Source organism: Hordeum vulgare, chromosome 2H, assembly GCF_904849725.1.
Source record: "Hordeum vulgare subsp. vulgare chromosome 2H, MorexV3_pseudomolecules_assembly, whole genome shotgun sequence".
NCBI lineage: Eukaryota > Viridiplantae > Streptophyta > Magnoliopsida > Poales > Poaceae > Hordeum > Hordeum vulgare.
The window spans coordinates 57,774,865-57,846,953 of record NC_058519.1 but is presented as its reverse complement, the minus strand read 5'-3'; the positions used below and the strand labels follow the sequence as shown (position 1 = coordinate 57,846,953).

The window sequence follows — 72,089 nt, the reverse complement described above, 5'->3', positions numbered from 1 at the left end:
ATGTCAGGTCTTGTAGCACTGGCTAAGTACATAAGCGAGCCAATAATCTGAGAATATTTCAATTGATCTCTAGCAATTCTTCGATTCTTTCGAAGCAGCACGCTCGCATCATATGGTGTGGGAGAGGACTTGCAGTCACTATACCCAAAGCGACTCAAGATCTTTTCCACATAATGAGATTGACGCAATGTAATCCCACCATCTTCGTCTCTCAACAACTTGATGTTCAGAATGACATCAGCCACTCCTAAATCCTTCATCTCAAAACATTGAGATAGGAAATCCTTGAACTCTTTAATAACATTCAGATTTGTTCCGAAAATCAGTATGTCATCAACATACAAGCAAAGGATAACTCCTTCGCCCCCACCATGGCGATAGTACACACATTTATCAGCTTCGTTTACTACAAAGCCTGCAGTAGTTAGAGTTCTTTCAAACTTCTCATGCCACTGCTTTGGTGCTTGCTTAAGTCCATATAGAGATTTCAGCAACTTGCATACTTTCCCTTCCTGACCATGTACTACAAACCCATCTGGTTGTTCCATGTAAATTTCCTCATCCAACTCTCCATTTAGGAAAGCAGTCTTAACATCCATTTGATGAACGAGAAGACCATGTGAGGCGGCTATTGAAAGTAGTACTCGAATAGTGGTCAGTCGAGCCACGGGTGAGTAAGTATCAAAGAAGTCTTCACCTTCCTTTTGGGTATAACCCTTCGCCACGAGTCGTGCCTTGTACTTTTCGATAGTACCATCAGGCCTAAGCTTCTTCTTGAATACCCATTTGCATCCTATAGGTTTGCACCCATAAGGACGACTAGTGATCTCCCAAGTTTCATTTGCCAAGATGGAATCCATCTCACTACGGACTGCCTCCTTCCAGTAGTCAGCATCTTCAGACGCATAGGCCTCTAAAATAGAACTGGGAGTGTCATCTATGAGATACACAAGAAAATCATCACCAAAGGACTTTGCAGTCCTCTGTCTCTTGCTCCTGGTAGGAACTTCATTGTTCTCCTCCACAATATTTTCAAAGTGTTCCATCGAAATGGTTTGATGAATTAGGCATTTCCTGATTAGATGAGGTAGATATATCCTTCATGGGAAAGATATCTTCGAAGAAATTCGCATCATTCGACTCCATGATTGTACTGACATGCATGTCAGATACCTCAGATTTTACAACCAAGAATCTATATCCAATGCTATGAAAAGCATATCCCAGAAAAACACAATCCACAGTTTTTGGTCCTAGCTTGCGCTTCTTTGGGATTGGCACATTGACTTTTGCCAAACAACCCCAGGTTCGTAGATAAGAGAGTTTTAACCTTTTCTTTTCCCATTCCTCGAATGGAGTTATCTCTTTGTTCTTTGTGGGAACTCGATTTAGGACATGACATGCAGTCAATATCGCCTCCCCCACCATGCCTTGGAGAGACCCGATGTGTCTAACATGGCGTTAACCAAATCAGTTAGAGTACGGTTCTTTCTTTCGGCTATCCCATTTGATTGAGGTGAATAGGGAGGCGTCCTCTCATGGACTATACCATGTTCCGCACAAAAGGAATCAAATTCATTTGAGAAATACTCTCCACCACGATCGGACCTAAGCCTCTTGATCTTTTGATCAAGTTGGTTTTCTGCTTCAGCTTTATAGATCTTGAAAAAGTTCAAAGCCTCATCCTTAGATTTCAAAAGATACACTCGGCAGTATCTAGTGGAGTCATCAATTAGTGTCATGAAATATTTCTTTCCACATTTTGTCAAAATACCATTCATTTCACATAGATCTGAATGTATGAGTTCTAGTGGTGCAAGATTCCTCGTTTCGGCAGTCGTGTGAGACTTACAAGGTTGTTTGGCTTGCACACAAACTTGACACTTAGATCCCTTGACGGTGTTAAAGCTAGGGATTAAGTTCAATTTGACTAGTCGCCACATGCAACCAAAGTTAACATGACAAAGACGTGAATGCCACACATTTGATTCACTATTGTTGTAAACATGATTAACAACTTTACTGCAAACGTCTGCCAAGGATAAACGGAACGGGCCTCCTCACTCGTAGCCCTTACCAACAAAAGTTCCATACTTGGATATTACAAATTTATTAGACTCAAAGACAAGCTTGTGGCCATCTCTACACAAAAGAGATCCTCTAACAAGATTTTTATTGACGGAGGGGACATAATGCACGTTCTTCAGCCGCACGACTTTTCCCGAAGTAAACTTCAGATCGAACGTGCCAACACCACGAACAGAAGCATGTGAACCGTTGCCCATCAGGACGGTGGAAGTCCCTGCGGACCAACATCCTCCACGTCAGTGTCAGCAATAATGACATTAGCAGACTTGCCGCCTTTCCCATGTTGACACTTGTCATAACGATTAGGGCAGTTAGGTGCCCAATGATCAGGATCTCCGCACACATGACAAACACCTTTCTTCTTGTCATTCTTCTTCTTGAAGTTGGTGTGCTGTACAGCCTTGTTTTTCCCATCGAACTTTGCTTTACCATCGAACTTGCCCTTGTTCTTGAAATTGTGGGGCTGGAAGTTTTTCTTCTGTACCAGATTGGCACTAGAACCTCCCTCAATAGCTCGAGCACGTGTGTCTTTTGCTCTCGCCTTTTCTTCCACATCAAGAGTACCTATGAGATCCGGAATGGAAAACTCCTGTCTCTTATGCTTCAGTAAGGTAGCAAAGTTCCTCCATGAAGGAGGAAGTTTAGGTATGATGCCTCCGGCAACAAATTTGTCCGGTAGCATGCAATTGAAGTGCTCAAGTTCTCTTGCAAATGACTGTATTTCGTGAGCTTGCTCAACCACGGAGCGCTCTTCAGTCATCCTGTAGTCATAGAATTGTTCCATGATGTACAACTCAGTGCCAACATCCGAGACCCCAAACTTGTTCTCGAGTGCATCCCACATATCTTTTCCATTATCAATTGACGCATAAGCATCAACTATGTTCTCACCAAGAACACTCAAGAGAGCAGCCTTAAACAAGGTATCCATTTTCTGAAAAGCTAGCTCATGTTGAGCATCATGATCTCCTTCAGGTTTGCCAAGAGTGGCGTCATAGCAGCTCATGGTTTGAAACCATAGAACAGCTCTCACGCGCCATCTCTTGTAGTGAACACCCTCAAACATAGGAGGCCTCATGGAGGCAGCAAAACCACTAGGGGTAAATTGCCTAAAATAAGGTTTTTGGATTGTTGGAAATATGAGCAATTTACCATAGGATTTTATTACAGGAAAAACTAGGAAAAACATAACCAACATAACAACAACGAAAGAAGGCAAGCTATATAGAGATGAGAAGACACAAGACATGTGCACGTAGGATCCAGAAAAGAGCATATGTAAAACCGTTCTACAAAGATAAGGTATCATATGGAGTAATGAGTAGAAACGGAACATATCTAGCAGAGAAACTATAGCAAAAAGGTGTGATAGGAATTCAAAGAAGAAGCACATGAGTACGTACTGAGTTGCAGCAGCAGGAGGATTGGTGTTGGCGTTGTCGTTGGCCATGGTACCGAAGAGGTGGTCGACGTCGGGGAAGTAGTCGTCGTTCGGGAAGAGATCGTCGGAGTCCGTGATGGAAGCCAGTAGTCGCGCTGAGCGCTCCCCAAAAACCTTATCGCCCTTCTCCCGTACAGGACTCGAAGAGACGGAGTTTCGGAGGCCTACTGTCCCGACGAACGGTGCACGCCGCAGGACGGGATGAGGAAGAACGTATCAGCAGCACAGAGAGAAGAACCGGTGGCGAGTGGGAACTTCTGATGCGTCGTCTCTGGAGAGGAGCGACCTCTCTTTTATAGGCGCAGGAGAAGGAGATATCCACTACAGCAGAAAACGTTCAGCTTCTCCGAGTGGCCTTTCATATAATTTAGTTCGGCTCGGCTCATTCCCGTAACCCGCGGCGCGTCGTGACGAGGCGAGGCGGGCGGCGGAGGAGGAGGAGGGCGCGTGTATGTCTCTCTTGTTCTCAAGCTCATACATGTGTGGAAACATCCTCCCTTTTAAGGAGGTCCAACTCCCACTAAACTAGCGATGTGGGACTAAACATTTCCACCTCTTGCCTTGCACAAATGGGCTGCGTGGTCCTCTAAGATTTATTAGGAATTTATGAAATTACATATTGGGCTGGCCCATAAATACACAAAATTCCAGCACATAACATGCTATATTTTGTGTCACCTTGACGTGTTGAAATCAGCCAGACTCAAAGGCCTGCTACAGCTGCCTCGGGTGCCCCGCTTCTTAGTGCTCGAGAAGTCGCAAAGTTTGGTGTTTTCAGCCATGATGACTTCAACAAACAAACAAGCACGCAAGCAAGCAAGAAAACTGGCAAAGGAAAACGACAAAGGCAAAAGAAAACGGCAAAGGAGAAAGGCAAATGAAAACGGCAAATGTGAAGTGGGGGAGAGGAAAACGAGAGGCAACTGGCAAAAAAAAGTAAATGCAAGAGATGAGTTTGTGAGACCTACTTGGATAGATCTCTCCTCCTCGGCAATGGCGCTAGAAATATTTCTGCTACTGCAACAAAAGACCTTCCAATGGCACCAAAAATAGGTGTGTTGACTGCACCAGGAATCCTTCTGCTACGGCTACGCCTTAAGGGACTTCCTAGGCAAATATGCAAAGGATTTCCCCCGTGGCCTTGGAGCCTTGCGTTGGTGTTCCCTCGAAGCTGAAAGGGTGATGTAGCGCAGCGGTGGTAAGTATTTCCCTTAGTTTGAGAACCAAGGTATCGATCCAGTGAAGGAGTATCACAAGAGCCTGCACAAAAACAAAAAGCTTGCTCCCAACGCTATGAAGGGGTTGTCAATCCCTTAAAGATTGTTCGCCAAGTGAGAACTGAAAGCAACAAAGTAACAAAGCAAAGTAAAAGCGAAAGTGGAAACGATAGGTGTGAATAGACTCAGGGGTCGTAGTATTTACTAGTGGCTTCTCTCATGAAAGCAAGTAGACGGTGGGTGAACAAATTACTGTCGAGCAATTGATAGAACCGTGCAAAGTCGTGACGTCATCTATGGCAATGATTATATCTATAGGCATCACGTCCAAAACAAGTAGACCGATACTTTATGCATCTACTACTATTACTCCACACGTCGACCGCTATCCAGCATGCATCTAGTGTATTAAGTCCAAAAGAACAGAGTAACGCCTTAAGCAAGATGACATGATGTAGATGGACAATCTCATATCTACGACAGAGCCCACCTTGTTACCCTTGATGGCAACTACACAATGTGTGCCTTGCTGCCCCTACTATCACTAGGAAAGGTCACCACACGGTAAGAACCCAAAACCAAGCACTTCTCCCATTGCAAGAATCATAGATCTAGTTGGCCAAACAGAACCCAAGACTCGGAGAGACTTACAAGGATATCAAATCATGCATATAAGAAATCAGCAAAGACTCAAATATATATCATAGATAATCTGATCACAAATCCACAATTCGTCGGATCTCGACAAACACACTGCCAAAGAAGATTGCATCAGATAGATCTCCATGAAGATCATGGAGAACTTTGTATTGAAGATACAAGAGAGAGAAGAAGTCATCTAGCTACTAACTACGGACCCGTAGGTCTGAAGTGAACTACTCACGAGTCATTGGAGAGGCGATGATGTTGATATAGAAGCCCTCCAACTCCAAAGTCCCCTCCGGCAGGGCACCAGGAAGGGTCTCCAGATGAGATCTCGCGGAAACGGAAGCTTGCGGCGGCGAAAAAGTATTTTCGTGGATCCCCTGATTTTTTTTCTGATTTTTAGGGAATATATAGGCCCAAGATCTAGGTCAGGGGGGCGCCAGGGAGGCCACAAGCCTGCCCACCGCTGCCCCCCCTGGTGGCGGAGTGGGGGCTTGTGGGCTCCCTGTAGCCCTCCTGGCTTGGCCCACAAGCCCCCTCATCTTCTTCCGTTCGGGAAAAAATCATTTCGGGGATTTTATTCCGTTTGGACTCCGTTCCAAAATCAGATATGAAAAGAGCCAAAAACACAGAAAAAACAGGAACTGGCACTTGGCACTGAATTAATAAGTTAGTCCCAAAAAAGATATAAAAGGTACATAAAACATCCAAAGATGACAAGATAACATCATGAAACCATAAAAAATTATAGATATGTTTGAGATGTATCAACCGACAACGGAGGCTCGGTTCCAGCCGGCCACCAGCAAGGACACTAAGAGGATTCCTCTAGACCCGGCTGACCCCACCGGAAAATATGTCGTGATGGGGGCCGGCCTCAGCGCAAAATAGGAAGGCGAGCTCGTCTATTTCCTTCGTGAGAATCGGGACATCTTTGCATGCTCCCCAAAGGACATTCCAGGAGTCCCGAGGAAGTTTGTCGAGCACTTTCTCCATGTCTGGCCAGACGCAAAACTAGTCAGGCAACCCTTGCGTCGCTTCTTAAATGCCAAGCAGAAAATCATCGGTGAAGAAGTTGCCCGGCTGTTGGCAGTTGTCTTCATCACGGAGGTCTTCCACCCAGACTGGTTGTCGAACCCTGTCCTAGTGCTAAAGAAAAATAAGACTTGGCGCATGTGTATCGACTACACGAGCCTAAACAAGGCATGCCCCAAGGATCCATTTGCTCAGCCCCGTATCGATCAAGTGACCGACTCGACAGCCAGCTGCAAGCTATTGTCCTTCTTGGACGCCTATTCAGGCTACCATCAGATCAAGCTAAATCCAGCCGATCGGCTGAAGTCAACTTTCATTACACCTTTCGGGGCGTTTTGCTACATTACGATGACGTTCGGGCTAAAAAATGTCGGCACCACGTTCCAGCGCTGCATGCAGTGATGGATCTACATGCAGCTTGACTACAACTTACACGTCTACATGGACGATACTTTGGTCAAGACCAAAGAAAGCCGCACCCTCCTGGACGATCTTAAGGAGACATTTGTGAGCATGTGCAAGTTCGAGATCGGGCTCAACCCAGAAAAGTGCGTGTTCGGCGTGCCAGCCGGACAGATCCTCGGCTTCCTCGTTTCCGAACGAGGGACCGATGCCAACCCGTTGAAGATTCGAGCCATCGAGTGAATGGCTTGACCGACTAACCTGGCAGGCATCCAGAAGGTCACCGGTTGCCTCGCCTCCCTCGACCGCTTCATTAGCCGGCTGGGAGAGAAGGCCCTCCCACTCTACCGCCTGCTCAAGAAGGCAGACGGCTTCGTCTGGGTGACAAAGCCGACGAGGCCCTGGCTGGCCTCAAGCGCGCACTGACCACCTTGTCGGTGTTGGTCGTGCCGACGGACAAAGAACTGATGCTGCTCTACACTGCGGCAATCAACCACATCATCAGCATCGTCATGGCCGTCAAGCGCTCGGAGCCAGGCCGAACCCAGCCGGTCCAACTACCGGTCTACTACATGAGCGAGTTGTTGTCTGCCTCGAAGCAGAACTACCCGCACTACCAGAAGATGTGCTACGGTGTGTTCCTGGCGGCCCGGAAGCTCAAGCCCTACTTTCAATAGCACCAGGTCACAGTGGTGAGCACAGCTCCCCTCAGGGAGATCATGGGCAACAGGGATGCGGCCGTCCGCATCGCCAAGTGTGCCCTTCAGCTGGCCGACCACGACATCAGGTACGAGTCTTGCACTACCGTCAAGTCACAAGCATTGGCGGACTTCCTCGTCGACTGGGCGGAGACGGAGTACCTGCCGCCGCCTCCTGGCTCCACCCATTGGCGCATGCACTTAGACGGCTCACAAATGCGCACTGGCCTCGTACCCGACATCGTTCTCTCCTCCCCCAAGGGAGACCGGTTGTAGTACGTCTTGCAAATCAACTTCGCCGCGTTCAACAACGTGGTGAAGTACAATGCGCTCACCCACGGCCTCCGGCTGGCCCTGGAGATCAGCGTCCGACGCATCCTCTGCTTCGGCGACTCCAACCTGGTGGTGCAGCAAGTCACTGGCGAATGGGACGCCAGAGATGTGAACATGGCCAGCTATCACTTCCTGGTCCAACAACTAATAGGCGGCTTTGAAGGTTGTGTTGGAATTATGCCCTAGAGGCAATAATAAATATAGTTATTATTATAATTCCTGTATCAAGATAACCGTTTATTATCCATGCTATAATTGTATTGAATGAAGACTCATTTACATGTGTGGAGACATAGAAAAAACACCGTCCCTAGCAAGCCTCTAGTTGGCTAGCCAGTTGATCAAAGATAGTCAGTGTCTTCTGATTATGAAGAAAGTGTTGTTGCTTGATAACTGGATCACGTCATTAGGAGAATCACGTGATGGACTAGACCCAAACTAATAGACGTAGCATGTTGATCGTGTCATTTTGTTGCTACTGTTTTCTGCGTGTCAAGTATTTATTCCTATGACCATGAGATCATATAACTCACTGACACCGGAGGAATGCTTTGTGTGTATCAAACGTCGCAACGTAACTGGGTGACTATAAAGATGCTCTACAAGTATCTCGGAAGGTGTTAGTTGAGTTAGTATGGATCAAGACTGGGATTTGTCACTCCGTGTGACAGAGAGGTATCTCGGGGCCCACTCGGTAATACAACATCACACACAAGCCTTGCAAGCAATGTGACTTAGTGTAAGTTGCGGGATCTTGTATTACAGAACGAGTAAAGAGACTTGCCGGTAAATGAGATTGAAATAGGTATGCGGATACTGACGATCGAATCTCGGGCAAGTAACATACCGAAGGACAAAGGGAATGATATACGGGATTATATGAATCCTTGGCACTGAGGTTCAAACGATAAGATCTTCGTAGAATATGTAGGATCCAATATGGGCATCCAGGTCCCGCTATTGGATATTGACCGAGGAGTCTCTCGGGTCATGTCTACATGGTTCTCGAACCCGCAAGGTCTGCACACTTAAGGTTCGACGTTGTTTTATGCGTATTTGAGTTATACGGTTGGCTACCGAATGTTGTTCGGAGTCCCGGATGAGATCACGGACGTCACGAGGGTTTCCGGAATGGTCCGGAAACGAAGATTGATATATAGGATGACCTCATTTGATTACCGGAAGGTTTTCGGAGTTACCGGGAATGTACCGGGAATGACAAATGGGTTCCGGGAGTTCACCGGGGGGGGCAACCCACCCCGGGGAAGCCCATAGGCCATAAGGGTGGCACACCAGCCCTTAGTGCGCTAGTGGGACAGCCCAAAAGGGCCCTATGCGCCATACAAAAGAAAATCAAAGAGAAAAAAAAGGGAGGTGGGAAGGAAGGGAAGGACTCCCACCCACCAAACCAAGTCCAACTCGGTTTGGGGGGGGGAGCCTTCCCCCCTTGGACTCGGCCGACCCCCTTGGGGCTCCTTGAGCCCCAAGGCAAGGTCCCCTCCCTCCCACCTATATATACGGAGGTATTGGGGCTGATTTGAGACGACTTTTTCACGGCAGCCCGACCACATACCTCCACGGTTTTTCCTCTAGATCGCGTTTCTGCGGAGCTCGGGCGGAGCCCTGCTGAGACAAGGTCATCACCAACCTCCGGAGCGCCGTCACGCTGCCGGAGAACTCTTCTACCTCTCCGTCTCTCTTGCTGGATCAAGAAGGCCGAGATCATCGTCGAGCTGTACGTGTGCTGAACGCGGAGGTGCCGTCCGTTCGGTACTAGATCGTGGGACTGATCGCGGGATTGTTCGCGGGGCGGATCGAGGGACGTGAGGACGTTCCACTACATCAACCGCGTTCACTAACGCTTCTGCTGTACGATCTACAAGGGTACGTAGATCACTCATCCCCTCTCGTATATGGACATCACCATGATAGGTCTTCGTGCGCGTAGGAAAATTTTTGTTTCCCATGCGACGTTCCCGTACAGTGGCATCATGAGCTAGGTTCATGCGTAGATGTCTTCTCGAGTAGAACACAAAAGTTTTTGTGGGCGGTGATGTGCGTTTTGCTGCCCTCCTTAGTCTTTTCTTGATTCCGCGGTATTGTTGGATTGAAGCGGCTTGGACCGACATTACTCGTACGCTTACAAGAGACTGGTTTCATCGTTACGAGTAACCCCGTTGCTCAAAGATGACTGGCAAGTGTCGGTTTCTCCAACTTTAGTTGAATCGGATTTGACCGAGGAGGTCCTTGGATGAGGTTAAATAGCAACTCATATATCTCCGTTGTGGTGTTTGCGTAAGTAAGATGCGATCCTACTAGATACCCATGGTCACCACGTAAAACATGCAACAACAAAATTAGAGAACGTCTAACTTGTTTTTGCAGGGTATGCTTGTGATGTGATATGGCCTACGATGTGATGTGATATATTGGATGTATGAGATGATCATGTTGTAATAGAAAATATCGACTTGCACGTCGATGGTACGGCAACCGGCAGGAGCCATAGGGTTGTCTTTATACTAACGTTTGTGCTTGCAGATGCGTTTACTATTTTGCTAGGATAAAGCTTTAGTAGTAATAGCATGAGTAGCACGACAACCCCGATGGCAACACGTTGATGGAGATCATGGCGTGGCGCCGGTGACAAGAAGATCGTGCCGGTGCTTTGGTGATGGAGATCAAGAAGCATGTGATGATGGCCATATCATGTCACTTATGAATTGCATGTGATGTTAATCCTTTTATGCACCTTATTTTGCTTAGAACGACGGTAGCATTATGAGGTGATCTCTCACTAAAATTTCAAGACGAAATTGTGTTCTCCCCGACTGTGCACCGTTGCTACAGTTCGTCGTTTCGAGACACCACGTGATGATCGGGTGTGATAGACTCAACGTTCACATACAACGGGTGCAAAACAGTTGCGCACGCGGAACACTCGGGTTAAGCTTGACGAGCCTAGCATGTGCAGACATGGCCTCGGAACACATGAGACCGAAAGGTCGATCATGAATCATATAGATGATATGATTAGCATAGGGATGCTTACCACTGAAACTATACTCAACTCACGTGATGATCGGACTTGAGCTAGTGTAAGTGGATCATGAACCACTCAAATGACTAGAGAGATGTACTTTTTGAGTGGGAGTTTTGCAAATAATTTTATTAAGTTAAACTCTAATTATCTTGAACATAGTCTAAGTCCACTTTGAATATATTTGTGTTGTAGATCATGGCTCACGCGACAGTCATCCTGAATTTTAATACGTTCCTAGAGAAAGCTAAGTTGAAAGATGATGGAAGCAACTTTGTAGACTGGGCTCGTAATCTTAAGCTAATCTTACAAGCTGGGAAGAAGGATTATGTCCTTAATGCTGCGCTAGGAGATGAACCACCCGCTACGGCTGATCAGGATGTTAAGAACGCTTGGTTAACACGTAAGGAGGACTACTCAATAGTTCAATGTGCAGTCTTGTATGGCTTAGAACCGGGACTTCAACGTCGCTTTGAGCGTCATGGAGCATTTGAGATGTTCCAGGAGTTGAAGTTTATCTTTCAGAAGAACGCCCGGATCGAGAGGTATGAGACCTCCGATAAATTATATGCTTGCAAGATGGAGGAAAACTCGTCTGTCAGTGAACATGTGCTCAAAATGTCTGGGTACTCAAACCGTCTAGCTGAGCTGGGGATTGAACTCCCGCAAGAGGCTATCACTGACAGAATCCTTCAATCACTGCCGCCAAGCTATAAAGGCTTTGTATTGAACTACAACATGCAAGGGATGAACAAGTCTCCCGGCGAGTTGTTTGCGATGCTGAAAGTCGCAGAGTCGGAACTCCGTAAAGAGCATCAAGTGTTGATGGTGAATAAGACCACTAGTTTCAAGAGAAACGGCAAAGGCAAGAAGGGTAATTCGAAGAAGAGCAGCAAGCCTGTTGCCAATCCGCCAAAGAAACCCAAAGCTGGACCTAAGCCTGAAACGGAGTGTTACTATTGCAAGGGTATGGGTCACTGGAAGCGCAATTGCCCCAAGTATCTGGCAGATAAGAAGGCGGCCAAAGAAAAATCAGGTATATTTGATATACATGTTATTGATGTGTACTTAACCGGCTCTCGTAGTAGTGCCTGGGTATTTGATACCGGTTCTGTTGCTCATATTTGCAACTCGAAACAGGGACTGCGGAATAGACGAAGGCTGGCGAAAGATGAAGTGACGATGCGCGTAGGAAATGGTTCCAAGGTTGATGCAATCGCCGTCGACACAGTTTCACTTCAGTTACCATCAGGATTAGTGATGAACTTAAATCATTGTTATTTAGTGCCTGCGTTGAGCATGAACATTATATCTGGATCTTGTTTATTGCGAGACGGTTACTCTTTTAAGTCAGAGAATAATGGTTGTTCTATTTCTATGAGTAACATCTTTTATGGTCATGCACCTAATGTGAGAGGATTGTTCATATTGAATCTTGATAGCGATACGCATATACATAACATTGAGACCAAAAGAGTTAGAGTTAACAATGATAGCGCCATATTTTTGTGGCACTGCCGATTAGGTCATATTGGTGTAAAGCGCATGAAGAAACTCCATGCTGATGGACTTTTGGAGTCAGTTCACTTTGATTCACTTGACACATGCGAACCATGCCTCATGGGCAAGATGACTAAGAATCCTTCTCCGGAACAATGGAGCGTGCAAGTGACTTATTGGAAATCATACATACCGATGTGTGTGGTCCGATGAGCGTAGAGGCACGCGGCGAATATCGTTATTTTCTCACCTTCACTGACGATTTGAGTAGATATGGTTATGTCTACTTGATGAAACACAAGTCTAAAACATTTGAAAAGTTCAAGCAATTTCAGAGTGAAGTGGAAAATCATCGTAACAAGAAGATCAAGTTCCTGCGGTCTGATCGTGGGGGTAAATATCTGAGTTTCGAGTTTGGTACTCACTTAAGACAGTGTGGAATTGTTTCACAGTTAACACCGCCTGGAACACCACAGCGTAATGGTGTGTCCGAACGTCGTAATCGTACTCTATTAGAGATGGTGCGATCTATGATGTCTCTTACTGATTTGCCATTATCGTTTTGGGGTTATGCATTAGAAACAGCTGCATTCACTTTAAATAGGGCACCATCAAAATCCGTTGAGACGACACCATACGAACTGTGGTATGGCAAAAGGACAAAATTGTCGTTTCTTAAAGTTTGGGGATGTGATGCTTATGTCAAAAAGCTTCAGCCTGAAAAGCTGGAACCCAAAGCGGAAAAGTGCGTCTTCATAGGTTACCCAAAAGAGACTGTTGGGTACACCTTCTATCTCAAATCCGAGGGCAAAGTGTTTGTTGCTAAAAATGGAGCTTTTCTCGATAAGGAGTTTCTCTCGAGAGAATTGAGTGGGAGGAAGATAGAACTTGACGAGGTTGTCGAACCTCTCATCCCTCTGGATGGTGGCGCAGGGCAAGGAAAAACCTCTGTCGTTGCGACGCCGGTTGAGGAGGAAGTTAATGATGATGATCATGAAACTCCGGTTCAAGTTTCTGTCGAACCACGCAGGTCGACGAGAACACGTGCTGCTCCAGAGTGGTACGGTAATCCCGTCTTATCAATCATGTTGTTAGACAACAATGAACCTGCAAATTATGAAGAAGCAATGGTGGGCCCAGATTCCAACAAATGGCTAGAAGCCATGAAGTCCGAGATAGGATCCATGTATGAGAACAAAGTGTGGACTTTGGAGGTACTACCTGAGGGCCGCAAGGCTATTCAGAACAAATGGATCTTTAAGAGGAAGACGGACGCTGACGGCAATGTGACCGTTTATAAAGCTCGACTTGTGGCAAAGGGTTTTTCACAAGTTCAAGGAGTTGACTACAATGAGACATTCTCACCCGTAGCGATGCTTAAGTCCGTCAGAATCATGTTAGCAATAGCTGCATTTTTCGATTATGAAATCTGGCAGATGGATGTCAAAACGGCGTTCCTTAACGGTTTCCTTAAGGAAGAATTGTATATGATACAACCCGAAGGTTTTGTCGATCCTAAGAATGCTAACAAGGTGTGCAAGCTCCAGCGATCCATTTACGGACTGGTGCAAGCATCTCGGAGTTGGAACAAACGTTTTGATAAGGTGATCAAAGCATTTGGGTTTATACAAGTGGTTGGAGAATCTTGTATTTACAAGAAAGTGAGTGGGAGCTCTGTGGCGTTTCTAATATTATATGTGGATGACATATTGCTGATTGGAAACAACGTGGAGTTTTTAGAGAGCATAAAGGATTACTTGAATAAGAGTTTCTCTATGAAGGACCTAGGAGAAGCTGCTTACATTCTAGGCATTAAGATCTATAGGGATAGATCAAAACGCCTGATAGGACTTTCACAAAGCACATACCTTGATAAAGTTTTGAAGAGGTTCAAAATGGAACAGTCCAAGAAAGGGTTCTTGCCAGTTTTACAAGGTACGAGATTGAGTAAGACTCAGTGCCCAGCAACTGATGAAGATAGAGAGCATATGCGCTCCGTCCCCTATGCTTCAGCCATAGGTTCTATCATGTATGCAATGCTGTGCACTAGACCGGATGTTAGCTTGGCCATAAGTATGACAGGTAGGTTCGAGAGTAATCCAGGAGTGGATCACTGGACAACGGTCAAGAATATCCTGAAGTACCTGAAAAGGACTAAGGAGATGTTTCTCGTGTATGGAGGTGACGAAGAGCTCGCCGTAAAAGGTTACGTCGATGCAAGCTTTGACACAGATCCGGACGACTCTAAGTCGCAAACCGGATACGTATTTATTCTTAATGGGGGTGCGGTAAGCTGGTGCAGTTCCAAGCAAAGCGTCGTAGCAGATTCTACATGTGAAGCGGAGTACATGGCTGCCTCGGAGGCGGCTAAGGAGGGTGTCTGGATGAAGCAATTCATGACGGATCTTGGAGTGGTGCCAAGCGCACTGAATCCAATAACCTTGTTCTGTGACAACACGGGTGCCATTGCCTTAGCAAAGGAACCGCGGTTTCACAAGAAGACCAGACACATCAAACGACGCTTCAACCTCATCCGCGACTACGTCGAGGGAGAGGACGTAAATATATGCAAAGTGCACACGGATCTGAATGTAGCAGACCCGCTGACTAAACCTCTTCCACGGCCAAAACATGATCAACACCAGAACTGTATGGGTGTTAGATTTATTACAATGTAATTCACATGATGATGTGAGGGCTGGATTATTGACTCTAGTGCAAGTGGGAGACTGTTGGAATTATGCCCTAGAGGCAATAATAAATATAGTTATTATTATAATTCCTGTATCAAGATAATCGTTTATTATCCATGCTATAATTGTATTGAATGAAGACTCATTTACATGTGTGGATACATAGACAAAACACCGTCCCTAGCAAGCCTCTAGTTGGCTAGCTAGTTGATCAAAGATAGTCAGTGTCTTCTGATTATGAACGAAGTGTTGTTGCTTGATAACTGGATCACGTCATTAGGAGAATCACGTGATGGACTAGACCCAAACTAATAGACGTAGCATGTTGATCGTGTCATTTTGTTGCTATTGTTTTCTGCGTGTCAAGTATTTATTCCTATGACCATGAGATCATATAACTCACTGACACCGGAGGAATGCTTTGTGTGTATCAAACGTCGCAACGTAACTCAGTGACTATAAAGATGCTCTACAGGTATCTCCAAAGGTGTTAGTTGAGTTAGTATGGATCAAGACTGGGATTTGTCACTCCGTGTGACGGAGAGGTATCTCGGGGCCCACTCGGTAATACAACATCACACACAAGCCTTGCAAGCAATGTGACTTAGTGTAAGTTGCGGGATCTTGTATTACGGAACGAGTAAAGAGACTTGCCGGTAAACGAGATTGAAATAGGTATGCGGATAGTGACGATCGAATCTCGGGCAAGTAACATACCGAAGGACAAAGGGAATGATATACGGGATTATATGAATCCTTGGCACTGAGGTTCAAACGATAAGATCTTCGTAGAATATGTAGGATCCAACATGGGTATCCAGGTCCCGCTATTGGATATTGACCGAGGAGTCTCTCGGTCATGTCTACATGGTTCTCGAACCCGCAGGGTCTGCACACTTAAGGTTCGACGTTGTTTTATGCGTATTTGAGTTATATGGTTGGTTACCGAATGTTGTTCGAAGTCCCGGATGAGATCACGGATGTCACGAGGGTTTCCGGAATGGTTCGGAAACGAAGATTGATATATAGGATGACCTCATTTGATTACCGGAAGGTTTTCGGAGTTACCGGGAATGTACCGGGAATGACGAATGGGTTCCGGGAGTTCACCGGGGGGGGGGGGCAACCCACCCCGGGGAAGCCCATAGGCCATAAGGGTGGCGCACCAGCCCTTAGTGGGCTGGTGGGACAGCCCAAAAGGGCCCTATGCGCCATACAAAGGAAAATCAAAGAGAAAGAAAAAAAAAGGGAGGTGGGAAGGAAGGGAAGGACTTCCACCCACCAAACCAAGTCCAACTCGGTTTGGGGGGGGAGCCTTCCCCCCTTGGACTCGGCCGACCCCCTTGGGGCTCCTTGAGCCCCAAGGCAAGGTCCCCTCCCTCCCACCTATATATACGGAGGTATTGGGGCTGATTTGAGACGACTTTTTCACGTCAGCCCGACCACATACCTCCACGGTTTTTCCTCTAGATGATGTGATCAATAGAACGAGGGATTTGACAAAACCCTAACTCATTGATCAAAAAGGTGCACCATGAAACATGGACTAGGTAGCACGGTCAATCTTAGAATGACGATGCAATCACCATCACCATAAGAATGAATTTCTTGTCCATTAACTACTAAACAAAGGCATTGCTAGGAGTATTCATTTCACACATCATGGTTCACTTGTCGATATTCCGGTTACAACCAACACGAAAACCGAGGGATGAACAATGATAGCGAGAAGTACCGCTACATCAAGCGCTCATAAGAGATGGTGCAATTCTCACGACAATCTTGACAAGAGAAGATAATGCTCCAAGATAGAACAGAACAAAAGATGGTTTAGCTTTTCGATCTGCAGATTGCAACTACTTTGACCCAATCCAAGAAATGGATAAGGTACTGGAGTTTGCTTCTCCCAGTCATTCGAGAATAGAACAACTTGATAGACTAAAAGAATAATAGGCATCGATGACATGGATGCACAACTACTCTTAACTATCCTCTCATAGATGAAGGTCAAAATCCAACTAAAGAGGGGCAACTCAGAAGCACATGATTTCTTGAGTTATGGATGCATGGATTAGAATGTCGAACGAGTTCAACATAATTCTTCCAGATAACCCATGCAGAAAGGCGGAGTTGACAGAGTCACAATATGGAGTGGGGAACTCATCACGAGCACTCCTATTATGATCTTAAATTCACGAAGGACTTTTGATAGAGATGGTCCATGGTATTGGAAGAATGATATACCACGCACCTTGAGGACTAAAACAAGGTTACTAATCATTCTAAAGGAACTAACAACACTATCAACAGAGCTGAGCAGAATGATCCTTGGATTCAAAGACCCAGAAATAGAGTACCTACAAGCTATTTAACATCACGAGGTGTTTTTTTGAAAATGATGGCCAGAACTATCACACTGGAAGACATACCACACATCTAGACTATTGGGTAGCTTTCGAGGTGACAGGTTTTCCTAGCACTTCAACAAAATGTCGAGGTAATAAAGTACCTCAACACAATTATTAGTGTGCTTTGTCTGGCCAAAAGACATTAGCTCAGGAGGAGGGAATTTGCAATTGCATCAGACTATTTGGGAACTTTGGAAAACTCGGACAGCATAACGGTTGTACGGGCATGAAATATGAGGCAACCTGCAAGAAAACTAACAACATAACAATTGAATTCTTAGGGAGACACTGATCCAGGAAGACAACAACTTCTCTATAAGTCTCCAACATAGTAACTCGTCATCCTAATGAATAGATGAGAAGCCTAATTCTTAAACCCCGTAGAATAAAGAAGAGGGTGACTCAGAATAAGAATGACACAAGGAAAGGAGTAAAAAGAGCCTTACGTTCCCTTCCACAAACAATTCCCTTATATAACTAAAGAGTTGCTAGACTCAACATCGACCAGTTTGGCTTGGTTATCCTACAGGCAGTCAAGCTCTGATACCAAAGCTATCGGGACCCCGATCCTAAGTCATAAGAACCCAGCCTGTAACACATCACATCACTTTGCGGCCTCACGCACGGTAAACTCCACGGCTGCCACCTTACCTTGGCCGGGACCGTTTGCGTCTTTTGGCTCACGTATATGAATATGTTGCTAGCATTCAAACGACAAAGAACCCGGGTCGACATGAGCAGTTATAAACCCCAGCGGTACAACCGTACAGGGACAGGCATACATAACCCAGCAAAGCAGGTGTCGGTCATCAGCGTGTGTAGACGAGTCGTAGCAAGCTACAAGGACTCCATTACATCGCGTGACATTTCCCCGAGGGGACAGACACAGCAGCAAAGAAGGATACATGCCGGTCAATCAATGTGTCCCGAGCAGTAGCAAACTACCAAGGCTCGATGGAATCACAAAGAGGCATTTCCCTGTACGGAGTACTACTAAAGGCAAACAACTAGGTGTCGAATCCCACACATATAATGCATTTCAAACATACACACATTATGCACGATATGTGTAGATACAACATGGCATCACAACATAACTCTATGACTCAAGCATTTATTAAAGACTCATAAAAGTCAACATAGTATGATATTACAAACAGGGGTCTCGTGACCCGACACTCAAGTCATACAAACAACAAGCGGAAGCAATTCATGTCTGGGTACAGACATCTACTAAAAGTGGCTGGAAGAGCCTGAAAAGCTACTACGGCCCTACCAAAGGAGCCAGACCTCTGTCTGGGATTTCCAAGCTATTCCGGTCAACATCGAAAACATCGTGTAGAATCTTTTAATGAGACTATATCTTCTCTGCAAAACATAAATAAAGCAACTGTGAGTACAAAAGTACTCAGCAAGTCTTACATCAGAACTATCTACATATGCATCATGTTTCAGTGACAGGATTGTGGGGTTTGATTGCAGCAAGCCAGCTTTGACTCTTGGCTAACCTGTACTACGACTACAAGCTCTTTCTTTGAGGTGGGATAGCACACACGAGTCCACATATTCACCAACTCAATACACCACTATGGATCCACTCTCGTCTCCCTACGAGAAGGCCTTCCATAGCACTCACACTTATCTTGCATGTTTTAGAGTATCCATTTAATTTGTCTATGTACCACGTAATGTTTCCAAGTAGTCCATAACCGAGGACGCGGCTATTCGAATAGATTGAATCACCCTGCAGGGGTATACTTCTTCACACATGCTCCCACCACTTAGCACCATATGCACGTCATGCATCTCGGCAACCTTCAAAAGGAAGCACTGGCGTGGGTGTCGGCCACGACCGTTAACCACACAAGACCCTAGTCCAGGTTTATCGCCTATTTGAGACTGAACCCGCAAGGAAGTCCGGCCGAGGTTTCCTCTACGGCCCCAAACGATGCGCGCAGGGTTCCCAAGCCCACCATTCGGGTGCCACTTGGTACACCGTGCCACTGTGTATCTAAGCCTACCCCGTCGGGCAGAGCTAAACACGGCCGCCAACACTTTTCCTACAAACACCAGAAACTAATTGAAACTCCTGGACAGAGATCTAGGCAATTAATAAGCCGAGCGGGGTCATATTTCAGGGCCCAATGCATGGTAGTATCTTGTCTTGGATAACATACACAGAACTCAGTTCCTAAGGACGGGCCCAATGATACAACCCACCATGTACTCCTACATGGCCTCTCATCACTACCTTTACCAAATCAGATTCACACCTTTACTCTCACACTGTAGAACATGATCACAACCATTCCGATTCATCATCCAGATGGATCAGACCCGGCACGACTCTAAGCATAGCAGGCATTGTAAACACGCATGGATGAGTAAGCACAACAAGGCTCAAGCAGTTGCTACTCATGCTAAGTGGTTTCAACTATTTACTGTGACAAAATCCGGTCATGCAGAGGAATGGGTTCAACTACCGATAACATGCACAGTTGAATCGTGTTTGTCCTAATGCAGTAAAAGAGAGCAGGAGCGAGAGAGTGGGTTTATTTCAATATGCTCAAGGGGGGTTTGCTTGCCTGACACGTCTGAATATACCAATGAGTCTTCATCAATGTCAACGATCACATCGTCGGAAACATCGTTTAGCGAGGGGGAACAACACCGGCAAACAAGAAAGAACAACAATTACTTCACGGAAATGCAACACTATGATGCATGCTCAAGACATGAAATGAAAGGTGGAAGGTCTAATGTGGCTATCATTTCTTAAGGGGAAGCTGGGTTTGAATTAGGATCCAAACATCACTTCAAGCCGGGTATTTCCCCGGGTAGCCTTTTAATTGATTTGACCTGATGCTCATAACAAATTGTTTCCACATGTACGGAGTTAGTATTTTGAGGTACTGATTTGCATTGACCAATGTTTGAGCATAGTAATTGAAGTGGAAATCAAGTAAGTATCAACTTCCAACTCCAAACTATTTATTAAATTTACCCCATTCATCATTTTGCCTATTTGGTGTTGTTAACTTTTCCAAACATGCATGAAAACGCCATAATCAGATTCCTTGGATTTTTCTGATACTTTTTCATATATAAATTATTTTCATCCGAGTTATATTTTAATTTCTATGATTTTTACAAGTTTTAGGCATTTTCTGGAATTATTTTATAAGCAGAAAATCAATTACTGCGTTACTGTGATGTCATCACTGCGTCAGCAGTCAACAGCGCCTGGGCCAGGTCAAACCTGACCAGTGGGGTCCACTGGTCAGTGACCCAGAGCTTAATCCCGCGTTGACCCGCACTAATGGGAGTTTGACCCACGCGTGGGGCCCTATGTCAGCGTCTCTAGGAAGGGGGTTAGTGGTGGCTAATGCCCGGCCACGTCAGGGCTACCGGGGCCTGGCCGGCGGCGACCACGGGCGCGGCGGAGGCTCGCCGGAGATACTCCAAAACGGCCTATGGGGCTCGGTTAGAAGCGCTGAAGGCATTGGGGTGAAGCCCAGGCTCGACCGCATCGCACAGGGGGCCCGAAGGGGGGGCTAGGTCACCGGAGTAGCCCCGGCGACGAGCCACGGCGGCTACCAAAACTCGGCCACGGCGAGGCTAGCGCTAGAAGGCACGGGAGGAAGAGATTGGGACGGCTACGGCTTCAGGAGAGCTCACTGAGCACGCCGGGGTGCTCGGCAGTGGCTCTCGGGGTTGCTAACCACGATGACACGATGGCCGGCGGCAGGGGCTTCGGCTCCGGCAGCTAGCATGGTGGGAGGAAGGGGAGATCGACAAGGGGAGGGGGAATGCGGCCGGCGGCTCATAGGGAATCGACTGGAGCAGACGACGAGCTCGGGGACACCTTGGTTGGCGCAAATCGACGAGGAAGGTCCGGCGGCCGGAGGTGAAGGGAACGACGGCGATGGCGATGCTCCGTGGCTCGGGTGCTCGGGGAGGTTGACGGCGAGGAGCTTCTCGACGAGGCGGAGCTAATGAGCCGGTCAGGAAGGTGAGGGGAAGCCTGAGGCTACGGCTGCGACTAACGGCGGCGACGGACTCGCTGGAATCCATGGGGGAGGGAGAAGCAGAGGGATAGGGAGAGACTGGAGAGGGATGAGCTCGGGGGGGGGGGTCTGGGGCTTCCAAGGCGAGGAGATAAGGACAGGGCGAGCAGGAGGTGGCCAGGGGACGTGGCGGTGCCCGGCGATGCGTCGGGCACGCACCTGCTTCTCCTCCTGGCAGGAGGAGGAAGACAGCGGTGCCCCTGGTGGGCTGGGCCGCAGGTGAGCACAAGATAAGTTTCTCTCTCTCTCTTTTCCTTTTTCTATTTTTATTTCTTTCTGGCATTTTAGGTTTAAGTTTTAAAGTAAAATGTTTGGATATTTTGTAAACCCTAAGTTAGTGTTATGTGACAGTGACAAAAAAAAAAGCAATGCCACATAATAGTTTCAACATTTTGTAAAACTAAGAAGTAATGGAAATCAATTAATTAATTGATTTCAGTGGCTTTTGAGTTTAAAATAAAATGCCAAAAGTATTTTAAAAAGAAAACCAATCCTAAATTGTGTTTTCCAAGATTTATCAAAAATGATGGACTTTTATGGAGGCCATTTTGGGTTCATTGATTTGTCACCACTTTGAATTGTTTTGCATATAGAGTTGCTAGGGTTTTTCTCTTGTTTTTCCATTTCACTTCTAATGCAATAATGAAGATATGAGCACAACCTTGCTATTCATCAAAGGGGTATCTAGGGATGTGACAACTCACCCCTACTAAATAAGAATCTCGTCCCGAGATTCAGGCGTAGTCGGGAGGAGGAAGAGGGAACACTAAACTATCACAATCTTCACGATCCATTTGCTCCTCTCGAGGACGTTGATTCATCGCACCATGTTGATCTTGACGTCTTTGTCCTTGAGGTCTTCATCTAGCTTGTCGACAAAGAACAGGGAGACTACACAAGATTCAATCTCCTCGAAGATCGCGCAACTCAAGATCAACTCATAGAATGAGACGTAGGAACGTCCCTTGAGCTGAGACACAACACCAAAACATGGATGAGAAAAAGATACATATAACAGCGGTGCGATTGGTAGGCAACAAATCCATGCTTAACTCAGATGGTGGCGAGGTTTCAAAGTAGCGAGGATTAAGTTACCCTTCATACCACAATGGGGCACCTTAGGAAGGTGACTCATAGAGTTATTCCCTTAAGTGGCAAAAAGAATTACTTTTGATCCAAAGATCATTGAAACTCTTCCTATCAGGAAAGACAATTCACAATGATTGTTTGAAGCAATTTGAAAGAATGGCATACTCAGGGTGGAAAGAAACTAGGGTTATAGAACAACTCGGCGAACGGAAGGCACATTCCAAGTATTACCGAGGATATAACCTAGTGTCTGAGCGTGCTCTCAAGAACTTGAGCATTTCCATATTCATCAAGATTTACCAACATTCGTGCCAAGGATCCTGGTGACACCACATACTATCATGATGAACAGTGATGGAGGATGCAGATGCAAAGGAAGACAACACTTTCTCAGATTTCACCTTAGCTGTGCCAAGGGAACGAAATCTGGTTGATCGACCGAGAGACATTTAGCACTCCGCTTCTAATGTTCTCCTTGATGTACTAGCACAACCCAATTATAGATCGTGCTTGATATCTAGCGCATCAAATATAGGTCGGACTTCGGGGCCAAAGGGGATCCATGAGGAACAACTTATAAAATAGATCATACAAAAACCACACGGAAGATGGCTAAGATTGCTGATGCAAGATATTATAATATCAAGTCTTTCGGCTAGGTGTGTTAGCCATTTCACCACTTTACCGGGTTACATAGAGACCAATATTATAATTCTTGGGGAAGTTCCAACCATTATAACTGCCTGAGATTCAGCTCCGGTTGGTGACACGATGCTTCAGACTCAGCATGTCCAAAAAGAAAGTTTGCAACACAAAGCGACGAGATAACGTTGCGAGATTCTCAGGAAATGAACTACGGAAGACAACTCCAAAACATGAGTTGGATCGCAAGACCCACGTGAACACACTGCCCAAGACAACTGTGAACACATGAAAAGTCTTACAACAAATCACTACCGAGTTCGGGATGGGAACCATCAGTGCGGATAACGAAGCCATGTGCAAGTCCGTCTGGTACCTTCAGGAATGGCACTTACCTTCTTTTCCTTGAACAAATCAATCAGTGGCTTGGTGTGCTAGGAGATACATATGGAGTGAAGATGATCAGTCTATCAAACCATAGAATACTTCGCACGTGCATGATTGACTTGGGATGATTCCAAAGAAACAATTTAACTTTTCTCGAATTCACGGCGGCAACTTGCATCAGATGCACATGAATTAGAGGAATTCAGTTCTTACACCTAACATATACCTCCTGCACAAGACACGAAGACAATGTCTACAAAGTTTCCAGCACTAGCTTAATGTCCAACATAGATCATGGAACAAATTAGAATGTTGCCGATGGGCTCAACAACAATTCATCAAGATACCCATGTAAATGGATTTCCACAACTATGCGAGCAAGACAATAGCATTGGTCAGATCAAAGAATATAATGATGTATGCTCACATAGATCCATGAGTAAACACCGCTACGAAAATCTTTGGTTCTGAGTTCGATTTGACGATAGCCCATGCTCAAATCAAATTGAACAAGATAATATATGCAACAACTGATCACACGAATCAACCGATGAAAATATCATCTTTCTTCACACGCACACAACAGAAAGATATCCCTTTTAAATGAGTTGAGTTTAGGCGAAGCTTTTATCTTCCCACTCTCCAAGTTGTTGTTTAGCTTAACCAACTAGCTCGGGATATCCAATACAGATTCTTGGAGAAGGGGTTGGTTTATAGAAAAACCCACTTGATCGCGAGCTCTATCATAACAGTCAGGAAACAACCTGGTAATACTTCCGAGAAGATATTCGGAAAATCATGAACCACCGATATAGTATTAAGCTCGAGAACAATCTTGCTTTTCAGGGCAAGATGATGTGATCAATAGAACGAGGGATTTGACAAAACCCTAACTCATTGATCAAAAAGGTGCACCATGAAACATGGACTAGGTAGCACGGTCAATCTTAGAATGACGATTCAATCACCATCACCATAAGAACGAATTTCTTGTCGATTAACTACTAAACAAAGGCATTGCTAGGAGTATTCATTTCACACATCATGGTTCACTTGTCGATATTCCGGTTACAACCAACACGAAAACCGAGGGATGAACAATGATAGCGAGAAGTACCGCTACATCAAGAGCTCATAAGAGATGGTGCAATTCTCACGACAATCTTGACAAGAGAAGATAATGCTCCAAGATAGAACAGAACAAAAGCTGGTTTAGCTTTTCGATCTGCGGATTGCAACTACTTTGACCCAATCCAAGAAATGGATAAGGTACTGGAGTTTGCTTCTCCCAGTCATTCGAGAATAGAACAACTTGATAGACTAAAAGAATAATAGGCATCGATGACATGGATGCACAACTACTCTTAACTATCCTCTCATAGATGAAGGTCAAAATCCAACTAAAGAGGGGCAACTCAGAAGCACATGATTTCTTGAGTTATGGATGCATGGATTAGAATGTCGAACGAGTTCAACATAATTCTTCCAGATAACCCATGCAGAAAGGCGGAGTTGACAGAGTCACAATATGGAGTGGGGAACTCATCACGAGCACTCCTATTATGATCTTAAATTCACGAAGGACTTTTGACAGAGATGGTCCATGGTATTGGAAGAATGATATACCACGCACCTTGAGGACTAAAACAAGGTTACTAATCATTCTAAAGGAACTAACAACACTATCAACAGAGCTGAGCAGAATGATCCTTGGATTCAAAGACCCAGAAATAGAGTACCTACAAGCTATTTAACATCACGAGGTGTTTTTTGAAAATGATGGCCAGAACTATCACACTGGAAGACATACCACACATCTAGACTATTGGGTAGCTTTCGAGGTGACAGGTTTTCCTAGCACTTCAACAAAATGTCGAGGTAATAAAGTACCTCAACACAATTATTAGTGTGCTTTGTCTGGCCAAAAGACATTAGCTCAGGAGGAGGGAATTTGCAATTGCATCAGACTATTTGGGAACTTTGGAAAACTCGGACAGCATAACGGTTGTACGGGCATGAAATATGAGGCAACCTGCAAGAAAACTAACAACATAACAATTGAATTCTTAGGGAGACACTGATCCAGGAAGACAACAACTTCTCTATAAGTCTCCAACATAGTAACTCGTCATCCTAATGAATAGATGAGAAGCCTAATTCTTAAACCCCGTAGAATAAAGAAGAGGGTGACTCAGAATAAGAATGACACAAGGAAAGGAGTAAAAAGAGCCTTACGTTCCCTTCCACAAACAATTCCCTTATATAACTAAAGAGTTGCTAGACTCAACATCGACCAGTTTGGCTTGGTTATCCTACAGGCAGTCAAGCTCTGATACCAAAGCTGTCGGGACCCCGATCCTAAGTCATAAGAACCCAGCCTGTAACACATCACATCACTTTGCGGCCTCACGCACGGTAAACTCCACGGCTGCCACCTTACCTTGGCCGGGACCGTTTGCGTCTTTTGGCTCACGTATATGAATATGTTGCTAGCATTCAAACGACAAAGAACCCGGGTCGACATGAGCAGTTATAAACCCCAGCGGTACAACCGTACAGGGACAGGCATACATAACCCAGCAAAGCAGGTGTCGGTCATCAGCGTGTGTAGACGAGTCGTAGCAAGCTACAAGGACTCCATTACATCGCGTGACATTTCCCCGAGGGGACAGACACAGCAGCAAAGAAGGATACATGCCGGTCAATCAATGTGTCCCGAGCAGTAGCAAACTACCAAGGCTCGATGGAATCACAAAGAGGCATTTCCCTGTACGGAGTACTACTAAAGGCAAACAACTAGGTGTCGAATCCCACACATATAATGCATTTCAAACATACACACATTATGCACGATATGTGTAGATACAACATGGCATCACAACATAACTCTATGACTCAAGCATTTATTAAAGACTCATAAAAGTCAACATAGTATGATATTACAAACAGGGGTCTCGTGACCCGACACTCAAGTCATACAAACAACAAGCGGAAGCAATTCATGTCTGGGTACAGACATCTACTAAAAGTGGCTGGAAGAGCCTGAAAAGCTACTACGGCCCTACCAAAGGAGCCAGACCTCTGTCTGGGATTTCCAAGCTATTCCGGTCAACATCGAACACATCGCGTAGAATCTTTTAATGAGACTAAATCTTCTCTGCAAAACATAAATAAAGCAACCGTGAGTACAAAAGTACTCAGCAAGTCTTACATCAGAACTATCTACATATGCATCATGTTTCAATGAAAGGATTGTGGGGTTTGATTGCAGCAAGCCAGCTTTGACTCTTGGCTAACCTGTACTATGACTACAAGCTCTTTCTTTGAGGTGGGATAGCGCACACGAGTCCACATATTCACCAACTCAATACACCACTATGGATCCACTCTCGTCTCCCTACGAGAAGGCCTTCCATAGCACTCACACTTATCTTGCATGTTTTAGAGTATCCATTTAATTTGTCTATGTACCACGTAATGTTTCGAAGTAGTCCATAACCGAGGACGCGGCTATTCGAATAGATTGAATCACCCTGCATGGGTATACTTCTTCACACATGCTCCCACCACTTAGCACCATATGCACGTCATGCATCTCGGCAACCTTCAAGCGGAAGCACTAGCATGGGTGTCGGCCACGACCGTTAACCACACAAGACCCTAGTCCAGGTTTATCGCCTATTTGAGACTGAACCCGCAAGGAAGTCCGGCCGAGGTTTCCTCTACGGCCCCAAACGATGCGCGCAGGGTTCCCAAGCCCACCATTCGGGTGCCACTTGGTACACCGTGCCACTGTGTATCTACCGTAGTGAAGCCTACCCCGTCGGGCAGAGCTAAACACGGCCGCCAACACTTTTCCTACAAACACCAGAAACTAATTGCAACTCCTGGACAGAGATCTAGGCAATTAATAAGCCGAGCAGGGTCATATTTCAGGGCCCAATGCATGGTAGTATCTTGTCTTGGATAACATACACAAAACTCAGTTCTTAAGGACGGTCCCAATGAGACAACCCACCATGTACTCCTACATGGCCTCTCATCGCTACCTTTACCAAATCAGATTCACACCTTTACTCTCACACTGTAGAACATGATCACAACCATTCCGATTCATCATCCAGATGGATCAGACCCGGCACGACTCTAAGCATAGCAGGCATTGTAAACAAGCATGGATGAGTAAGCACAACAAGGCTCAAGCAGTTGCTACTCATGCTAAGTGGTTTCAACTATTTACTGTGACAAAATCCGGTCATGCAGAGGAATGGGTTCAACTACCGATAACATGCACAGTTGAATCGTGTTTGTCCTAATGCAGTAAAAGAGAGCAGGAGCGAGAGAGTGGGTTTATTTCAATATGCTCAAGGGGGGTTTGCTTGCCTAACACGTCTGAAGATAGCAATGAGTCTTCACCAATGTCAACGATCACATCGTCGGAAACATCGTTTAGCGAGGGGGAACAACACCGGCAAACAAGAAAGAACAACAATTACTTCACGGAAATGCAACACTATGATGCATGCTCAAGGCATGAAATGAAAGGTGGAAGGGCTAATGTGGCTATCATTTCTTAAGGGGAAGCTCGGTTTGAATTAGGATCCAAACATCACTTCAAGCCGGGTATTTCCCCGGGTAGCCTTTTAATTGATTTGACCTGATGCTCATAACAAATTGTTTCCACATGTACGGAGTTAGTATTTTGAGGTACTGATTTGCATTGACCAATGTTTGAGCATAGTAATTGAAGTGGAAATCAAATAAGTATCAACTTCCAACTCCAAACTATTTATTAAATTTACCCCATTCATCATTTTGCCTATTTGGTGTTGTTAACTTTTTCAAACATGCATGAAAATACCATAATCAGATTCCTTGGATTTTTCTGATACTTTTTCATATATAAATTATTTTCATCCGAGTTATATTTTAATTTCTATGATTTTTACAAGTTTTAGGCATTTTCTGGAATTATTTTATAAGCAGAAAATCAATTACTGCGTTACTGTGATGTCATCACTGCGTCAGCAGTCAACAGCGCCTGGGCCAGGTCAAACCTGACCAGTGGGGTCCACTGGTCAGTGACCCAGAGCTTAATCCCGCGTTGACCCGCACTAATGGGAGTTTGACCCACGCGTGGGGCCCTATGTCAGCGTCTCTAGGAAGGGGGTTAGTGGTGGCTAATGCCCGGCCACGTCAGGGCTACCGGGGCCTGGCCGGCGGCGACCACGGGCGCGGCGGAGGCTCGCCGGAGATACTCCAAAACGGCCTATGGGGCTCGGTTAGAAGCGCTGAAGGCATTGGGGTGAAGCCCAGGCTCGACTGCATCGCACAGGGGGCCCGAAGGGGGGGCTAGGTCACCGGAGTAGCCCCGGCGGCTACCGAAACTCGGCCACAGTGAGGCTAGCGCTAGAAGGCACGGGAGGAAGAGATTGGGACGGCTACGGCTTCAAGAGAGCTCACTGAGCACGCCGGGGTGCTCGGCAGTGGCTCTCGGGGTTGCTAACCACGATGACACCATGGTCGGCGGCAGGGGCTTCGGCTCCGGCAGCTAGCATGGTGGGAGGAAGGGGAGATCGACAAGGGGAGGGGGAATGCGGCCGGCGGCTCATAGGGAATCGACTGGAGCAGACGACGAGCTCGGGGACACCTTGGTTGGCGCGAATCGACGAGGAAGGTCCGGCGGCCGGAGGTGAAGGGAACGACGGCGATGGCGATGCTCCATGGCTCGAGTGCTCGGGGAGGTTGACGGCGAGGAGCTTCTCGACGAGGCGGAGCTAATGAGCCGGTCAGGAAGGTGAGGGGAAGCCTGAGGCTACGGCTGCGACTAACGGCGGCGACGGACTCGCTGGAATACATGGGGGAGGGAGAAGCAGAGGGATAGGGAGAGACTGGAGAGGGATGAGCTCGGGGGGGTCTGGGGCTTCCACGGCGAGGAGATAAGGACAGGGCGAGCAGGAGGTGGCCAGGGGACGTGGCGGTGCCAGGCGATGCGTCGGGCACGCAGCTGCTTCTCCTCCTGGCAGGAGGAGGAAGACAGCGGTGCCCCTGGTGGGCTGGGCCGCAGGTGAGCACAAGATAAGTTTCTCTCTCTCTCTTTTCCTTTTTCTATTTTTATTTCTTTCTCGCATTTTAGGTTTAGGTTTTAAAGTAAAATGTCATAGGGACGTAGCCGGTGTTAGTGAGTTATATGATCTCATGGTCATAGGAATAAATACTTGACACGCAGAAAACAATAGCAACAAAATGACACGATCAACATGCCACGTCTATTAGTTTGGGTCTAGTCCATCACGTGATTCTCCTAATGACGTGATCCAGTTATCAAGCAACAACACTTTGTTCATAATCAGAAGACACTGACTATCTTTGATCAACTGGCTAGCCAACTAGAGGCTTGCTAGGGACGGTGTTTTGTCTATGTATCCACACATGTAAATGAGTCTTCATTCAATACAATTATAGCATGGATAATAAACGATTATCTTGATACAGGAATTATAATAATAACTATATTTATTATTGCCTCTAGGGCATAATTCCAACAGTCTCCCACTTGCACTAGAGTCAATAATCCAGCCCTCACATCATCATGTGAATTACATTGTAATAAATCTAACACCCATACACTTCTGGTGTTGATCATGTTTTGGCCGTGGAAGAGGTTTAGTCAGCGGGTCTGCTGCATTCAGATCCGTGTGCACTTTGCATATATTTACGTCCTCTCCCTCGACGTAGTCACGGATGAGGTTGAAGCGTCGTTTGATGTGTCTGGTCTTCTTGTGAAACCGAGGTTCCTTTGCTAAGGCAATGGCACCCGTGTTGTCACAGAACAAGGTTATTGGATTCAGTGCGCTTGGCACCACTCCAAGATCCGTCATGAATTGCTTCATCCAGACACCCTCCTTAGCCGCCTCCGAGGCAGCCATGTACTCCGCTTCACATGTAGAATCTGCTACGACGCTTTGCTTGGAACTGCACCAGCTTACCGCACCCCCATTAAGAATAAATACGTATCCGGTTTGCGACTTAGAGTCGTCCGGATCTGTGTCAAAGCTTGCATCGACATAACCTTTTACGGCGAGCTCTTCGTCACCTCCATACACGAGAAACATCTCCTTAGTCCTTTTCAGGTACTTCAGGATATTCTTGACCGTTGTCCAGTGATCCACTCCTGGATTACTCTGGAACCTATCTGTCATACTTATGGCCAGGCTAACATCCGGTCTAGTGCACAGCATTGCATACATGATAGAACCTATGGCTGAAGCATAGGGGACGGAGCGCATATGCTCTCTATCTTCATCAGTTGCTGGGCACTGAGTCTTACTCAATCTCGTACCTTGTAAAACTGGCAAGAACCCTTTCTTGGACTGTTCCATTTTGAACCTCTTCAAAACTTTATCAAGGTATGTGCTTTGTGAAAGTCCTATCAGGCGTTTTGATCTATCCCTATAGATCTTAATACCTAGAATGTAAGCAGCTTCTCCTAGGTCCTTCATAGAGAAACTCTTATTCAAGTAATCCTTTATGCTCTCTAAAAACTCCACGTTGTTTCCAATCAGCAATATGTCATCCACATATAATATTAGAAACGCCACAGAGCTCCCACTCACTTTCTTGTAAATACAAGATTCTCCAACCACTTGTATAAACCCAAATGCTTTGATCACCTCATCAAAACGTTTGTTCCAACTCCGAGATGCTTGCACCAGTCCGTAAATGGATCGCTGGAGCTTGCACACCTTGTTAGCATTCTTAGGATCGACAAAACCTTCGGGTTGTATCATATACAATTCTTCCTTAAGGAAACCGTTAAGGAACGCCGTTTTGACATCCATCTGCCAGATTTCATAATCGAAAAATGCAGCTATTGCTAACATGATTCTGACGGACTTAAGCATCGCTACGGGTGAGAATGTCTCATCGTAGTCAACTCCTTGAACTTGTGAAAAACCCTTTACCACAAGTCGAGCTTTATAAACGGTCACATTGCCGTCAGCGTCCGTCTTCCTCTTAAAGATCCATTTGTTCTGAATAGCCTTGCGGCCCTCAGGTAGTACCTCCAAAGTCCACACTTTGTTCTCATACATCGATCCTATCTCGGACTTCATGGCTTCTAGCCATTTGTTGGAATCTGGGCCCACCATTGCTTCTTCATAATTTGTAGGTTCATTGTTGTCTAACAACATGATCGATAAGACGGGATTACCGTACCACTCTGGAGCAGCACGTGGTCTCGTCGACCTGCGTGGTTCGAGAGAAACTTGAACTGGAGTTTCATGATCATCATCATCAACTTCCTCCTCAACCGGCGTTGCAACGACAGAGGTTTCCCCTTGCCCTGCGCCACCATCCAGAGGGATGAGAGGTTCGACAACCTCGTCAAGTTCTATCTTCCTCCCACTCAATTCTCTCGAGAGAAACTCCTTCTTGAGAAAAGCTCCGTTTTTAGCAACAAACACTTTGCCCTCGGATTTGAGATAGAAGGTGTACCCAACTGTCTCTTTTGGGTAACCTATGAAGACGCACTTTTCCGCTTTGGGTTCCAGCTTTTCAGGCTGAAGCTTTTTGACATAAGCATCACATCCCCAAACTTTAAGAAACGACAACTTTGGCCTTTTGCCATACCACAGTTCGTATGGTGTCGTCTCAACGGACTTTGATGGTGCCCTATTTAAAGTGAATGCAGTTGTTTCTAATGCATAACCCCAAAACGATAACGGCAAATCAGTAAGAGACATCATAGATCGCACCATTTCTAATAGAGTACGATTACGACGTTCGGACACACCATTACGCTGTGGTGTTCCAGGCGGTGTTAATTGTGAAACAATTCCACATTGTCTTAAGTGAGTACCAAACTCGAAACTCAGATATTCACCCCCACGATCAGACCGTAGGAACTTGATCTTCTTGTTACGATGATTTTCCACTTCACTCTGAAATTGCTTGAACTTTTCAAATGTTTCAGACTTGTGCTTCATCAAATAGACATAACCATATCTACTCAAATCGTCAGTGAAGGTGAGAAAATAACGATATCCGCCGCGTGCCTCCACGCTCATCGGACCACACACCTCGGTATGTATGATTTCCAACAAGTCACTTGCACGCTCCATTGTTCCGGAAAATGGAGTCTTAGTCATCTTGCCCATGAGGCATGGTTCTCACGTGTCAAGTGAATCAAAGTCAAGTGACTCCAAAAGTCCATCAGCATGGAGTTTCTTCATGCACTTTACACCAATATGACCTAAGCGGCAGTGCCACAAAAATATGGCGCTATCATTGTTAACTCTAACTCTTTTGGTCTCAATGTTATGTATATGTGTATCGCTATCAAGATTCAATATGAACAATCCTCTCACATTAGGTGCATGACCATAAAAGATGTTACTCATAGAAATAGAACAACCATTATTCTCTGACTTAAAAGAGTAACCGTCTCGCAATAAACAAGATCCAGATATAATGTTCATGCTCAACGCAGGCACTAAATAACAATGATTTAAGTTCATCACTAATCCTGATGGTAACTGAAGTGAAACTGTGTCGACGGCGATTGCATCAACCTTGGAACCATTTCCTACGCGCATCGTCACTTCATATTTCGCCAGCCTTCGTCTATTCCGTAGTTCCTGTTTCGAGTTGCAAATATGAGCAACAGAACCGGTATCGAATACCCACGCACTACTATGAGAGCCGGTTAAGTACACATCAATAACATGTATATCAAATATACCTGATTTTTCTTTGGCCGCCTTCTTATCTGCCAGATACTTGGGGCAATTGCGCTTCCAGTGACCCATACCCTTGCAATAGTAACACTCCGTTTCAGGCTTAGGTCCAGCTTTGGGTTTCTTCGGCGGATTGGCAACGGGCTTGCCGCTCTTCTTCGAATTACCCTTCTTGCCTTTGTCGTTTCTCTTGAAACTAGTGGTCTTATTCACCATCAACACTTGATGCTCTTTACGGAGTTCCGACTCTGCGACTTTCAGCATCGCAAACAACTCGCCGGGAGACTTGTTCATCCCTTGCATGTTGTAGTTCAACACAAAGCCTTTATAGCTTGGCGGCAGTGATTGAAGGATTCTGTCAGTGATAGCCTCTTGCGGGAGTTCAATCCCCAGCTCAGCTAGACGGTTTGAGTACCCAGACATTTTGAGCACATGTTCACTGACAGACGAGTTTTCCTCCATCTTGCAAGCATAGAATTTATCGGAGGTCTCATACCTCTCGATCCGGGCGTTCTTCTGAAAGATAAACTTCAACTCCTGGAACATCTCAAATGCTCCATGACGCTCAAAGCGACGTTGAAGTCCCGGTTCTAAGCCATACGAGACTGCACATTGAACTATTGAGTAGTCCTCCTTACGTGTTAACCAAGCGTTCTTAACATCCTGATCAGCCGTAGCGGGTGGTTCATCTCCTAGCGCAGCATTAAGGACATAATCCTTCTTCCCAGCTTGTAAGATTAGCTTAAGATTACGAGCCCAGTCTACAAAGTTGCTTCCATCATCTTTCAACTTAGCTTTCTCTAGGAACGTATTAAAATTCAGGATGACTGTCGCGTGAGCCATGATCTACAACACAAATATATTCAAAGTGGACTTAGACTATGTTCAAGATAATTAGAGTTTAACTTAATCAAATTATTTGCTAAACTCCTACTCAAAAAGTACATCTCTCTAGTCATTTGAGTGGTTCATGATCCACTTACACTAGCTCAAGTCCGATCATCACGTGAGTTGAGTATAGTTTCAGTGGTAAGCATCCCTATGCTAATCATATCATCTATATGATTCATGATCGACCTTTCGGTCTTATGTGTTCCGAGGCCATGTCTGCACATGCTAGGCTCGTCAAGCTTAACCCGAGTGTTCCGCGTGCGCAACTGTTTTGCACCCGTTGTATGTGAACGTTGAGTCTATCAAGAAAAGACTAAGGAGGGCAGCAAAACGCACAACACCGCCCACAAAAACTTTTGTGTTCTACTCGAGAAGACATTTACGCATGAACCTAGCTCTGATACCACTGTTGGGGAACGTCGCATGGGAAACAAAAAATTTCCTACGCGCACGGAGACCTATCATGGTGATGTCCATCTACGAGAGGGGATGAGTGATCTACGTACCCTTGTAGATCGTACAGCAGAAGCGTTAGTGAACGCGGTTGATGTAGTGGAACGTCCTCACGTCCCTTGATCCGCCCCGCGAACAATCCCGCGATCAGTCCCACGATCTAGTACCGAACGGACGACACCTCCGCGTTCAGCACACGTACAGCTCGACGATGATCTCGGCCTTCTTGATCCAGCAAGAGAGACGGAGAGGTAGAAGAGTTCTCCGGCAGCGTGACGGCGCTCCGGAGGTTGGTGATGACCTTGTCTCAGCAGGGCTCCGCCCGAGCTCTGCAGAAACGCGATCTAGAGGAAAAACCGTGGAGGTATGTGGTCGGGCTGCCGTGAAAAAGTCGTCTCAAATCAGCCCCAATACCTCCGTATATATAGGTGGGAGGGAGGGGACCTTGCCTTGGGGCTCAAGGAGACCCAAGGGGGTCGGCCGAGTCCAAGGGGGGAAGGGTCCCCCCCAAACCGAGTTGGACTTGGTTTGGTGGGTGGGAGTCCTTTCCTTCCTTCCCACCTCCCTTTTTTTTTCTTTCTCTTTGATTTTCCTTTGTATGGCGCATATGGCCCTTTTGGGCTGTCCCACGAGCCCACTAAGGGCTGGTGCACCACCCTTATGGCCTATGGGCTTCCCCGGGGTGGGTTGCCCCCCCGGTGAACTCCCGGAACCCATTCGTCATTCCCGATACATTCCCGGTAACTCCGAAAACCTTCCGGTAATCAAATGAGGTCATCCTATATATCAATCTTCGTTTCCGGACCATTCCGTAAACCCTCGTGACGTCTGTGATCTCATCCGGGACTCCTAACAACATTCGGTAACCAACCATATAACTCAAATACGCATAAAACAACGTCGAACCTTAAGTGTGCAGACCCTACGGGTTCGAGAACCATGTAGACATGACCCGAGAGACTCCTCGGTCAATATCCAATAGCGGGACCTGGATGCCCATATTGGATCCTACATATTCTACGAAGATCTTATCGTTTGAACCTCAGTGCCAAGGATTCATATAGTCCCGTATATCATTCCCTTTGTCCTTCGGTATGTTACTTGCCCGAGATTCGATCGTCAGTATCCGCATACCTATTTCAATCTCGTTTACCGGCAAATCTCTTTACTCGTTCCGTAATACAAGATCCCGCAACTTACACTAAGTCACATTGCTTGCAAGGCTTGTGTGTGATGTTGTATTACCGAGTGGGCCCCGAGATACCTCTCTAGTCTTGATCCATACTAACTCAACTAACACCTTCGGAGATACCTGTAGAGCATCTTTATAGTCACCCAGTTACGTTGCGACGTTTGATACACACAAAGTACTCCTCCGGTGTCAGTGAATTATATGATCTCATGGTCATAGGAATAAATACTTGACACGCAGAAAACAGTAGCAATAAAATGACACGATCAACATGCTACGTCTATTAGTTTGGGTCTAGTCCATCACGTGATTCTCCTAATGACGTGATCCAGTTATCAAGCAACAACACCTTGTTCATAATCAGAAGACACTGACTATCTTTGATCAACTGGCTAGCCAACTAGAGGCTTGCTAGGGACGGTGTTTTGTCTATGTATCCACACATGTAAATGAGTCTTCATTCAATACAATTATAGCATGGATAATAAACGATTATCTTGATACAGGAATTATAATAATAACTATATTTATTATTGCCTCTAGGGCATAATTCCAACAAAAACAACATACAACATATCAAAATACCGAACGAATACCAAATTCACATGACTATTATTAGCATGACTTATCCCATGTCCTCAGGAACAAAAGTAACTACTCACAAAGCATAATCATAATCATGATCAGAGAGGTAATGAGTAGCATCAAGGAACTGAACATAAACTCTTCCACCAAATAATCCAACTAGCATCAACTACAAAGAGTAATCAACACTACTAGCAACCTTACAAGTACCAATCGGAGTCGCGAGACGGAGATTGGTTACAAGTGATGAACTAGGGTTTGGAGATGAGATGGTGATGATGAAGATGTTGATGGTGACGAGTCCCCTCCGATGAGAGGACTGTTGGTGATGACGATGGCGATGATTTCCCCCTCCGGGAGGGAAGTTTCCCCGACAGGATCGTCCTGCCGGAGCTCTAGATTGGTTCTGCTCAAGTTCTGCCTCGTGGCGGCGGCGAAACCACGAAAAAGCTCCCTTCTGATTTTTTCCTGGACGGAACCCTCCATATAGCAAAAGAGGGGGGCAGTGGGCGAGTGGGCTGCCCACAAGCCCCCATGGCGCGGCCTGGGGGGTGGCCGCGCCGTGCAGGCTTGTGGGCACCCCCTGGTGCCCCTCTGGCACTTCTTCGGCCCAGTATTTTTGACAAATTGGGAAAAAAATCCCCGTTGATTTTCACGGCGTTTGGAGTTGCGCAGAATAGGTATCTCAACTTTGCTCCACTTTCAGGCCAGAATTCCAGTTGCCGGTATTCTCCCTCTTCATGTAAACCTTGCAAAATAAGAGAGAAAAGGCATAATAATTGTACCGTGAAGTGAAATAACAGCCATAGAAGCGATAAATATCAACATGAAAACATGATGCAAAATGGACGTATCAACCAGCAACGAGCAAAGGGGTAGAGCATCTTCATACCTTTGAATATATCTAAGCGGAAGCATTGCTAGAATGCGGTTGATGGAGTTGTACTCGCATCGATTCAGATTGCGGTGGATTCCTATCTATGCACTGAAAAACGGTGCCTCCGCGTTCAACACACGTGCAGCCCGGTGACGTCTCCAACGCCTTGATCCAGCAAGGAGGGAGGAGAGGTTGAGGGAGAGCTCTGACAGCACGACGGCGTGGTGACGGTGGAGCTGCATGGTACTCCAATAGGGCTTCACCAAGCACTACGGAGGACGAGGAGGAGGAGGAGGAGTAGGGCTGCGCCGAGAGAGAGAGAGAGATTGTGTCTCCAATCAGCCCCAAAACCCTCACTATATATAGGAGGAGAGGGAGGAGGGTGCCCACCCTTTAGGGTTTCCCACCCTAAGGGTGCGGCAGCCCTAGATGGCTTTGGGAGGCGGCCAAGGTGGTGGAGGCGCCCCATAATGGGCCTTGAGGCCCAAGGTGGCCTCCCCACGCCTAGGGTTTTGGCTCCTCCACCCCTTGTTGCGCTTGGGCTGATTGTGGAGGCGCACCAGCCCACTTAGGGGCTGGCTCCCACCCACTTTTGACCCATGTAGCAGCTTGGGGCTGGTGGCCCTTGCCGGTGGACCCCGGAACCCTTCCGGTGGTCCCGGTACATTACCGGTGTCGCCCGAAACACTTCCGGTGACCAAATCCTCACTTCTTATATATGAATCTTTACCTCCGGACCATTTTGGAACTCCTCTTGACGTCCGGGATCTCATCCGGGACTCCAAACAAGCTTCCGTAACCATGTACACTATTCCCATATAACCTAGCGTCATCGAACCTTAAGTGTGTAGACCCTACGGGTTCAGGAAGCATGCAGACATGACCGAGACACCTCTCTGGTCAATAACCAACAGAGGGGTCTGGATATCCATGTTGGTTCCCACATGTTCCACGATGATCTCATCGGATGAACCATGATGTCGGGATTCAATCAATCCCTATGCAATTCCCTTTGTCTCCCGGGTATGATACTTACCCGAGATTCGATCGTCGGTATCCCTATACCTTGTTCAATCTCGTTACCGGCAAGTCTATTTACTCGTTCTGTAACTCAGGATCACGTGGCTAACTCCTTAGTCACATTGAGCTCATTATGATGATGTATTATCGAATGGGCCCAGAGATACCTCTACATCACACGAAGTGACAAATCCCAGTCTCGATTCGTACCAACCCAACAGACACTTTCGGGGATACCTGTAGTGCACCTTTATAATCACCCAGTTACGTTGTGACGTTTCATACACCCAAAGAACTCCTACGGTATCCGGGAGTTGCACAATCTCATGGTCTAATGAAATGATACTTGACATTAGAAAAGCTTTAGAAGACGAACAATACGATCTAGTACTATGCTTAGGATTGGGTCTTCTCCATCACATCATTCCCCAATGATGTGGTCCCATTATCAATGACATCCAATGTCCATGATCAGGAAACCATGATCATCTATTGATCAATGAGCTAGCCAACTAGAGGCTCACTAGGGACACATTGTGATCTATATATTCACACATGTATTACCGTTTCCGGTTAATACAATTAGAGCATGAATAATAGACAATTATCATGAACTAGGAAATATAATAATAACCACTTTATTAATGCCTCTAGGCATATTTCCAACAGTCTCCCACTTCCACTAGAGTGAATAATCTAGTTACATTGTGATGAATCGAACACCCATAGAGTTCTGGTGCTGATCATGTTTCGCTCGTGGAAGAGGTTTTGTCAACGGGTCTGCGACATTCAGATCCGTATGTACTTTACAAATATTTATATGTCCATCTTGGATGTATCCACGATTGGAGTTGAAGCGACACTTGATGTGCTTGGTCTTGTTCTGAAACTTGGACTCCTTTGCAATGGCAATAGCTCCAGTGTAGTCATAGAACAGAGTCATCGGACCCGACGCACTTGGAATCACTCCTAGGTCGGTGATGAACTCCTTCATCCACAGTCCTTCCTGTGCTACTTCTAAAGCAACTATGTACTCCGCTTCACATGTAGATGCCGCGATGACGCTTTGATTGCAACTGCACCAGCTAACTGCCCCATTATTCAAATTATACACGTATCCGGTTTGTGACTTGGAGTCATCCGGATCTGTGTCAAAGCTAGCATCGACGTAACCCTTTACGACGAGCTCTTCGGCACCTCCATAAACGAGAAACATACATTTAGTCCTTTTCAAGTACTTAAGGATGTTCTTGACGTTGTCCAGTGATCCACTCCTGGATCACTGGTACCTCCCTACCAAACTTATGGCAAGGTTCACATCAGGTCTGGTACACACAATGGCATACATAATAGAGCCTATGGTTGAAGCATAGGGGGCGATACTCATCTTTTCTCTATCTTCTGTCGTGGTCGGTCGTTGAGTCGCACTAAACCTCACACCTTGTAATACAGGCAAGAACCCCTTCTTAGCCTTATCCATATTGAACTTCTTCAATATCTTGTCAAGGTATGTGCTTTGTGAAAGACCAATGAGGTGTCTCGATCTATCTCTATAGATCTTGATGCCTAATATGTAAGCAGCTTCTCCAAGGTCCTTCATTGAAAAACTCTTATTCAAAAAGGCCTTTATGATTTCCAATAGTTCTATATCATTTCCCATCAACAATATGTCATCCACATATAATATGAGAAACGTTACAAAGCTCCCACTCACTTTCTTGTAAATACATGCTTCTCCATAAGTCTGTACAAACCCAAACGCTTTGATCACCTCATCAAAGCGAATGTTCCAACTCCGAGATGCTTGCACCAGCCCATAGATGGAGCGCTGGAGCTTGCATACCTTGTTAGCATTACTAGGATCGACAAAACCTTCCGGTTGTATCATATACAATTCTTCCTTAAGAAAGTTATTCAGGAATGCCGTTTTGACGTCCATTTGCCAGATTTCATAATCATAAAATGTGGAAATTGCTAACATGATTCGGACCGACTTCAGCATCTCTACGGGTGAAAAAGTCTCATCGTAGTCAATCCCATGAACTTGTCGATAACCCTTAGCGACAAGTCAAGCCTTATAGATGGTCACATTACCATTCGTGTTTGTCTTCTTCTTAAAGATCCATTTATTCTCTATGGCTCGCAGATCATCGGGCAAGTCCACCAAAGTCCATACTTTGTTCTCATACATGGATCCTATCTCGGATTTCATGGCCTCGAGCCATTTGTTGGAATCCAGGCCTGCCATCGCTTCTTCATAGTTCGAAGGTTCATTGTTGTCCAACAACATGATCTCCATGATAGGGTTGTCTTACCACTCTAGTGCAGAACGTGTCCTTGTGGACCTTCGAGGTTCAAAAGCAACTTGATCTGAAGTTTCATGATCATCATCATTAACTTCTTCTCTAGCCGGCGCAGGCACCTTAGAAACATTTTCTTGTGCTGCGCTACTCTCCAGTTCGAGAGGAGGTACAATTTTCTCATCAAGTTCTATTTTTCTCCCACTTACTTCTTTTGAGAGAAACTCTTTCTCTAGAAAGGATCCGTTCTTAGCAACAAAGATTTTGCCTTCGGATCTAAGATAGAAGGTGTACCCAATAGTTTCCTTAGGGTATCCTATGAAGACACATTTCTCCGCTTTGGGTTCGAGCTTCTCTGGTTGAAGTTTCTTCACATAAGCATCGCAGCCCCAAACTTTCAGAAATGACAGCTTAGGTTTCTTGCCAAACCAAAATTCATACGGTGTCGTCTCGACGTATTTAGACGGTGCCCTATTTAAAGTGAATGCGGCAGTTTCCAATGCATATCCCCAAAATGATAGCAGTAAATCAGTAAGAGACATCATAGATCGCACCATATCCAATAGAGTGCGATTACGACGTTCACACACACCGTTATGCTGCGGTGTGCCAGGCGGCATGAATTGTGAAACAACTCCACATTTCCTTAGGTGCGTGCCAAACTCGTGACTCAAATTTTCCTCCACGATCAGATCGTAGAAACTTTATTTTCTTGTCACGTTGATTCTCTACCTCACTCTGAAATTCCTTGAACCTTTCAAAGGTTTCAGACTTATGCTTCATTAAGTAAACATACCCATATCTAATTAAATCATCAGTGAGGGTGAGAACATAACGATAGCCACCGCGAGCTTCAACACTCATTGGACCGCATACATCGGTATGTATTATTTCCAATAAGTTAGTTACTCGTTCCATTGTTTCAGAGAACAGAGTCTTGGTAATCTTGCCCATGAGGCACGGTTCGCATGTGTCAAATGATTCAAAATCAAGAGACTCCAAAAGTCCATCAATATGGAGTTTCTTCATGCGCTTTACACCGATATGACCAAGGCGGCAGTGCCACAAGTATGTGGGACTATCATTATCAACTTTACATCTTTTGGTACTCACACTATGAATATGTGTAACATCACGATCGAGATTCATCAAGAATAAACCATTGATCAACGGGGCATGACCATAAAACATACCACTCATATAAATAGAACAACCATTATTCTTAGATTTAAATGAGTAGCCATCTTCCATCAAGCCATATTCCGGTACAATGTTCATGCTTAAAGTTGGTACTCAATAACAATTATTAAGGTTTAAAACTAATCCCGAAGGTAGATGCAGAGGTAGCGTGCCAACGGCGATCACATTGACCTTGGAACCATTCCCGACGTGCATCGTCACCTCATCCTTAGCCACCCTACGCTTGTTCTGCACTTCCTGCTTAGAGTTGCAAATGTGATGGGCATCAATGTCCACTCCCGCCGGCACGGAACCTTGCCGCCAGTCGGTCCTGGACGGCCGACCTACCTCAAACCCTTCTCGCGCGGGGGGAAAAAACCGTTGCCCCCCTCGCCCAGAGGCCTCCGGACCCCAACAGTTTCGGGGGCTACTAACGGGGATACTACCCCTGGGTATACCAAGAGCGAAGACTAGCCGTCTCCAAGACATCTGTGGGAGCCTCCTGACCCCCCCCCCCCCAGGCCAGCTGGCGATAGCCGGCCCGTTCGACCAACGAGTTTGGCCGGCTAGCGATAGTCGGCCCATTCGGCCCACGAGTTCGGTCGGCTGGCGATAGCCGGCCCCTTCGGACAACGCGGGTCCGGTCGGCTGGCGACAGTCAGCCCCCTTGGTCCGCACATACCTGTCCGGCTGGCGATAGACGGCCACCTATTCAACGCATGCACAGCCGCTTGGCGGGGCTCGGCCGGCCGGCTGGCCCGCCGCCAGCCGGACGGCTGGCTCCAGTCCCATCCGGCCGTACCGCCGTATGCACACAAGACAAGATCAATGGTTAGAGGCTATCACAGCAGCAGTAAGCGCTGACATATACGACCCTGCTGCAATGTGATGATGGGAGGGTCAGCGAGGCTACAGGGACCCCGACCCTGACCGGGCGAGACAACCCTGTAGCCACGTTCCCCTTTGTCGCCCGCGCCCTGACGGCTTGGTGCGCCGGCCGCTGATGCACACGACCGGCGGGCCCCGCAACAAGACTCAATCGTAGGTGGCCCCCAAAACCGGCCCAAGAGGCTGGCAGCCGGCCCCCACCTCATATCCAACTGTTACCATTGTATCACCTCGCTGCAGTATAAAGCCTCACCCGTGCCCACCGAGAGGGACAAGAAGGAGGACGACGGTTGACACGCACACAACTACACACCAGACACACGTAGAGCACCATTTGCGGAAGCGAGACCGACAGCCAGTGCTCCGTCTCCCTCCTCACGAACAGCTCTAGGAGCAACCTTTGTATTGTGATTCCCATATAGTCACGCATGCAAGACTATGGGTTTTACCTCGTCGGAGGGCCCTGAACCTGGGTAAACCGACGTCATGTGTGTTCCGCCTACACCCGTTTCCAGACGCCGCCGCGCCCATCGGCCCCAAACCACGAGTTAAGCCACCCCATGGCATCCGTCCCGGAAATACCACGACAAATGCGGAAAGAGAAGACTAATGACAAGGAATTGCAACATCAAATAACAAAGGAGAAAGAACGTGTCAGGCAAGTTGTGTTTAGAATAACAACCGTTGTGAAATTTCTTGGTAAACCCAACTTGGCTTTTCACGGAAGTAGTGAACATCTTTACAATGATGATAATGGTAATTTCTTAGCTTGCATTGAGATGATTGCGGAATTTGACATGGTTGAAGTTATTGAAGAATTATTTGAGGTCAACAATGACTTAAGAGAGGTCAAATGGTTTGACTATATTATGCATCGAGAAGAAATTATTGGATGAGATTAACATCGACCCCATCATAAGTGATTTTGCATCAAGGAATGTTAGAAGAAATTTTTAAGGTAATATGTACTCCCTCCATAAACTAATATAAGAGCGTTTAGATCATTAAAATAGTGATCTAAACACTCTTATATTAGTTTACGGAGGGAGTAAAAATTATTTGATACACATAACGATTTTGAATGCATTTAAGTGTTACTAATAATAATTTATATATACATATATTACAATGACATTATATTAAGGGCCTCCAATTTTTAGTTCGTCCCAGACCTCAAAATCTCACGACCGGTCCTGGCTATAAGCGAAGGTTCATTCGGTAAATATTCTCGTAAATATATACTCCCTCCGTCTCAAAATTCTTGTCTTAAATTTGGTTAGATATGAATGTATCTAGTCAAGTTTTAGTATTTGTATACATCCATTTCTAGACGAAGTTAAGGCAAGAATTTTGGGACGGAGGGAGTATGTTGTGAAAATGAAAGAGTGATCGTCTTCCCTTAGTGGACATAAGGGTTATCCTTGACCATCCGGGAACCGGCACACCGTACATCGTTACAGGAAATCAGTGGATGAAGGATGCATCTGATAAGCGAAAGCCGCAAACCAGTGCTATCTGGCGAACGTTCTCCAGGGGCCTAATCCCGGCAAACGCCTCGAGGAATCCAGATCTGACGGTGACATCTTTCTCTCAAAAGCTCCCTGCAAATAAAAAAAGCTGCCATAACAGTTTTGCAAAAATGCCAGGTCATCTTAACCAATACCCATAAAATCGCACAAGGGGTTCGGAAATGCCACCCTGGCGCCAGCTGTGTGGGTCCTTGAGTAAACCGTGAAACTAAAACGGGGTCTGTCTACCTTCCTGACTGGCCTCGCACCATATCCCGTGTCCGCGAGCGTGTTGCACAATCACATGATCCGACGGCCATGCTGCACCTGCTTCCCCCGCGCGCCGACGCCGCAACACCCACCATCCATCCATCCATCCCCCTCGTGCGCACGGTCTCACGAAGCCTCGCCGCCGCTCCACAGAGTCACGGCGCCACGCGTCGGCACCGCGCCGCGGAACGGGACACCGCACGACGGCGTATCGCGGCTCCTCCGTTTTATCCCTCGCATCCCGGCCCCGAAACCGGGCAGACCACCCGACCCGCCCAATCCCCCACCTCAAAATAACCCCCCTAATCCCCGCGGCCCCACCCCGCCCCCGAAAACTCCTTAACAAACCCGCACGGCCACACGCCATCACACACCACCGTCGTCCCCGGCCCAACCGACCTAATACCGACCCGACGACGGCGAGGGCCAAGCCCGCCGCGGCAATGGAGGTCTCCTCCCCCTCCTCCGCCTCCTCCTCCTCCTCCGCGCAGCCCCCTCCCAAGCCCCGCCTCCGCCTCAACCCGGCCGCGCTCCTCCTCCGCCCCGCCCCGCCATCGGCTCCTCCGCCCGCGGGGCCCGCCCCCACCGCCGCGCCTCCCCCGCGGCCGGGGCTCACCGCCCACCCGCTCGTCGCCTTCCTCTCCTCCCTCGTCCCGCGCCGCGGCGGGGAGCGGCCGGGCCCCGCCGTGGCGGTGGCGGCGGCGCGGAGGGCGGCGGAGAGGGACGCCCTGGCGGAGCTGCAGATGGCCGGGTGCGCGGTGCCGCTCTTCCGGCCCTACGTGGCGCGGCTGCCCTGGCACGGCGGCGCGCGGGCGTGGCTGTCCAAGCTCTTCCCGCGCTACGGCCACTACTGCGGGCCCAACTGGTCCAGCGGCAAGGAGGCCGGCTCCGTGCTCTGGGACCGCCGCCCCGCCGACCACCTCGACTTCTGCTGCTACTGCCACGACATGGCCTACGACACCCACGACCAGGCGCAGCTCCTCCGCGCCGACCTCGCCTTCCTCCGCTGCCTCGAGGGCAGCCGCAAGACGCCCGCGCTCGACGGCGTCGCCGCCGCCGCCATCTACCGCTCCATGTGCATCTTCGGTCTGATTCCATCGCCGCCGCAACGCTCGATTCATTTCATTCTTCGTGCGCATTGCCTGCATACACAAATGGGCTCAAGACTGACATTTCTTTCTTCTCTGATGATGTTGACGCGTGTGCAGGGCTCAAGACCATACTGATACCCTACAGGACGAACCTGGTGCGGCTGCAAACCGGACCCAATTACGCCGACGCATTCGCCGATTTCATGAAGAGGATGGCCTCGTCTTCGGGCAGGGCGACGACGGGCGGCGAGAAGCAAAGATTGTGAGGGGCAACAACTCGGTGATTGAAATCTAGCAACTGTGCATAACCAAGTTTTCACGATGTAGCAACTGTAGTTACAGATGGGGAACTTGGTACCCCCAATGTGTATATAGCTTAGCATACCACCATATCAACAATGTAACTTAGCACGTCAAGGAATTGCCAAATTGTTACACTGCTGATTAAATCAGGTTCGATCCTGCACAAGCTCTATTGGATTCACTGTCAATGGAGAAAAGAAAATTCCCAAGAACAACTGATTTGTTCTGAGAACGTCTAAATTTGCACAAGATATGATATCTGAACTGAATCCTGGACAACGTCTTCTAGGTCATTCATCAATCCACAACATATTCTTTGTCATTCCTTTCATGGAAGTTAAGTTTTGACTTCATTTCATCTCATAACACCTTTCATGGAAGTTAAGTTTTGACTTCATTTCATCTCATAACAGCCTGTATGACAACCAAGGTGTATATATAGGAGGCCACGTTAACAATCTCCTCTATATTTCATTCCAATGATCAGAGTATGAATCCCATGTGCCTCAGAATCCAGTCACATTTAAAAGGGATTGTTGATCTATGGGACTATACAAGAAGGCACTTGGAGCTATCAAGTGCACAAATAATGGCTATCTATAGTTATACATACACCCCATTGGGAGTATGATCCATGACTAGATGGAGGCTCTAACTTGTCCTCACGTAAGTATGTGGGAACATCCTTGGGAAATAAGCACGCTTCGCCTTGACAGCCAGCCAATACACAGAGAAGCACGGGACGTGAGCGACGGCCATGGCGAGGTACCTGTGCCAGATTAGAGCTGCTGTAAGGATCGCGTGGCCGATGGATAACAAGGTCTGAACTGAGGTGATAGAAAGCACATACCATAGTGGAGCCCCAGGCGATGCAAGGTCGAGAAACGGGTAAGGCCACCTGAAGAAGATAGTAACAGAATCACATCAACAGACGGCAAACTTAGAAGAAGAACCAGCTGGAACATCGAGTGTATGGCAACACACTTGCCCTTATTTGAAAAACATACATACTGAAAGTAACTGAACTAATGTACATATCAGCGTCCAAAAGAATAAGAATCAGGTAGATAGCGCTAGATCTATTCTAGGATACATTGTTGGTAAGTAGAGAAAATCCAAATTTGGTCAGAAGGTGGCTCATATATATGTTCAACACATGTCCAGATGTTTTTGGAATACCTGCTTCACATGCAGAGCTCATTTTACAATTCAAAACAGTCGGGCACAGCCTGGGTTTCTTAGATAAACTATGTCACATGGCCATGGAAGAGTATAGTGTTACGTGTTACGTAGTAGACCATTCTATTGAGAAATTTCCCGTTCTACTTATTAAAGAATTTACAACACGATTTATGCTTTCCCCTTACGATGCCAATGGTGTGTTATGATCTAAAGATGCTCTGACGTTTTTGTATTTTCCCTCAAGAGTACATATGTTTGATTTAATGTAAATATGCATTTTGACTCACAAAATGTCAAATTGAAGGCACTGCATGAAATTCAACCCTGTTAAACAAACTGTAAGGAGAGGAGGGACCTATACCAGGATAAAGCTCCAGAAGCATGAATGACCCACTGGAAGGTTACATAGGAGCAACTCCAAAATACGAAGAATGCGATCCGGTACCAGGGGAAAGGCTGAAAAACATTTAAGGTTCAGCTGAAGAAGTAACTAGATGAATTAACACAAAAGACAGGGTAATGTGATTTACATGAAATCTTACCATATTGTTGAGAAGTGTGTCTATCAGTAGAAGAACAAGATTAACAGAGTGCATGCCATCAGTGACCTGAAAGAAATTTGAAAGGTTAAGGATACCATAACAACAGACAGTCAATGTCTTCAAAACTGTGAATTTGGTGCAAATAAACGTATTAGAAGCTGATCCATTCGTGAATGATCTATGTGGGCATATTTCAATTTTGAATTCATCTCTTGTATCCAAGACTAGACGCTGACATAAATAAGAGAAGGCAAGAGTACAATGGTAAATCAGATCTAAGAACATAGATGTCGATCAAGACAGAAACAGGTCTGTTTGGCTAGCTACACATGCCCAGGACTGATTATTACTAATCAGATGGACATAATCTATGTTGAGCAAAGTCACACAGGCTATTTTACTTAAGAATAAGTACTGTAGTTCTTATCACTGAGTGTAGTTAACTGATATACAATTGAAAATAACCAACAGATAATAAAACTAAGAGTCATGCCAAGTAGTTACATTATTGACAATGGAGGATTGTTACTGTTAACATACCAAGCAGGGTAATAAATAATACACCCAGCCAAAACGTCTTACATTTAGAAACAGTAGTAGTACATATCTGGAATGTTCACATACCATGGCAAGCCCAAACTTATCACGGTAAAAGAATGGCACAAGGAGTCCCCAAAATGTGACATCAGTCAACATTGTTGCTCCTGCACTAGCCTGCAGACAGATAAATACTAGTATTAGACAAACAACATAGGCCAGTTCAGAAGGTGCGGATGAATAGGTTTCAGGAAGAGCAAGTAGGAAAAATGTAAAGCTAAAAGCCTAAAAGAAAAACAAAGAAAAATAGGTAGGAGAAGACACACTACTAATTAGAGTCAGCTGCTAAATCATAGACATTACGCTACGATGGTGGTACTGCATAGTCCTTCCAACCAATAGCAGTTGGATTTACATAACTGTTGAGAAAACACCGCATTAATACAATCTGAAAAGGATAATTAGTTCAAACCTGGTAGATGATTTGCATACAACGTCCCCAGAAAGCAGCTCCTTTCTCATTTGCTATTTGTTCATAATAGCTTGCCATCTTGTCCATCTCACCATTTTTCCTACCTCCAGAAATAGAAGCTGAGAGGTCACGATTTTCAACATCACCATATTCATCAGCTTTTCTCAAGCTTCTCTTTGAGTATGACCAACATCCATGGGCTGATATAGCAGTCGCAACCTAAGTGTAAAATGCAAAAAATGTTGAAAATGTGGTAAAAAAACTAAAAAGGTCCACCTGGTAAAACTTTTCACAAGGTGAACATAATTGTGCATGATTGCTTGTAAAACTTTTCACAAGGTAGTAGCAACTTGGTAAGACATCATGAGTCTGAGGACATACCGCAAAATATATGGTGACTAATAAAAAGGTCCACCTGCAAAGCCAATCGGGGAAAGAAAATTAGTCAAAGGACAGTTAGGAAAAAGGGAACAGCACGACAAGTAATTAAAAAGGGGGTGCTTCTGAAATTCTGAGCCACTAACGGAAGATGGAAAACATTCTACTACAGACCAAACGTTTTTGCGGGGGCAGCGTGCATACTTTAGCTCTACAAAAGCAGGGCAAACATACGGACGCTGAAGGCAACTTCGCCCAGTGGCGAACTATGAACATGTGTGATGCTCCAGTTCTGCAAATGACATGGCTTCCCTAATCACGATGGCAGTGTGGTGAACTTTGACACACCAAAATGGTCGTGTCTTCAAGGGCGGCTGGTCGGGGCCACATTCCTCGTATCCACAATTTGAAACAAAAGATGAGGTATAGCGAAAGGCTGACTGGGCCGGGTTGCTCCTGCTGCACGCAGTGATGTAGCATTCCACGATCACAGTGCCTCGGGTGGGGGTTCAATCTTGGTGTGCTTGTGACCTATTCTCTTGCTATCAATGCAATGATGTTCAACCCTTCCATTTGTTCATGAAAAAAAGCAGGAGGAGTATAAACTACAGAAGTCCAAAGTCACTCTTCTTGATATGTACCATGCTTCACAGAACGACCCCTATTTAGAATATGATGAAACAGGGGTCAGTTTTTAGCGATTCTTAAGGCGAGGTTTCTCGGCTTGGGAACACTGGGAGGAGGGCTGAAGCGTAGTAATGACAAAGCTGGCCTTACCCCCACCCTTCAAGCTTGTAATTTCGTTGACTAAATAGCACAGTGTGAAGCCCTTTTGATGATCGAGCACCAAAATTACAGCCTAATTTGCTGCCCCCCTTTTAAGCTTTATTCCAAGCTCCGCCACTGTCCGGGAATCCTCCGTGCAGGGGAATACTGGATACACACTCTGCCGAGCAATTGCCGCTGCCAAATGCTAGTAATCGCACTGCATAATGCGGCTAAATGCACGGGAGTATAAACGATATGTACTGTGATTGTCTAGATTATTGGTGGCACTAATTAAGCTTAAGAGAGGATCAAGAGGAGGAGGGTGCGTACTGGGTGTAGAAGAAGAAGACCCTGGGGCCGTGGGGGATGATGTCGCGGACGAGGAGCGCGGCGGCGGCGGCCAGCGCGAAGGCGCGGTAGCCGAGGAGCCAGCCCGGGTGGAGCCGGGGCCAGCAGGGGAGCCAGAGGTCGGTGGCGCGGAGCGGCGCCGCCGTCCTCCGCAGCCGCGGCAGCAGCGCCGCCGCCAGCGCCGTTGGCACGGCGATGAGCGCGCCGCACACGAACACCTGCCACCGCAACCAGTACTCCGCGCCGTCCGCCGGCGTCGGCATCGCGCCCCCGTCCCCCCGCGAGGCCGGCGGAGAAGAGAACCCTAGCTGAGCCGCCCTGGAGGAGGAGGCGGCGGAGTTAACGCGGCCTCGCGCGCGGCTCCGGGTGGTAGTTGGGACTTTGATGCTGCTGGTGTTGTTGGTGTTGGGGCGCGGGACGACCACGACCGCCGCGGGCTGAAATAGACGTGGAGCGGTGGAGACGTGGAGCAGCGGCGGCCGTGGTGACCCGGGCCACGCGTTGTTCTTGTTGTGTGGCTGGTGGGAACGGCGTTAACCGATCGACGGCAGCGGCTTTCTTTCCTTCCGTCTCCACGGCGGATCCGACGGGGCGGCGGCGGCGCGGGCGTCTAGAAGGTCGACGCGATTTGGCGGCCGAAAATATGAATCGGGTGGATACTTTTTTGCTGGTCCACGCAAGCGAGCAGATTGAGTAGCTTACGGTAAACGGTAGCGAGAAATTTGAATATCACCGGCAAAAGATTGTCATATACTTTCTCAGTTTACAATATATTTTTAGACATTTTACTAGAAGACTATTACAAAAAAAAAATTATACTCTAACATATCTTTACCTAATAATAAAGAGGCTATCGCTTTCGTCGGAAAAACCCACCGAGGTGATTTTATAAAAAAGGCATTACTGTTTATAACATTAAACTCGTAATATATATTAAATATTTTTTAAAATACTCATATCTTTTAAACCGTAACTCCAAATTTATCATATTATACATGAAATTTGATTAGAAAAATATGTAGAATTTAAATATGATATTATTTTATTTGTTAAACGTTTAATAAAAATACTATCTAGGGTGCAATCTTAATAAATAAGTCATTATTCGTCTTTCTTTCATACCGGTACTCATCCGGGGTGGGGATGAACACGTCAACAAAATCAGGATTAGAGATGAAACTGAAGGTCATTTGACTGATTCTTTGTACGTATTAAATCTACATGCAAGCCGTGTTAAAATAGAAGACATGTACTGCATTTTTTAGGATAAGACCATCTTTATTTGTATCGTAACTATAAATTCTCAAATTATAGACATTTTTTATAAATTAAGAGCGTGTGCCGTGTGGTATTTCTTTCTCCCATTGCAACGCATGGGCCCTTTTGCTAGTGTCTATATAAATGCATATGTAATCACTAAGAAAATCTTTTAAAAATTTATATTTACAAACGGATGAAGTATAAATCATTAAAAAAATATGATAAATTACATACGGATAAAAAATTACATATGATGGAGCAAGATAAATGAATCCATATTTAAAATCATGTCTATATACAACCATATATAATTCTTAGTGAATATTTTTAAAAATATTTAGAAATAGATGAAGTAATTCATAACAAATCTTTCTAGTGCAGCATGTACGGATAAACACCGAAGGTAAATCTTCCTCCTGCAGCATGCACGGCCTCCGAGAAATTCTCCCGTGAAATAAAATAAGGAAAAAGCTTCTGTTCAATCGGCTGATCCAACCGATACATCGGCCTAGTGAACAGCCGTCCGATCATATGTGAAACAAAGAGTCTTGTGCTCTCCTTGTCCCACCCACCCACCCTTCTCTAGAAATATGCAGCTTCACCCAACGGCCAACGCATCTCTATCCTTTCATGAGTCAACGCCCGTTATCCATCCACAATTCTTCAGTGCTTCTCTCTCAAGCTCGTGGTCATGGTGTTGCAACTTTGTAGCGTCACCGCCCTGCCCGTTACTTTACCCCTGCCAGCGCATAGCGTTGCTATTTACGAATGCTACGGAGAAGCGGCCGCTGCTACAGGCCAGCCATCCCATCCCTGTGTTGGTGTTGCGTGCTCTCTGTGTTCTCGGTTTTTTCGGCAATGGTGCTCGACGGCTGTTCACATCGGCCTTTTAGAGAGATAATTGCATCTGTCATCCTGAAAGTTGACGGCGAGGTCCAGTCCAGTCCATAAAGTTGAGAACTGCTTCGATACGATCCTCATACACGGAAATACGTCATCAATACGGTCCTGGTACTTGGAGTTGCAGTCCCCGCTCTACGCGGCATATACTTATCACGAATACCCCCCTATGACACGTCACCGCGTGGCCCATCCGTCAGTTGAGACCCCACCCGTCAGCTGAGACCCCACCTGTAAGTTTACGGTCCGGCGCCGGCGAGGCGATGGCCAGCCTCAACGCCAAGGCGAGCACCGGCCATCTCCACGTCTACGGTCCGGCGCTGTACGACTACGGCGCCCCGCTGATGAAGGAGAGAGATCAGGAAGCGTCACTCCTCCTCCTCAAGATCCAGCACCACTACGAGGAAGCCCTCCGGCGGCTCACCGTGCGGTGGCGCTCCGACGTCTGCTTGGGAGTCTGCGTCGGACTGCTCGATCCGGTCTCCAACATAATCGCCAGCACCCTCGTCGCCGCCACAGAAGCTCCAGTTGACGCGGACCCGACGGCGGTGCCAGCACCCTCCTCGCCGCCACAGAAGCTCAGGGACGTGGAGCGGCGCTCCCTCGATGGCCTCGTCGCCTTCCTCACCTGCTTCTTCCCTTACCTCGTCGATTGGGAGGCCGTCAGGTACTTCTCCTCGCCGAAGCCGACCCCATCGTTGCCGCGCGCATCGTCGTCGAGTCCCGCGGCGTCAGGTGCTTCTGCGAAGGCTCTGCCGCCGCTTGCGGCGCCCTCAACTGCGCGATGGTGGCCGCCAAGCATCCGTGTCCCTCGCAGCTCGCCGGCGTGTGGCTGTCGCTGAGCTCCTCCCTCCACAATGTTGCCCCCTTGCTCTCGGATGTGCAGCCCAATTTCCCCGGCGACATCCTCCACAGCTTTCACACATTGGTCAAGGAGAAGGCACATTCCCCATATCCTACTCCTGATGGCAGCCTCGTCAGGCCATGGAAATTTGCTACCCGTTGCCGCAAGCGCGCCACCAAGCTGACCTACCGGCATTCATGGTCACTCAGGCGAGTGCTCCTCGATACGATCCATGGATTCTACCTGCAGGCTCTTGCAAGATTACCGTGTGGTTACCACCGCAGCCTGCTCGATGCTGGACATTGCTACGACCCGTTCGACCCCGTCTCCAACGTCATCATTGTGAATCGGGGAAAGGGGATCGAGAACAGACAACGAGTGGGGTCTCAACTGACGGGTGGGCCACGCGGTGACGTGTCATACGGGGGTATTCGTGATAAATATATGCCGCGTAGAGCGGGGACTGCAACTCCAAGTACCAGGACCGTATTGGTGACGTATTTCCGTGTATGAGGATCGTATCGAAGCAGTTCTCAACTTTCTGAACTGGACTGGACCTCGCCGCCAACTTCCAGGATGACAGATGCAATTATCTCCCTTTTAGCAACCCGTGTGAGGATGTTAGGTCCTGCGACCGGCGGTGACGGTGTTTCTGCAACTTCATCACTGTCATGAATTTTTTGTCATATGATCTCAAAAAAATCCGCAACATGATCTATGTTACAAAAATAATCTGCAACATGATCTCTGTTGCAAAAAAAATTTAGCAACACGACCTTTGTTGCACCTATTTCCACAACATGACCGATATTGCAAAAATTTGTGCAACACTATCTCTGTTGCATTAGTGGACGGAGACGCTTTCCAGACCTACGGCTCACGACTTGGTCGATTTTTTTTCTATAACACAGATCTTGTTTCTGGAACATAAGCCTTGTTTCAGAAAAAAACGGTTCGAAATGAGCGCAACAAGGCTTGCCTTGCAAAACCTAGAATGCAAGACAAGCCTTGTTGCAAAGGTTGATGCACGCTCACTATCGAAGATCAGACGGTTGTCTGGCTCACTATCCTACGGTTGCCAAGGGGGATGATATTTTCTAAACATCACCCGACGGATGCGTAGCAGCCTCCATAAAATAAAGCCCTTTGAGTCAACGAATTTTTGCGATTGAGTAAACAAAATGGAAACGGAACATTTGAACATCATTGCCATCCGTTAACTGTACTTCATCCGTCATAGTTTAAAAAACATACACGTGTACCTAGATCGTTAATTTGACTTATATAAAATATATTGTATAATATAAAAATTATATCATTAAAAAATAGAACATCTGCAATTTTTAATGATATATTTTTTTGTTATATATGCCTCTCATTAAGTTATTCAAATTGACGACATAGGTACATGTGCCGGACTTGTAAACTGAGACGAAGGGAGTACTTCAAAAACATTAACCTCTACTCCTAAAGAAAAATCCTCCTGTTTTCGATTTTCTCTTTACCAAATCAGCGATGGAACCCCGCTCAATGGAAAAATAAATGCCCCATCTCTTTTCAGACTCCCGAACGACGAACAAGGGATGTATCATGCTCGCTCGCACATTGCCTGCCGTTGGTAGCCTGATATGGTTTTTCGTTTGATTTTTTTCTCGCGCCTCCCACCACCCCTTCCACAAATCTTTCAGTTTATTTTTGTATGGTTTTTTCCGCCTCACCTCCCATCATCTTTCTCATTGGATTTTCTCTCTTTCCATTGAAGAAAGATCTTGTTTTGTTTTTTTCCTTTGGCAGGTCTTGATTCAATTCAATCAAGTAAATAATAGGTAATTAAAAATTCAGAAATCACATCATATATGTAAGATCACCTTTCTAAAAGGTCACATAAGATTTTGCTCAATAAAATTTTAAAAGAAATCATATATTCCTCTATAACAAATTGATATGTCATTTATTATTATCATTATCATTATCTCTACTATTTTTGGGCATACGCATCCGCATGGCCTTGCGGATGGACGTCGTGCGCAACACCATGAAGGATGTTGTGGCCGATCCTAATGTCAACACGATGCTCAAGAATGAGAGGGCGTGGATCACGGCGTCGATGATGCCATGGCAGAAGGTGGGTCGTTGGACTGCCACATACAGACGTCCGTGGATGTGGTCATATCATATTTGTTGTCAGTCATACAAAGAGTTAGATATGTTACATTCTCAAATCAAATGTGTCCATTTAAATGTCAAAAAAATTGTTAAGGAAATGTGTCCTACAGTATTCGGTAGTTGTCGACGTTCCTAGCAGCCTTTTATGTAAAAATATTTTAGAAATTGTGTGTTGAAACAATTTGAAAATCAACCATCAATCTCTTCTCTTAAAGGGGGACTTGCTGGTAGCGTGGTATCCCCGTTCATTTTCATCTTGTGTTTTTTCACCTCACCTCCCACCACATCTTCCACTCGATTTTTCTTCTTTCCACTCAAAAACAAATCCAATTAAAGGTGGAGATCTTATTTCGTGCTTGCTTTGGCGAATGCTAATTCAATTCAATCACGTCAATAATAGGAAATTAAGAATTTGTAAATCGGACCATATATGCGAGATCACCTTTCTAAATGATGGCATAAGATTTTTCTCGATAAGTTGCCAAAACATAGTTTCAGACTCAATAAGATTTTTCTATGCTATTGATTGACAATCACAAGTTTCGTAGTATAACAAAAGTAACATATAATTTTTCTCATGGGCCTACGCATTTGCGCGCCTTTGTGAAGGGACGTGTACGCGACACCATGTAGGACACCATGGTCGGGCCTGATGCCGTCGTGTTGCTCGAGAATACCAGGCCGTGGATCACGACGTCGAATACAACTGTGGTAGAAGGCGTGTGTAGACACGGTCATATTATGTTTATTGTTAGTCACTAGTGGAAAACGGGCCTTTGGTCTGGACCCTTTAGTCCCGGCCTCCATCTGGGCCGGGACTAAAGGCCCGGCCACGTCGCCCCAAATCGCAATGCCATCCACGAGGCTTTGGTCCCTGCCCGTAAGGAGCCTTTAGTCCCGGTTTGTGTCTCAAACCGGGACTAAAAGGCTACGCGGTGTGCAGCCCGCATGTGCGCCACCTTTAGTCCCGGTTTGTGTCCCAAACCGGGACTAAAGTCCTCTGCCTATATATATTGGCCACAGCCCCCCTCTCCCCTCTTCCTTGCATTTTTTTGGATGGAATAGTGTGGGTGTGTGCTAGCTCTCCATTTTTCTTGGATGCACTAGAGGTGTTTGTTGAAATGTGTGTTAGAGCGATGCCGCTTCAGTTCACCGAACACAACTACGATATGAGATGCCCGAGCCACGCTTAAACCTCTTCCTCTTTATTTCTACTTATTCTAAAAGGTTAGCAACTATATTTCCTCGTTTAGACCGTGCGGTACTAATTTTTAGGATCGTGATTGTATTTGATATACTGTCGTATAACGCAGATGAGCCATCCATGGATGTACGGTGATCGACGCACAGCCGCTTACAGAGAAGGCGTGCATTCTTTTCGAGATGCAGCCGATGCGAACAAGCATGGTGGTGGCTATATGTTTTGTCCATGTGTTGAATGTCGGAATGATAAGGATTACACTTCCTCAAGAGTCATTCAGAGCCACCTGCTTTGGTCCGGTTTTATGTCGGGCTATAATGTTTGGACCAAGCACGGAGAAAGAGGGGTTATGATGGAAGACGACGATGAAGAAGAAGAGAACGATGATGACAACTACCGATCTATGTTCCCTGAGTATGCTGATACCGCAATGGAAGACAATGAAGAAGAAGATCAGGATGAAGAACGGGAACCAGATGAGCCCGCTGATGATCTTGGTCGAGTCATTTCTGATGCACGGCGAGGTTGCGACACAGAAAAGGAGAGGTTGCAGTTCGAGCAGATGTTACAGGACCACAACAAATTGTTGTACCCAACTTGTGAAGATGGCCAGAAGAAGCTGGGTAGCACACTGGAATTGCTGAAGTGGAAGGCAGAGACCGGTGTGACTGACTCGTCATTCGAAAAGTTGCTGGTACTGATGAAGAAGATGCTTCCAAGAAAGAACGAATTGCCCACCAGCACGTACGAAGCAAAGAAGCTTGTCTGCCCTCTAGGATTAGACGTGCAGAAGATACATGCATGCCCTAATGACTGCATCCTCTACCGCGGTGAGAAGTATGAGAATATGGATAAATGCCCGGTATGCACTGCATTGCGGTATAAGATCAGAAAAGATGACCCTGGTGATATTGAGGGTGAGCCACTCAGGAAGAGGGTTCCTGCCAAGGTGATGTGGTATGCTCCTATAATACCACGGTTGAAACGTCTGTTCAGAAATAAAGATCATGCGAAGTTGTTGCGATGACAAATGGAAGATCGTATGAAAGACGATAAGTTGAGGCACACTGCTGATGGTCGGCAGTGGAGAAAAATCGAGAGAGAGTTCCCGAGATTTGCAGGTGACGCAAGGAACTTATGGTTTAGTCTGAGTACAGATGGCATGAATCCTTTTGGGGAGCAGAGTTGCAGTCACGGCACCTGGCCCGTTACTCTATGTATCTACAACCTTCCTCCTTGGTTGTGCATGAAGCGGAAGTTCATTATGATGCCAGTGCTTATCCAAGGTCCAAAGCAACCCGGCAACGATATTGATGTGTACCTAAGGCCATTAGTGGATGAACTTTTACAGCTGTGGGCCGAACCAAGTGTACGTGTGTGGGACGAGCACAAACAAGAGGAATTTGACCTTCGAGCGTTGCTTTTCGTAACCATCAATGATTGGCCTGCTCTTAGTAACATTTCAGGACAGTCAAACAAGGGATACAATGCATGCACGCACTGTTTGGATCAGACAGAAAGTATATATCTGGAAAAATGTAGGGAGAATGTGTACCCGTACAATCGTCGTTTTCTTCCGCCCAAGCATCCCTTAAAGAAAAAAGGCAAGCATTTCAATGGCAAGGCAGAACCCCGGGGGAAGCCTGACATCTGTAATGGTGCTGAAGTATTTGATATGGTCAAAGATTTAAAAGTAATCTTTGGAAAGGGTCCTGACAGCCAACCTGTTCCTAACGGCCCTAATAAGCGTGTACCCATGTGGAAGAAGAAATCTATATTTTGGGAGCTACCCTCCTGGGAAGTCCATGAGGTCCGCTCGGCAATCGACGTGATGCACCTGACGAAGAATCTCTGCTTGAATATTCTAGGCTTCCTGGGCTTGTATGGGAAGTCAAAAGATACACCGGAAGCACGGGAGGACCAGGAACGTCATAAAGGAAGAGATGGCATGCATCCAGGGCAGTTTCAAGGGCGTGCCAGCTACGCTCTTACTAAGGAAGAGAAGGAAATCTTCTTTGAATTCCTTTTCAGTATCAAGGTCCCGACTTGTTGGAATTATGCCCTAGAGGCAATGATAAATATAATAATTATTATAATTCCTGTATCAAGATAATCGTTTATTATCCATGCTATAATTGTATTGAATGAAGACTCATTTACATGTGTGGATACATAGACAAAACACTGTCCCTAGCAAGCCTCTAGTTGGCTAGCCAGTTGATCAACGATAGTCAGTGTCTTCTGATTATGAACAAGGTGTTGTTGCTTGATAACTGGATCACGTCATTAGGAGAATCACGTGATGGACTAGACCCAAACTAATAGACGTAGCATGTTGATCGTGTCATTTTATCGCTACTGTTTTCTGCGTGTCAAGTATTTATTCCTATGACCATGAGATCATATAACTTACTAACATCGGAGGAATACTTTGGGTGTATCAAACGTCGCAACGTAACTGGGTGACTATAAAGATGCTCTACAGGTATCTCCGAAGGTGTTCGTTAAGTTAGTATGGATCGAGACTGGGATTTGTCACTCCGTGTGACGGAGAGGTATCTCGGGGCCCACTCGGTAATACAACATCACACACAAGCCTTGCAAGCAATGTGACTTAGTGTAAGTTGCGGGATCTTGTATTACGGAACGAGTAAAGAGACTTGCCGGTAAACGAGATTGAAATAAGTATACGGATACTGACGATCGAATCTCTGGCAAGTAACATACCGAAGGACAAAAGGAATGACATACGGGATTATATGAATCCTTGGCACTGAGGTTCAAACGATAAGATCTTCGTAGAATATGTAGGATCCAATATGGGCATCCAGGTCCCGCTATTGGATCTCTCGGGTCATGTCTACATAGTTCTCGAACCCGCAGGGTCTGCACACTTAAGGTTCGACGTTGTTTTATGCGTATTTGAGTTATATGGTTGGTTACCGAATGTTGTTCAGAGTCCCGGATGAGATCACGGACGTCACGAGGGTGTCCGGAATGGTCCGGAAACGAAGATTGATATATAGGATGACCTCATTTGATTACCGGAAGGTTTTCGGAGTTACCGGGAATGTACCGGGAATGACGAATGGGTTCCGGGAGTTCACCGGGGGGGGGGGGGGCACCCACCCCGGGGAAGCCCATAGGTGTTTGGGGTGCCACACCAGCCCTTAGTGGGCTAGTGGGACAGCCCAAGAGAGGCCTATGTGCATTGGGAAGAAGGACTCCACCTTCCAAACCAAGTAGGACTCCACCTTCCAAACCAAGTAGGACTCGGTTTGGGAGGGGAATCCTTCCTGTTGGAAATATGCCCTAGAGGCAATAATAAAATGGTTATTATCATATTTCCTTGTTCATGATAATCGTCTATCGTTCATGCTATAATTGTATTAACAGGAAACAGTAATACATGTGTGAATGAATAGATCACAATGTGTCCCTAGCAAGCCTCTAGTTAGCTAGCTCGTTAGTCAATAGATGATCATGATTTCCTGATCATGGACATTGGATGTCATTGATAACGGGATCACATCATTGGGAGAATGATGTGGTGGACAAGACCCAATCCTAAGCCTAGCACTAGATCGTATTGTTCGTATGCTAATGCTTTTCTAATGTCAAGTATCTTTTCCTTCGACCGTGAGATTGTGCAACTCCCGGATACCGTAGGAGTGCTTTGGGTGTATCAAACGTCACAACGTAACTGGGTGACTATAAAGGTGCACTACGGGTACCTCCGAAAGTGTCTGTTGGGTTGGCACGAATCGAGATCGGGATTTGTCACTCCGTGTGACGGAGAGGTATCTCTGGGCCCACTCGGTAGAACATCATCATGAGCTCAATGTGACTAAGGAGTTAGTCACACGATGACGTGCTACGGAACGAGTAAAGAGACTTACCGGTAACGAGATTGAACAAGGTATAGGTATACCGACGATCGAATCTCGGGCAAGTTCTATACCGACAGACAAAGGGAATCGTATACGGGATTGATTGAATCCTTGACATCGTGGTTCATCCGATGAGATCATCGTGGAGCTAGTGGGAGCCACCATGGGTATCCAGACCCCGCTGATGGTTATTGGCCAGAGAGGTGTCTCGGTCATGTCTGCCTGTCTCCCGAACCCGTAGGGTCTACACACTTAAGGTTCGATGACGCTAGGGTTATAGGGAATTGTTGTACGAGGTTACCGAAAGTTGTTCGGAGTCCCGGATGAGATCCCGGACGTCACGAGGAGCTCCGGAATGGTCCGGAGGTAAAGATTGATATATAGGACGGATGGTTTCGGACACCGGAAGTGTTTCGGGCATCACCGGTAACGTACCGGGACCACCGGAGGTGGTCCCGGGGGACCACCGAAGGGGGGCTGCGACCCCAAGAGGTAAGATGGGCTAAGTGGGGGTGGGAACCAGCCCCTAGTTGGGCTGGTATGCCTCCCCACTCAGCCCATGGCGCAGGGGAAAGGAAAAAAGGGGGGGAACCCTAATTTAGGTGGGCCCACTAGACGGGTGCGCCACCCCTCCCCCTTGCCCTGGCCGCCACCCCTTCCCCATCTGAGGGCTGCTGCACCCCTTAGGGGTGGGAACCCTAAGGGCTGCACCCCCTCCCTCTCCCCCTATATATAGATGAGGTTCGGGGCTGTTTGAGACACGGTTTATTCTCTCTCTCTTGCAGCCCTGCCCTCTCCCTCCTCCTCTCTGCCGGTGCTTGGCGAAGCCTTGCCGGGAGACCTCGTCTCTCCACCAACACCACGCCGTCGTGTTGCTGGTCTTCTTCCCAACCTCTCCCTCCTCCTTGCTGGATCAAGGTGCGGGAGACGTCACCGGGCTGCACGTGTGTTGAACGCGGAGGTGCCGTTGTTCGGCACTAGATCGGAATCGCTGCGAGTACGACTCCATCAACCGCGTTCTAGCAACGCTTCCGCTTAGCGATCTTCAAAGGTACGAAGATGCTCTTACCCCTCTCGTTGCTGGTCTCTCCATAGGAAGATCTGAATATGCGTAGGAAATTTTTGAATTTATGCTACGTTACCCAACAGTGGCATCCGAGCCAGGTTTTCTATGCGTAGATTCTATGCACGAGTAGAACACAAAAGTTGTGGGCGATGGTTTGTCAATTTGCTTGCCGTTACTAGTCTTATTCTTTTTCGGCGGTATTGTGGGATGAAGCGGCCCGGACCGACCTTACACGTACGCTTACGTGAGACTGGTTCCACCGACAGACATGCACATCGTGCATAAAGGTGGCTAGCGGGTGTCTGTCTCTCCTACTCTAGTCGGATTGGATTTGATGAAAAGGGTCCTTATGAAGGGTAAATAGCTTTGGCATATCATCGTTGTGGCTGTCACGTAGGTAAGAAGGCGTTCTTGCTAGAAACCCAAATCAGCCACGTAAAACTTGCAACAACAATTAGAGGACGTCTAACTTGTTTTTGCAGGGTTTGACATGTGATGTGATATGGCCAAAGTTGTGATGTTGCATGTATGATGTATGAGATGATCATGTTATTGTAATAGGTTTCACGACTTGCATGTCGATGAGTATGACAACCGGCAGGAGCCATAGGAGTTGTCTTAATTTATTGTATGAGATGCAACGCCATGTGCTTGCTACTTTTACTTCATTGCTAACGGTTAGCCATAGTAGTAGTGATAGTAGTAGTTGGCGTGACGACTTCACGGAGACACGATGATGGAGATCATGGTGTCACGCTGGTGACGATGATGATCATGCGATGCCTGAAGATGGAGATCGAATGAGCAAAGATGATAATGGCCATATCATGTCACTATATGATTGCATTGTGATGTTTATCATGTTTTACATCTTATTGCTTAAAACGACGGTAGCATAATAAGATGATCCCTCCTAAAATTTCGAGAACGTATTCCCCTAAGTGTGCACCGTTGCGAAGGTTCGTTGTCTCGAAGCACCACGTGATGATCGGGTGTGATAGATTCTAACGTTCGCATACAACGGGTGTAAGCCAGATTTACACACGCAAAACACCTAGGTTGACTCGACGAGCTTAGCATGTACAGACATGACCTCGAATACAAGAGACCGAAAGGTCGAACATGAGTCGTATGGTTGAATACGATCAGCATGAGTTGCTCACCATGGTGACTAGTCCGTCTCACGTGATGATCGGACACAGGTTAGTCAACATGGATCATGTAACACTTAGATGACTAGAGGGATGTCGATTTAAGTGGGAGTTCATACTTAATTTGATTAAATGAACTTAATTGTCATGAACTTAGTCTAAAAAGTTGTCTTTATAAATATTGTAGATGTCCAACGTCAACCTCAACTTCAACGCATTCCTAGAGAAAAACAAGCTGAAAGATGATGGTAGCAACTATGCGGACTGGGTTCGCAACCTGAAGCTCATCCTTGAAGCAGCTAAAAAGGCTTATGTCCTTAATGCGCCGCTAGGTGACCCTCCCGCTCCCGCAGCAGCGCAGGACGTTCTAAACGTCTGGCAAGCGCGAAGTGATGACTACTCTCTGGTCAGGTGTGGCATGTTATACAGTCTAGAAACGGGGCTCCAAAGACGTTTTGAGCAACACGGGGCATATGAGATGTTCCAAGAGCTGAAGCTAGTTTTTCAAGCTCATGCCCGTGTCGAGAGATATGAAGTCTCCGACAAGTTCTTCAGCTGTAAGATGGAGGAGAACAGTTCTGTCAGTGAGCACATACTCAAAATGTCTGGGTTACACGGTCGTCTGACCTCACTTGGAGTCGAACTTCCGGATGATGCTATCATTGACAGAATCCTCCAGTCTCTCCCACCAAGCTACAAAGGCTTTGTGCTTAACTACAACATGCAAGGGATGGAGAAAACCATTCCCGAGTTGTACTCGATGCTCAAGTCTGCAGAAGTAGAAATCAAGAAGGAGCATCAAGTGTTGATGGTCAACAAGACCACTAGTTTCAAGAAAGGCAGGGGTAAGAAGAACTTCAAGAAAGACGGCAAAGCTGTTGCCGCGCCCGGTAAACCAGATGCCGGGAAGAAGAAAAAGAACGGACCCAAGCCTGAGACTGAGTGCTTCTACTGCAAGGGAAAAGGTCACTGGAAGCGGAACTGCCCCAAATACTTAGCGGACAAGAAGGCCGGCAACGTTAAAGGTATATGTGATATACATGTTATTGATGTGTACCTTACCAGCGCTCGTAGTAGCTCCTGGGTATTTGATACCGGTGCTGTTGCTCACATTTGCAACTCAAAGCAGGAACTGTGGAATAAGCGGAGACTGGCCAAGGACGAGGTGACGATGCGCGTCGGGAATGGCTCAAAGGTCGATGTGATCGCTGTCGGCACGCTACCTCTACATCTACCGTCGGGATTAGTTTTAAACCTTAATAATTGTTATTTAGTACCATCTTTAAGCATGAACATTGTATCAGGGTCTTGCTTGATGCGAGACGGCTACTCATTTAAGTCAGAGAATAATGGTTGTTCTATTTATATGAGTGATATGTTTTATGGTCATGCTCCGCTGGTGAATGGTTTATTCTTGATGAATCTCGATCGTGATGTTACACATATTCATAGTGTGAGTACCAAAAGATGCAAAGTTGATAATGATAGTCCCACATACTTGTGGCACTGCCGCCTTGGTCATATCGGCGTTAAGCGCATGAAGAAGCTCCATACTGATGGACTGCTAGAGTCTCTTGACTTTGAATCATTTGACACATGCGAACCGTGCCTCATGGGCAAGATGACTAAGACTCCATTCTCAGGAATAATGGAGAGAGCCCCCGACTTATTGGAAATAATACATACTGATGTGTGTGGTCCAATGAATGTTGAAACTCGCGGTGGTTATCGTTATGTTCTCACTCTCACCGATGATTTGAGTAGGTATGGGTATATCTACTTGATGAAGCACAAATCTGGGACGTTTGAAAAGTTCAAGGAATTTCAGAGTGAGGTTGAGAATCAACGTGACAGGAAAATTAAATGTCTACGATCTGATCGTGGAGGAGAATATTTGAGTCACGAGTTTGGCACACACCTAAGGAAGTATGGAATCGTTTCACAACTAACACCGCCTGGCACACCGCAGCGCAACGGAGTGTCTGAATGTCGGAACCGCACTTTATTAGATATGGTACGATCTATGATGTCTCTCACCGACTTACCGCTATCATTTTGGGGATACGCATTAGAAACTGCAGCATTCACTTTAAATAGGGCACCGTCTAAATCCGTTGAGACAACACCGTATGAACTATGGTTTGGCAAGAAACCTAAGTTGTCGTTTCTTAAAGTTTGGGGCTGCGATGCTTATGTGAAGAAACTTCAACCAGAAAAGCTCGAACCCAAAGCGGAGAAATGCGTATTCATAGGATACCCCAAGGAAACTATTGGGTATACCTTCTATCTTAGATCCAAAGGGAAAACCTTTGTTGCCAAGAACGGATCCTTTCTAGAGAAAGAGTTTCTCTCGAAAGAAGTAAGTGGGAGGAAGGTAGAACTTGATGAGGTAATTACACCCCCTCTCGAACAGGAAAGTAGCGCAGCGCAAGAAGTTGTTCTTGTGGTGCCTACACCGACTGAAGAGGAAGTTAATGATGATGATCATGAAGCTTCGGATCAAGTTACTACTGAACCACGAAGGTCCACAAGGGTACGCTCCGCACCAGAGTGGTACGGCAACCCTGTGATGGAAATCATGTTGTTAGACAACGGTGAACCTTCGAACTATGAAGAAGCGATGGCGGGCCCGGATTCCAACAAATGGCTTGAGGCCATGAAATCCGAGATAGGATCCATGTATGAGAACAAAGTATGGACTTTGGTGGACTTGCCCGATGAACGGCGAGCCATAGAAAATAAATGGATCTTCAAGAAGAAGACTGATGCAAACGGTAATGTAACCGTTTATAAAGCTCGACTTGTCGCAAAGGGTTTTCGACAAATTCAAGGAGTTGACTACGAAGAGACTTTCTCTCCCGTAGCGAAGCTAAAATCAGTCCGAATCATGTTAGCAATTGCCGCCTTTTATGATTATGAAATTTGGCAAATGGACGTCAAAACAGCGTTCCTTAACGGGAATCTTAAGGAAGAGTTGTATATGATGCAACCAGAAGGTTTTGTCGATCCTAAAGGTGCTAACAAAGTATGCAAGCTCCAGCGCTCCATCTATGGGCTGGTGCAAGCATCTCGGAGTTGGAACATTCGCTTTAATGAGGTGATTAAAGGGTTTGGGTTCATACAGGTTTACGGAGAAGCCTGTCTGTACAAGAAAGTGAGTGGGAGCTCTGTAGCTTTCCTCGTACTATATGTGGATGACATATTGTTGATGGGGAATGATATAGAGATGTTGGAGAGCATAAAGGCCTATTTGAACAAGAGTTTTTCAATGAAGGACCTTGGAGAAGCTGCATACATATTAGGCATCAAGATCTATAGAGATAGATCGAGACGCCTCATAGGTCTTTCGCAAAGCACATACCTTGACAAGATACTGAAGAAGTTCAATATGGAAAACTCAAAGAAAGGGTTCTTGCCAGTTTTGCAAGGTATGAGATTGAGTAAGACTCAGTCGCCGACCACGGCAACAGATAGAGAGAAGATGAGTTCTGTCCCCTACGCTTCAGCCGTGGGCTCTCTAATGTATGCCATGCTGTGTACCAGACCTGATATAAACCTTGCGATAAGCTTGGTAGGGAGGTACCAAAGTAATCCCGGTGCGGAACACTGGACAGCGGTCAAGAATATCCTTAAGTACCTGAAAAGGACTAAGGAAATGTTTCTCGTTTATGGAGGTGACGAAGAGCTCGTCGTAAAGGGTTACGTCGATGCTAGCTTCGACATAGATCCGGATGACTCTAAGTCACAAACCGGATACGTATATGTGTTGAATGGTGGGGCAGTGAGCTGGTGCAGCAGCAAGCAAGAAGTCGTGGTAGCATCTACATGTGAAGCGGAGTACATAGCTGCTTCAGAAGCGGCTCATGAAGGAATTTGGATGAAGGAGCTCATCACCGACCTTGGAGTGGTTCCAAGCGCGTCGGGTCCTATGACACTCTTCTGTGATAACACTGGAGCCATTGCCATAGCCAAAGAGCCCAGGTTTCACCGGAAGACGAAGCACATCAAGCGCCGCTACAACTCCATCCAGGACCATGTCCAAACTGGAGCGATAGATATTTGTAAAGTACACACGGATCTGAATATTGCAGACCCGTTGACTAAACCTCTTCCACGAGCAAAACATGATCAACACCATGATGCTATGGGTGTTCGATACATCACAATGTAACTAGATTATTGTCTCTAGTGCAAGTGGGAGACTGTTGGAAATATGCCCTAGAGGCAATAATAAAATGGTTATTATCATATTTCCTTGTTCATGATAATCGTCTATCGTTCATGCTATAATTGTATTAACAGGAAGCAGTAATACATGTGTGAATGAATAGATCACAATGTGTCCCTAGCAAGCCTCTAGTTAGCTAGCTCGTTAGTCAATAGATGATCATGATTTCCTGATCATGGACATTGGATGTCATTGATAACGGGATCACATCATTGGGAGAATGATGTGGTGGACAAGACCCAATCCTAAGCCTAGCACTAGATCGTATTGTTCGTATGCTAATGCTTTTCTAATGTCAAGTATCTTTTCCTTCGACCGTGAGATTGTGCAACTCCCGGATACCGTAGGAGTGCTTTGGGTGTATCAAACGTCACAACGTAACTGGGTGACTATAAAGGTGCACTACGGGTACCTCCGAAAGTGTCTGTTGGGTTGGCACGAATCGAGATCGGGATTTGTCACTCCGTGTGACGGAGAGGTATCTCTGGGCCCACTCGGTAGAACATCATCATGAGCTCAATGTGACTAAGGAGTTAGTCACACGATGACGTGCTACGGAACGAGTAAAGAGACTTACCGGTAACGAGATTGAACAAGGTATAGGTATACCGACGATCGAATCTCGGGCAAGTTCTATACCGACAGACAAAGGGAATCGTATACGGGATTGATTGAATCCTTGACATCGTGGTTCATCCGATGAGATCATCGTGGAGCTAGTGGGAGCCACCATGGGTATCCAGACCCCGCTGATGGTTATTGGCCAGAGAGGTGTCTCGGTCATGTCTGCCTGTCTCCCGAACCCGTAGGGTCTACACACTTAAGGTTCGATGACGCTAGGGTTATAGGGAATTGTTGTACGAGGTTACCGAAAGTTGTTCGGAGTCCCGGATGAGATCCCGGACGTCACGAGGAGCTCCGGAATGGTCCGGAGGTAAAGATTGATATATAGGACGGATGGTTTCGGACACCGGAAGTGTTTCGGGCATCACCGGTAACGTACCGGGACCACCGGAGGTGGTCCCGGGGGACCACCGAAGGGGGGCTGCGACCCCAAGAGGTAAGATGGGCTAAGTGGGGGTGGGAACCAGCCCCTAGTTGGGCTGGTATGCCTCCCCACTCAGCCCATGGCGCAGGGGAAAGGAAAAAAGGGGGGGAACCCTAATTTAGGTGGGCCTTAGGCCCACCAGAGGGGTGCGCCACCCCTCCCCCTTGCCCTGGCCGCCACCCCTTCCCCATCTGAGGGCTTCCGCACCCCTTAGGGGTGGGAACCCTAAGGGCTGCGCCCCCTCCCTCTCCCCCTATATATAGATGAGGTTCGGGGCTGTTTGAGACACGGTTTATTCTCTCTCTCTTGCAGCCCTGCCCTCTCCCTCCTCCTCTCTGCCGGTGCTTGGCGAAGCCTTGCCGAGAGACCTCGTCTCTCCACCAACACCACGCCATCGTGTTGCTGGTCTTCTTCCCAACCTCTCCCTCCTCCTTGCTGGATCAAGGTGCGGGAGACGTCACCGGGCTGCACGTGTGTTGAACGCGGAGGTGCCGTTGTTCGGCACTAGATCGGAATCGCTGCGAGTACGACTCCATCAACCGCGTTCTAGCAATGCTTCCGCTTAGCGATCTTCAAAGGTACGAAGATGCTCTTACCCCTCTCGTTGCTGGTCTCTCCATAGGAAGATCTGAATATGCGTAGGAAATTTTTGAATTTATGCTACGTTACCCAACACTTCCCCCCTTGGCTCGGCCGACCCCTTGGGGGTTCTTGGACCCCAAGACAAGGCTCCCCCTCCCTCTCCTATATATAGTGGGGTTTTAGGGCTGATTTGAGACAACTTTTGCCACGGCAGCCCGACCACATATCTCCACGGTTTTACCTCTAGATCGCGTTTCTGCGGAGCTCGGGCGGAGCTCTGCTGAGACGAGATCATCACCAACCTCCGGAGCGCCGTCACGCTGCCGGAGAACTCTTCTACCTCTCCATCTCTCTTGCTGGATCAAGAAGGCCGAGATCATCGTCGAGCTGTACGTGTGCTGAACGCGGAGGTGCTGTCCGTTCGGCACTAGATCGTGGGACTGATCGCGGGACGGTTCGAGGGGCGGATCGAGGGACGTGAGGACGTTCCACTACATCAACCGCGTTCACTAACGCTTCTGTTGTACGGTCTACAAGGGTACGTAGATTACACATCCCCTCTCGTAGATGGACATCACCATGATAGGTCTTCGTGCGAGTAGGGAAATTTTTGTTTCCCATGCGACGTTCCCCAACACGACTGGCTTCTCGTCGAATATAAAGGGAATCGTAAATATGAAAGACAAAAAATTCCAAAACCTAAAGTCTCATGACTGCCACGTACTTATGACGCAATTGCTTCCGGTTGCATTGAGGGGAATTCTACCGGAAAATGTTTGCCTGGCAATTGTGAAGGTATGTGCCTTCCTCAATGCAATTTCTCAGAAGGTAATCGATCGAGAAGTCTATCAGGGTTACAGATTGATGTGGTCCAATGTCTGGTCAGCTTTGAGTTGTTGTTCCCGCCATCCTTCTTCAATATAATGACACACCTCCTAGTTCACCTAGTCGAAGAGATTAGAATTCTCAGTTCTGTGTTTCTACACAATATGTTCCCCTTCAAGAGGTTCATGGGAGTCTTAAAGAAATATGTTCGTAACCGTGCTAGGCCAGAAGGAAGCATCTCCAAGGGCTATGGAACAGAGGAGGTCATTGAGTTTTGTGTGGACTTTCTTCCTGACCTTAAGCCGATTGGTGTTCCTGAATCTCGGTATGAGGGTAGGCTGATAGGAAAAGACAAACTAGGAAGGAAAGCAAAAGTATGTATGGACGGGCATTCTTTCTCTCAAGCACACTACACAGTTCTACACAATTCCACCGTGGTGGCTCCGTATATCTACGCTCCGAAAACCCGGGGAAGGCTGACTCTTGGATTAAAGGGGAACACGAGAAGACTTTCGGCAGTTGGTTGCAGACACATCTCATGAATGACGACACCGTTGGAGATCAGCTCTACTGTTTGGCCAGGCCACCATCTTCGACTATATGTACTTTCCAAGGGTATGAGATAAATGAGAATACATTTTACACGGTTGCCCAAGATAAAAAGAGCACCAACCAAAATAGTGGTGTCCGCTTTGATGCAACAGACGAGAATGGGCACTGTTTGGAAACATATTACGGGTACATAGAGGAGATATGGGAACTTGACTATGGACCTACTTTTAAGATCCCTTTGTTTCGGTGCAAATGGGTGAAGCTGACAGGAGGCGGGGTAGTTGTAGACCAAAAGTACGGCATGACAACAGTGGATCTCAACAATCTTGCATACATGGACGAACCATTTGTCCTATCCAATGATGTCGCTCAGGTTTTCTATGTGAAGGACATGTCTACAAAAACGAGAAAAAGAAATCAGCAAAAGAAGATATCGTCCGATGAGCCAAAACGCCACATAGTTCTTTCAGGGAAAAGAAACATTGTGGGAGTAGATGACAAGACACACATGTGAGTAGATTATAATAAGTTTCATGAAATTCCGCCCTTCAAAGTGAAAACTGACCCAAGCATCCTACAGAATGATAAAGATTCTCCATGGCTACGACCCAGAAGAAAACAGAAATAATAGATAGGAATAATGTATTAAACCTTTTATGTAATGCATGTATGGAATGTACTAAATCTTTTAGTTTTGAATTATTTATTCAATTTCAAATACTTTTCATTTTCATAGTTTTGTCTAATTCTCAAATATGCAAAAAGAATTTTAATAAACCTTTGTAAGAGATGAGTTCTCGTTCGAAACCCTGATACTTCGAGAGAGATTGTCCTTTTGTACACGAAGTGCATCCAGTTTTTGTCGTAGCCCTCTCAACTTTTTAACACATACTATGTGGGTAAAATGATGATAGCATGCCAACTTTCAACATTTTCAGAGTTCATTTGTAGTGCTTTTCAATTTTAGGGTCAACTAGCCCAAAAAACAAAAGTAAATGCACGAAATATACCAAATTAAGTCAGAAATTGTTGAAAATTTGTGATGTGCCTTTGAATGGTGCATTTTAAACACACAAAAAGTATGGAGTTCAAATAAGTTCAAAAAATAAAATCCCTTTGTAATAGATGACTTCTCGTTCGAAACCCTCATACTTCGAGAGAGATTGTCTGTTTTGTACACGAAGTGCGTCCAGTTTTTGTCGTAACCCTCTCCACTTTTTAGCACATGCTATTTGGGTGAAATGATGATACCATGCCAACTTTCAACATTTTCAGAGTTCATTTGTAGTGCTTTTCAATTTTAGGGTCAACTAGCTCAAAAAAATAAGTAAATGCACGAAAAATACCAAATGAAGTCAGAAATTGTTGAAAATTTGTGATGTGCCTTTGAATGGTGCATTTTTAACACACAAAAAGTATGGAGTTCAAATAAGTTCAAAAAAATGAAATCCCTTTGTAGGAGATGAGTTCTCGTTCGAAACGCTGATACTTCGAGAGAGATTGTCCGTTTTGTACACGAAGTGCATCCAGTTTTTGTCGTAGCCCTCTCAACTTTTTAACACATGCTATGTGGATGAAATGATGATAGCATGCCAACTTTCAACATTTTCAGAGTTCATTTGTAGTGCTTTTTAATTTTAGGGTCAACTAGCTCAAAAAAATAAGTAAATGCACAAAAAATACCAAATGGAGTCAGAAATTGTTGAAATTTTGTGATGTGCCTTTGAATGGTGCATTTTGAACACACAAAAAGTATGGAGTTTAAATAAGTTCAAAAAAAAGAAATCCCTTTGTAAGAGATGAGTTCTCGTTCGAAACCCTGATACATCGTTTAATTGAAAATAACAAAATAGTTCATAGTTTGGATAGTCAAAATAATTAATTTTGAAAATAGAAAATAGTTTTGAATTATTTATTGAATTTCAAACACTTTTCATTATCATAGTTTTGTCAAATTCTCAAATATGCAAAAAGAATTTTAATAAACATAGTTTTTAATTGAAAATAACAAAATAGTTAATAGTTTGGATAGTCAAAATAATTAATTTTGAAAACAAAAAACAGTTTTGAATTATTTATTCAATTTCAAACACTTTTCATTTTCATAGTTTTGTCAAATTCTCAAATATGCAAAAATAATTTTAATAAACATAGTTTTTAATTGAAAATA

The 72,089-nt window shown here is 46.2% G+C and overlaps 2 protein-coding genes across 2 annotated transcripts; one reads left to right on the top strand and one right to left on the bottom strand.

Moving 5' to 3' along the window:
- Positions 1-44,930: 44,930 nt before the first annotated feature.
- On the top strand, positions 44,931-46,142 carry LOC123424931. The gene is made up of 2 exons (XM_045108615.1): positions 44,931-45,671; positions 45,794-46,142. Exons 1-2 carry the CDS (start codon positions 45,029-45,031, stop codon positions 45,940-45,942), a joined length of 792 nt encoding a protein of 263 aa, XP_044964550.1. The 5' UTR covers positions 44,931-45,028; the 3' UTR covers positions 45,943-46,142.
- A 288-nt stretch (positions 46,143-46,430) lies between these two features.
- LOC123425438 lies at positions 46,431-50,736 on the bottom strand (the record flags this gene model as incomplete). The annotated part of the gene is made up of 8 exons (XM_045109141.1): positions 46,431-46,748; positions 46,830-46,877; positions 47,523-47,617; positions 47,704-47,769; positions 48,328-48,417; positions 48,713-48,931; positions 49,094-49,127; positions 50,189-50,736. Coding segments are annotated over 8 exons (1,218 nt in total), but the record flags the coding sequence as incomplete, so codon positions are not given.
- Between the last annotated feature and the right edge of the window lie 21,353 nt (positions 50,737-72,089).

Bases quoted from the DNA above. Each gene is read 5' to 3' on its own strand.
- LOC123424931 (XM_045108615.1), top strand. From the start codon at position 45,029: ATGGAGGTCTCCTCCCCCTCCTCCGCCTCCTCCTCCTCCTCCGCGCAG. The intron at 45,672-45,793 runs GTCTGATTCCAT...ACGCGTGTGCAG, and splicing joins CCGCTCCATGTGCATCTTCG to GGCTCAAGACCATACTGATA.